The sequence below is a fragment of the Triturus cristatus genome, chromosome 7, assembly GCF_964204655.1.
Source record: "Triturus cristatus chromosome 7, aTriCri1.1, whole genome shotgun sequence".
NCBI classification, from domain to species: domain Eukaryota; kingdom Metazoa; phylum Chordata; class Amphibia; order Caudata; family Salamandridae; genus Triturus; species Triturus cristatus.
Window position 1 is genome coordinate 683,962,991 of NC_140590.1, and position 72,089 is coordinate 684,035,079.

The window sequence follows — 72,089 nt, forward strand, 5'->3', positions numbered from 1 at the left end:
AAGCTGCAAAGTATGTCACTGTTGGACTTGGCCCTTTTTGGAGGGTCATCCCTGAAATTTTTACCTTCCTCCTGTATTTTTTATGACCTGTTGTTGGCTGTTATATGACTCTGCGAACTTTACCACTGCTGATCAGTGCTAAAGTGCAAATGCTCTCCCTACTGTAAACTGTATATGTTGGTTGGCATCCATGATTGGCTTATTTGATTTACTGTCAGAACCCAGTAAAGTGCACCAGGAGTGCACAGGGCTTGTAAATGCAAATGCTGCTGGTGGGCTTGCAGCACTGGTTGTGCCACCCACAGAAGCGGCCTAGTAAAATGTTTCTAAGGTCTGCCATTGCAGAACATGCGTGCAATCTGGTACTGTCATGCTGACTGGGCAAGTGCACCCACTTCCCAGTCCCTAAACCTTCCCTTAACTTCATATTAGTCACCCCTATTGTAGGCCCAAGGGCAGGGTGCATTGTAAGTGTAAGGTAGGACAAGCCCTGATGTGTGTGGCATGTCCTAATAGTGAATTACAGCCATTTTCGTTTTTCACTATTGCAAGGCTACCTGTTCCCATAGGCCAGAATGGGCTGTTAGAATTGTTACATCCTATGATCCTAACAGACCCAGGGAACATGGTAGAAATTCGAGTTTAGTATGCCTGAACTCAGAATAATAAAATACATCTTTTAGTAAAGTTTATTTTAATATTCTGTGTTTGCAAATACCACTTTTAGAAAGTTGGTATTTGCTTGCCTAACCATTTCAGCCCGCCTCTGCTATGATGTGGATCTGCCTGTCTGGTTTGTGTGAGTGACAGGGCTGGGGAAACCCAGAGAGGCAGGGCTAGGTAGCCTGGGGGTGAATAGAGAGATTGACATGCAGATGGGTGGGAGGAGTGCACCAGGGCTGTGCTCTGCCACCACAATGCTGGCTCCACCGCCTGTGGAGCGGCTGATGTCTCGGCCCTGCACCCTGAATAGAAGGTCAGAGTCATGTCAACAAAGTGCTCAGGAACTGGTTTGGACTGGGCAAAGGCCCCTCTACCCCAGAGGAACAAAGGAATTAGGGGTATAAGTATTGGGACCCTGCTCCCAAGAAATTAGATCCTGCTTGACAAGAAGAACCACTGCCTGAGGAGCAGGAACCGGGAAAGCTGTAAGGAGGAGAACTGTCCCTGACCTGGAGAATTGGCCTGCAGTGGTTGCCTTGCTGCTGAAAGGAGAGGAGAAAGACTACAAAGACTTTATTTCAACTTGTGCTTCAAAAGATCTCCAAGGGCTTGGAATAGAGCTTGCCTCCTGCTGAAGTCTCAGGAACAACAGACTTCACCCCCCGGCTCCCCAAAGTTCTTTGGAAGTGCCTGCTGCTGTTGTTGAGCCTTCTGAGGGACTGCGTGTCGCAAGGAGCTGGAAGCGCGACTCAAGAAGGAGAAGCGTGCTGCCGTCGGAGCTGCTGTCGTCGCATCTCGTAAAGTGTGTCGCCGCTGCAGCATCGCATCGAGCGGAAGCGTCTCGTATCATCCAAGAAGTGTCTCGCAACGCCGAAGAAGCGTGTCGCCATCGCAGCCATCGTAGCTGACGCATCGCACCGCATCAAGAGAAGAGTCTCGCATCCACGGAGAAGCGTGCCGCCGTCGGAGCTGCTGTCGTCGCATCGCGTAATGGGTTTTCGCCGCTGCAACATCGCATCGAGCGGAAGCGTCTCGCAAACATCGGAGAAGAGTGCCGCTGCCAAGGCCGCTGTCGTCGCATCGCGTAAAGGGTGACGCCGCTGCAGCTTACGCATCGAGTCGAGTCTTCTCGCAACATCGGAGAGGCGTAACGCATCTGGAAGATCTTCACCTCTTTATTTCTTTGCACCGAAAAGTTCATCGCATCAGCATCGTTGCAACACTGTCGTTACCCTGCGTGTCGCATCTAAGGTACATTGACTTAAAGTGTCGCATTTAAGAACTTAAGAGAACTAAGCAAACTTCTACCATCTAAAGTGACAGTATTGTGTATTTTTGGCGTTTAATGGTCTTGTGGTAACTCTATATAAAGAATCCTTATTTTTAATATAAAACCTGTGTGGTGTCCATTTGTAGTGTTGTCACTTGGTTACTGTATGTGTTCACGAATGCTTAACCTATAACACTCTGAGATAAGCCTTGTCTGCTCGCGCCAAGCTACCTAGAGGGTGAGCAGGGGTTATTTTAGAAGTGTAAAGGAAAGTGTAGAGGAAAGGTTCCCTGCTTGTCACAAGTACCTACCTGTGCCAACCAAAGAACCCGGATTCTAACAGTTACTTTGTAGAAAGGAAAGCCGTTACTAAATCACATGGGCTACACCTCCTGCCAAAAAAGTTCATCAACAGAAACTATGAACTGGAAATATACTAAATATTATTCTAATACATGCTATGGGACAGCCACTACAAAAGATTAGGGGGCCCATTATGTTCGCGGGCGGATCGCCACCGCTAGCGGTGGTCACCGCCAGCCCGGCGGTGGCGATCCGCCCGCCAAATGACCTATCTTCATCCTCCGCCATATTAGTATGGCGAGGGGCACCGCGGCAGACGGAAAGACTGTTTCGTGCATTACCAGGAGGTTGTGCTGGTATTCCAATGGTAATGTAGGCGAATACACCATGGGCAACTGTTATTTTTTTGCAATATTTTCCCAGGCTTCATTCGGACATGCAGCAGTTGATTCCCAACCTCCAGCTGTTCGTCAGACCACCCCCAGGAAACCGGCGAGTGGTAGAGGTGCCATGTACCCCTGCTCCACTGCCAAATGTGGCATGAAGGGGGGATTGTTCCAATAGATCGCATAATGTGCCTGTGCACTCAAATAATATGGCTCTGGATCTGGTGCTTCAAATCCCCACTTCTCAAATGGCTTCGTGAGGGTATGCCATTTAATTCTGTTCTGCTTACGTCCCCGAGCGAGCCGTATCAGTTGGGTTTTCAGGTTCTTATGACCATTTTCATCAGCGCTAATGACAGAGGCATTGCAATCCACCTTGTAATGTGGTCCATTAGGGAATCCAGCATTCAACCATAGTTGGCTCTCAATAATTCCTTTTATCTCTAGTAACTACTATGCTCAGATATTTAAATTCTGCTGAACATCACTTCAGCGGATACTCTGACTGGAAGGGAGGGGTATTCAGAGGGAGTGAGAAGACTTGGGATTTTTCTCAATTAATTGTGATTCCCGATAGCCCTCCAAACTGAATCAATTCTCGGATTATGCCATTAAGGCTGATTTGGGTTTCTCTGAGTTATACCGTAATGTCATCTGCATAGAGTGACACTAGTATATGGCGGGACGGGTATCTCAATGCCCATTCTTTATGCTGCTGCCGGAGGGTTGTTGGCAATGGCTTCACCGCAAAGGCTAAAAGAAGGGGAGACAATGGGCATCCCTGCCTAGTACCCAACGTTTTGTGAAATGTGGAGGATTGCATGCCCTTAATCAACAGATTCTCACTCAGTTTGTTGTACAATAGGCACACCCACGCAATGACGTTCGGCGGAAAGCCCTTGCATCTCAGTACCGCCATCAAATAGTCCCACTCCAGGGATTCTAACGCTTTTGTAGCATCCAAAAACACTGCCGTGGCATTAAGCTCTGGATCTATGTCTTGAATGATGGAAAACAGCGTACGTAGATTATGCAATGTGGCTCTTCCCGGTATGAAGCCGGACTGATCCATCCATGAGTAGGCCTAGCTTATTAGCTATTAGTTTGGCAAGTATTTTTACATCACAATTAATTAAGGATGGGGTCATTATCTCATTCCCAAAGTCGGGCAAAGCACTGACTTTGGGAATGAGATAATGAGGGCCTCAAGCATGGTATGAGACAGGACTCCATATTGCAATGCCTTTTCATATATTCGCTTAAGATAGGGGACCAGTATATCAATATATGTTTCGTAAAATGAAGCCGTTGCCCGTCTGGGCATGAGACTTTGCCTGCTTTCATTTGCAGGATGGCAGCTCTAATCTCCTCCTCCTCACACTCAGCCGCAAGGAATTCTTGGTGCGTGTCACTTAGCCATCCCAACTCTACTGAGTTTAAGGAAGATTCAGGATCTATAGGAGTAGATCTAGTGGTGTATAGTAAAGAATAACATTCTTTAAAAGCCTGCACTATTGCCTCTGTGTTTTTTCTGGGGCATACCCTATGCATCAAAAACTTCCATTACGTAGTTGGAACATCGGGGTACTTGCGTGATCTCTGCCAGCGATTTTCCTGGTCTCTCCCCCTCGCCATAGTTCCTGGCCCTGTGGTATTTTCCACGAAAGAGATTTTCCCTCTCAGCTGCATTTGGTACTCAGTGAGTTTTTCCCGTTTTCTATTTTGTTTGGTCCCATCTTTGTCTGCATGTAGATCGCCCTCTAGCTCTCTGAGTTTATTTTCCAGTGTTGTCAGGGTGCGTCTGATGTCTTTTAATATGCCACCTACCTTAGCTATACATACACCCCTTATAGTGACCTTCAGCACGTCCCAAACTGTTGCTTGTGAGGGTATGGAATCTATGTTTCACTGAAGGAAGTCCTGCACTTCCTGCCCCACTTCAATTCAAACTGGGATATCTAGCCGCAAGGACGGTTTCTGAAGGATTATCCCGGGGAAGGGGCTAATACGTAGGTATATGGGGGAGTGGTCTTAACATGTGCATGCTAAGTGTTTGATGTCTGTGATCCATGTCGCCATTCCCCTGGATACTAGCCAAAAGTCCAGTCGTGACCAACTGGAGTGCACCGTTGAATGGCATGTTCCTTCCCTTTGTGTTTGATGAATGACTCTCCATGCATCTACCAATCTGTGTTCCTCAATAATCTGCTGAACTTGGCGTTGCGCCTTGGTGTAGTGATGTGGTTGGGGATGAGAACGATCAAGTTCTGGCTGTATGGTGATGCTTAAATCCCCTCTCCAAATAATGTGCGTAGAGACTATGTTGATAACAATCCCCCACAGTGCGACAAACAATGAGTCATCATCTACGTTTGGGCCATAACAATTTACCAATGTGATCGACTTTGATGCTAGTCTACCCCACACCACATTGTATCTCCCTTCTGGGTCATTTAGAACACCCTTTTCTACAAACGGCGTATTTTCTTTTAATAAGTATGGCCATCCCTCTCGAGTATGAGGAGTATGATGAGAAATATCTGTGGGACGCCCATCTCATAGCGAATGTAGGAACGCTTGCAGGGGCCGTATGCATTTCTTGCAAAATGGCAATGTGTATTTGATGCCTATCTAAGTATGATAGGGAGTGCCTTTTCTTGTGCGGGCCCCCAGTCCTCATATGTTACACGTCACGAAATTCAGGCCCATCTGCTGTCTATTATCCACCATGGGTGTGTAAGCCACCAAGGAAAGTTATCTCTATGCCCCTCCAGGTGTTAGAGCTGGTGTTATCTGATTTTGCTACTCCTAATAAATGCTGTTCTACTCTGAGTAAGCTGTGCAGTTGGTTACCCTCCCACAGTAGCCTCCCCAACTCGTGGTGTATTCTTCCCCCCTCACACTCCCTTTAAGGGTCCAACATGCCCTTAAACTGAACAAGCAGCTGAATGCTATAGGATACATGTCACTCAGATCTGTTTCCATATGTGGTTGTTGTTCCTTCAGACCAGCTCGATAGTTCGAAGTATCAACAACTTCACAGTTGCACTGATTGCAGATGTGTAGATAACCAAAAAACACTCAAATCATAATAAAATAACACGTTTGAGTGAGCATGACAATTGCTTGCTCCATATTCTTAGTGAGGGGAATACCTGCTGGGGTTGAATATCTAAGGGGCGAAGCAGTACCTCCTCCCAGATGAAGTCACCCGGGTGGTGGGTGTCCAGGACATTAGTAGTAGGCACCTAAAGTGTGAGTAATGGCTCTTTGCCCATTTAGTATTTAGTCCTTTTTCCTTGCTTAAAACTGTTTGCTCTTTGCACCTCTATAGGCAATTTGGCCATAGCTTGTAGGTAATGTTTGTACATATGCCAGCACATGATCATCACGGGCATACATACACAGAGGTATAGTATGTTTGATTCTTGCTGTAACAGTTTCCTTACTCTCATGACTACATTACTCCTCTTCCAATCTTGGCGGGCTGCTCCTGCTTTTGTTTCCACTCTTGTGTGGGCTTCTGGGTAGCTGTTTGATTAATTCCATGACTTGTTGCTTGCCTTCATATGTGATCCGCAGTTTAGCAGGGTAAAGCATTGCATAGGTGACACTAGCCTGCTGCAATTTGTTTTGGGCTGCTAGGAACCATTTCCTAGCCTCCTGTACTGCCATAGTTAAGTCGGGGTACAAGGCAATGCGGTTTCCCTCAAATGTTAAGGACTGTTGTTCCCTTGCTTTGCGCAATGCTGTGTCCCGGTCTCGATAACTGAGGAGTTTTGCCACAATGGGTCGAGGTGGAGCTCTGGAAGGAGGGTGTGCTGCAAGTGTTCTGTGCGCCCTTTCCACTACTAACAGCGAAGAAAAGGCTTCATTCCCAAAGCATGTACGCAGCATCCGTTCCACATATTCCTCCATCTTCCCCAAATTGACTGATTTTGGCACTCCTGGGATGCGAATACTGTTCATCCTAGACCTTGCCTCCAAGTCCTCATTCTTTGCTGCTATTACTTTCAGGAGGCAATCCATTTCTTTCATTTGTGCTCTCCTTTGGGACGTTTCATCCTGTAGTTCTGAGATTTGATTTTTGGCTTCCCCTATTCTCCCATCGTGCTTTTCAAGCTTTTGGGTGATGAAGTCCATGCATGTGCACATGGTGTCAATCTTTGATTCGATTGAGTTGATGCTGCGTTTTATCATAATTAACAGCGATTTAATACCATTCTCTTCTGGTTGCTGGGTACGGTCGGTGTCTTCTGTCCTCACCAGGTTTCTCTCCTGCCACTGCCCCTGCCCCCTCACCGATTGGGAAGGCTCGTAGGGCAATTTTGTTTGTTTTCCATCTGCTTTTTCCATCCTCCTGGCCTGGCACTTATCCTCCGTATCTGCCCAGTGCATCTGGTGTTCTGGAGGTGCACCCCTTCTGCTATCTCGCAGGATAACTACCTGCTCAGTCCAAAGTAATGAAGAGGGGAGGGGGCATGTATCAGGCCTCTTGTGCACAGGTTACCCAGGAGGTCTAGTTACCACATCCTCCACTAGTTTTCACCATGCCCATGTTTGAAGCTAGGCAATGCACTTTTTAACCTACAGAGTGGGAAGGGGGGCCCACGTTCATGCCAATGTCTTTATCAAAGTCCCATGTCTCGCCTGCTCTGGGCACCAGTGAAGCAGCACAATATCCCACGCACTTATTTCTTGTGCAAGTAGCCCAAGTGTAAGATGGAGGCCCGCCTGTCTGTGTGCAAGTCACGACTTAGGCCTCCTTTGTAGAGTATCCAACTCCTTCTCACTGCTCACCGCTGGTGATATCCGGTAGCTTTTGTGGGTCCAGAGGTAAGAGGGGGAGAGGGTGGCAGCAGGTTCTCCACCCCGCCTCGAGGGTCCACCAGTGTCCTCGTCGGGTCCTTTGCTTTGGGGCCCTCTCCCTATGCCTGTCCACTCAAGCCCCGCCAACCCCAGGTCTCCTTACCTCGCAATGCAGAGCAGCACCAATCGTGCTTCAGGGAATCCTCAGTGATCTCCCCAGGCAGCGTCCACAGTGTTCTCTCACTCTTCTGCACTGATGGGTATTCATGGTGGACTTTTGATTTTGCCGCTGACGCCATACTCCCCTCTTGGTGCAAAGGCCTCAGTCACTCTCCTCCTCCACCCTGCGGCCCGCTGAGCTCAAGCTTCTCCCCGGAGGTTCATTCTGCTACTCGTCTCCATGTCTGATCGCGCTCTCCGCTTCTCCGTTGTTACGCCTGCGATGTGCTGTGTCATACAGCCCTTCACAGCCACTTGAGATGCAGGATCGTTGTGTTTAATCATACCGGACTGCAGGAGCCTCACTACTGTGCGGCCATCTTGCTAGCCTGCCCTCTAGCGCCCCCAACATAACTAACATAACTTAATTTAACATAACGTTGCAAAAAAATACCTATCACGTGTACACAAATGCACACCGACCAACTACTAAAAAACAATAACAGTGACACATCTAAATATACAATAAATCCACAAACAACACTATAGGTATCTTCCAGACTCCCCCCCTTATCCCTCTCTACCCTCCAAACCCTTAAACAATCCTTAAAAAAGGACTTACTTGTTCTGACAAACAGCAGCACCTTACCACGACCTTGTTCAGGAAAAACAGACTAAAAATAACACATATAAATCACAAAATAGATGGTAGTGGTGAAACAAAAATGGTCACTAAATGAACCTATCTCCCTATAGAAATGAATGGGAAATATTGTAAAAACGTTGAATAAATATATTAATAAAAAAATAATCAACATATAAAACATTTTAAAATATATTATTCTAAAATATATACAATTATTTAATATATACTTAAAAACATGTTAAATAAAAGTTGGAAATATACATTATACAATACTATATAAACATAATTTTGAATTTTTATTATTAAAAAAGAAAAAAAAAACTTTTATTTAATTAATTGGATAGAAATATTTGTTTTTGACACAGCATATATATAAGTAAAAATGTCAAAATGTACATTAAATAAAGTTTGGAAACATAAATAAAATAAGAAAAATGTGTGGCATGTTGTTACAAAAAACAATGTAATGAATAATATTATTGTTTACAAACACACAACATTTTTTTACTAATATTCCTAATAACCAATAATAATAATAAAATAGCACAAAATGTTTCAACTTCTTACGAAAAAAAGTAAAAAGGATAATTCATGAATACATTTTATAAAATTAAATAATCAGACTCCCAACATAAATCATTCTTCAAATAGGTGACATTTACTATTCCCACTCCAATTCATCCATATGGGGAGAAGGTGTTGTACACTAAAGGGGTGACTTTTATTAATCCCACTACTAATCTATAGCAATTTGGGGTAGGCATTGGACAGTAAAGGGGTGACATTTACTATTCCCACTCCAATCAAACCATATTGGGGAAGGCGTTGGACTCTACTATTCCCACTACCAATCTATAGCAGTTTGGGGAAGGTGTTGGACACTAAATGGGTGACATTTACTATTCCCACTCCAATCCAACCATATTGGGGGAAGGCGGTGGACCCTAAGGGCCTGATTTCAAGTTTGGAGATGCGGGACTTCCACGTCGGCGGCCTGCTCTCGCACCGCTAAATCCTTGTGTGCACCGCCCACCATATTGAGACTTTTTTCAGTCACTGGCAGGCGGTTCTGTGGCGTTCCCACAGCTTTGCCTAAGAAATAGGCACTGCAATGAGAACAACAAAGCAGTGCCTGCACGGTATGGACTGGCTTAGTCCATGCGGTGCAGGTACTGGGGTGCATACACACAGGGTGGCACAACATGTGCCTCCCTGCATGCACCCCTTGGCCCCCATTTGTTTCCTCTCCGCCATTTCCATTCCAATCTAGCCATACTGGGTGAAGGTATTGGACACTAAAGAGGTTACATTTACTATTCCCGTTCCAATATAAAAAAATGTAAGGAAGGTGCTGGACACTCAAGTGGTGACATTTACAATTCCCACTCCAACACAACCACATTGGGAGCCGCCCGATGCTGTCCACATGTGTCACAGCTAATGCGATCACCACTGGTCATGAAGACGGACGGAGGAGACACTGAGATATTGATGGTGATGATGGGCTCTTTACTGTAATGAAGTACGGTCTTCTTTCAATTCTACGAGGATTTTTTACTTTTTTTGCAGCGAGCAGGAGACAGGAAAAAGACGAGGCAGCATAAACAAATCTGTGGACAAGTATCGGCTACTCAGGGCGGCGTGTAATAGCGGACGTTTCACTCACTGCTGAGCTCTCTACCCCACTTCGAGCCAACAAAGCTCCTCCCCCATTAGAATACAACAGTGGAACGTACAAGTGCAAACTCGCTGTGCCCTGATGAGTCACCTCTGTATTACTGGCTGCTTTTTTCAACTTTTCAGCTTTCAAGGAGACTTGCGGTAAACAGCTAGAGGGCCTCCCTGTTTCTTGCTTTTTGTACAATGAAACTTTTCTTTTTTGGACTAGTTCTTTTTCAAGAGAAAAGGGTCTTAAGGGTCTGGAAGAGCCCATGTTTGGCAGGTGCACTATATCTCAGTGTATCAGTGTATCAGCAGTGGGTTATGGTGTTTTGCTTTGGTAACAGAGTTATATAGGCGCAGTAAACAGAGGATAAGACTGAACAACTTAGGGAGCTGAGCTCCTGCCGGCACTATTTTATTTTCCTTTTGGGAATTCGGCGCCAGTTCACCTTTTGAAAAACTTCTCTGAGCCTCTGAGTTGCTATTTGCAAGCTGGCACCGAATGTTAAGAAGTGAGCAGTATAAAAGTGGTTTTACGGAGGGGGCAAGGAAAATCAGAGATATAGAAATTTGAAGCATGCGCACATTAAGCAAAAGCCTCTAACCATCAACCCTGTCCTGGCCAGTCAATCTACCCCTACTCGAAAGCTATGTGAGAAGGGTGGGTTAGAGAAGATAGTAGAGGCCTCCAGCACCTCACGTAACGCACAGCGAAAGATGGATCTTAAGGTGCAACAGCTGCTGGAAGCCGAAAGGCTGCAGGCAGCAGAGCCTCAGCCAGATGCAGAAAATGGTGAAAATGGTGAGGTTAATGTGAGCAATGTAACCAAACCACCACAGATGGTGAGCTCCTCTGGGATTTTATGAAGTACTGATGAGTCTAACAGCAACACGGAGGTTGGCGATCTCAATGGGATGTCCATATCTGAGCCTGCTGAACCCTTTTCCACCCCCACCTGCTCTAAACAATATCCTTTGCTCTCAAAATCCCATATGGTTGTAGCAGCCATCAACACCATCAATATTGTTGATCAAGCATTATGTTCCATGATAACATTAGCTGCATCATTCTCAGAACAGCAGGTGGTAAGGCCAAAAGAGACAGCAACGGCCACTCAAATTTTTTTTCAACCTGATCTTCAACCTGCTTCCAAAGACAACGAAGAACTCTCCCAGGTAACGGGGGGTGGAAAAAATGCAAACCCTTCGGTCAAGAATATGTTTGATGTGATTTTAGCAGAGATCAAAGATTTGCGGATGATTCAGACCACAGTTTATTGCTTTGCTGCATGCAAGGGTGTCACAAGTAGAGGATGCACTGGGAAGGGTCCCAGAGGAGCTAGCTGAAGCTGAGCAACGTGTTTCCAGTCTGGAGGATAAAGCGGTTATTCGTGATTATGGAAGTTTTAGAATCAAAATTATAGGACATGAAAACTACAATCAGTGCTCCAATTTGCGACTAGTGGGAATTCCGGAAGCAGCTGAGGGGCCACAGGTCAGCGACTGGGTCGAGTCCCTGTTGTAAAATGCCATCCCAGAACTATCAGGCGACCTAACGATCACAAGAGCCCACTGAGTACCATTCCATCGCCCCGATAATGCACATTTTCAGCGTACCATTCTGATACATTTTTGGACTTTCTAATTAAGGAAAAAATCCTTTCCAAGGCAATTGAAAAGAGAACTTTGTCTACTCAAGAAATCTCACAATTCAAAATGTTTCCGGATATGTCATCAATAGCAGGTAAAATGTGAAGAGAATTTATCTGGATGATTGATTTCTTCAAATCTAAAGGGGCACAGGCAACCATCGTCCAACAATCAAAGTTGAAGGTTCTGGCAATTCCACTTAATTGACAATGTAGTAAAGGCGCAAGAACTGCTTCAGTTGATATCGAACTGAAAATAGTATTCAACTAGTCGTTAAGAATGCGGTTTGCCATGCTACGATTTAAATCTTTTCTCTTTTCCAATTTCTTTTGAATTTTTTTACAATGTGGCAATGAGTAAGAATTGCTTTTGTTGATATCCAACTGATTAGAGAGTGTAATTAGCAGCCAGAATGTAGTTTGCCGTGCCATGATTTAATTCCTTTTCTTCTTCTTTTTTTTGGGGGGGGCATGACCGAGCCCCGGGGGACTTGCTCCCCCGGCAAAAGGTGAGATGCATCAAGGGGTGCAGCGCCATGGCAGCCAGGGCACTAGCAGGTGGTTGGGAAGAGATGTAGGCCATTCTCCCATATTGTAGGGTGGGGGAGGGCGAGCACTTGGGTAGGGACATTGGGAATCGAGGGTAAGGGGGGCATTGGGATTGTGTGAGGGGGTAGCAAGATGAAAAAAGGGGATAGTTCTTCTAAACATCAATATGTCCACATGATATTGAGAACCAATACAATACAATTCAATAAATGAAAAGATCAGGTTAGGGCTCCAGACACTATTGTTACATCATTATGCACTTTATTTGCTAATTGCACTGCACTGTCACTTTACTTGGTCTAAATGCACAGACATTTTAAACAAGTTATATCTATTATAGAGGTATATTGTACTGTATTGTCACTTGACTGGACCTACATGTATAGATGCATAGACACTTTAAATGTCAATGATTGCAAAGATTTTGACAAATTAGCTAAGAACTTTATATGCTATTTGTACTGCACTGCCACTTTAGTCTTTTTTTATGCTCAGACACACTTTTTAGTTAAGCTAGGTATTGTCAGATGTAAGCTGCCTAAGGAGAATAGGCAGCAGCAAGAATATCCTATTTATTCAAGTATTTCTAGCGAATGTCTATATATTTTGTACTTGTATCCTATTTTTGTATTGATCAACATTTTAGCTTGTTTTAAAAAATTTTTTAACCCCTTCAGTGCCCATGACGAGCTGGACTCGTCATGGGCTGCGGTGGCGCTGTGCCCATGACGAGTCCAGCTCGTCATGAACTCCGCCCGCTAATACAAAGCGCGGCACTGGGCGGGGAAAGGGGCGGGCATGCAAGGGGTTAAAGCACAGATAAATATGCAGATACAAGGTAGTCTGAATATAACCTATTCCTGTCGATGATGTCTCATTAACTGGAAGTTAAGCTCTCTGTAAGAATTCTCTCTTTTAATGCTAATGATTTGAATAACAAAATTAAAGCTCAGGCTGTTGAAGAATGGATGAAAGGCAACTTCACAGATATTAGATTGATACAGGTAACGCACTATGTAGCTAAGAGGAAACTCTCAATTAAAATGTTTTAGCAGTGGGCAGGTACTAGCCATTTTTCATCAGCAAGTACGGCCTAAAGAGGGATAGCAATCATTTTTAAAAATGTTTTTCCTTTTCAGATTATATATTCCCAGATAGATAAAGATGGTAGATTGGGATTAGTAACCGTCTCAATTAATACTATCAGGCTGACTATAGCCCCAATTTATGCCCCAGTAGAGGATAATCCTGCATCTCTTTGTATCACGCATTGTTGCTATTCCCCGGTATGGTCATTATAGAGGGGATTTTAATTATTTACAGAATCCCACTCTGGATTCATCTTCTGGGGTAAGAAAACAAAATATGCCACGCACAGGTGAAGCATTGAATGTATGGAAATCTAAACTTGATAGACAGCTGGTGGCAAGATTTTCCCAAAAAAAGAGTGTTCGGCCTTTTCGGGAAATTATAAATCTGCTGCCAGGCTGGACTACTTTTTAATCTGTAGGAGTTTAAATCTGTTGGATTGTACCTCTTTACAAAACAGCTTCTCAGACCACGCTTTTGTAAAACTCAAACTGTCCAGACTTGGGAGGGACAAAAACACCCCTAAATGGACATGTAATAGAATACACCTAGAAGATGAAGATTGGTGCACGGAAATCCAGAGGGAGCTTGAAATCTTTTTTCAGGTAAATAGAAATACGGCCTCAGTAGAGAATGTGTGGGAGGCCTTTAAAGCTACAATTCGTGGCGTTATATCATCAAAACAGATTTCAATTAGATGTGCCCAAAATATAGCGAGAAAACATCTTGAACTCAAAGATAAGCATACTAACGAACAATATTTAAGGGAGAAAAATAGTAAGAATAAATCTGCTTTAGAATCAGCCAGCCAGAACATGCAAGACAACAACTATACTAAAGCATATACAGCCAATTCTGCTTATTTCCAGAGAGTCTACGAAGAGAGTGAATTTACTGGTAAGTGTTTAGCTTGGCAAATAAAAGATAAACACACCCAGAACAGAGTCCATACATTGACCAATAAAATTGCTAAAACCCACATTACAAATGAAGAAATAATTCAAAATGTGTTTTTAAAACACCACAAAACCATCTATTCAGTCAGGTAAGAGGTGGATAGTTTGAAATTAAAATCATTTTTTAATGGATTGCAAATTCCAAAATTACAGTCAAATCAAAGTAGAATTCCAACTGCTACTGTTACATTAAAAGAAATTGAAGCAGATGTTTAATCTATGGCTAACGGTAAAGCATGCGGGTAGGAAGGCATTCCGAGGAATTAAAAAAATAAATAATGTAATTTTAAATCAGGAACTCATTCTGTTAGCTAATTACATTTTGCAAGGTAGGGAAATACCATCCTCCTTTCGAACTGCAGATAAGGAGGATGTAAATTCTTATAGGTCTATCAGCTTCTTGAATACAGACTAGAAAATCATAGCTAAATTATTAGCAAACAGAATGAGCAGCTGCGTAGGGTCGATTATTCATAAAGACCAATGCAGATTTGTTACAGGCCGACAACTATCTTTTAATACAACTTTTTTAGTTGATTCCTTGGACTATTTCATTCAAAATAAAATTCCGACTCATATTATGCTACCAGATGCCGAAAGGCTTTAAACCTTGTATGCTGGGAAGGTCTGTTCTATGGCTGGATTCGTATTCCCCTCTGCACTGATTGCTGTAATTTCTAAATTTTATGATGGGGCTATTGCACAAATAATTTTAAATGCCAATAAGGTTGGCATTTGCAGAGTAGTTAGAGGGAGAAGACAGGGCTGCCTTCTACCTCCTTTTTTTTTCTCCGAGTTTTATAGAGCCCCTTGCCATAGCCATCCGTTCAATCAGCAGTTCAACGTCTCCAATATCTGATATGACAAACATCAAACTTTATGCTGATGATATTGCCCTCTTTTTAAGACCTAACATTGAAGTCCAAAATCACATATTTAATATATTTCAGGAATTCCAATCCATTGGGGGATATAAAATAAACAAACCTAAAACAGAGATACTGCTTTGCAATTGTACGCTTGATTCCTTATTAGCAGAATCGTCCCCACTGATAAAGGCTCAGCCTAAGATGTACTTAGGTGTGTACGTTACTGAGAATATCAATGATCTCTATGCCTTAAATTATATCCTTCTGTACAATAAGATAAAAGACAAACTGATAAAATTGAAAGATCTTCCAATATCCATAAAAGGACGAGTAGCCATAATTCTTATGATGATTTTACCATTATGTAATTTTCTCTTATGAACTATTCCAAATGTAGTTCAAATTAAATTTTTTAAAGACGTGCAAGGCCTGTTTTCCTTTTTTTTATTTGGGCAAATAAGGCTCCCAGGTTGGCAATGGATGCACTTTTTAGACCGGTGGCAGAAGGGGGACTAGCTCTCCCTCACCTGCAAGAATACTACTTTGCGAACGTTGCACATACCATATATAGAACAATGAAGGTCTTAAATATAAATAGATATGATAATTATTTTTTAGATCTGCTCCACAAAGAATATCTAACTAGAGATTTTATTCGCCTAATAAAAACTCCCAAAAACTTCGGATACAAAACTCTACAATGGAGTATTAAGTGAAAAAAACTGCTTTTTGGTCATTATAAAATTCCCAATATAAATGGGGAACTATCCTTTCTGAGGTACAAATTGGTCAAGACTCATTGCTAGATCCAGTGGTGATAGCTAAATGGAGAAGTCAGGGTTTTTGCAAAATAGGGGACTTTTTGAACTGGTGACTGGAAAACCTGGACTGAAATAGATCTGTGTATTAAACACTGTAAACTTATTTTACAATGGTCTTATGTTAGGGTCAGACACTTTTTACAGGAACTTAATTTAATGCATATTATTGAGGCCAGTGAACTAGCAGGGCAACTATTAGATCCTAAATACCGTATATCGATTAGTGGCTGAACCTCCCTCTTTCGAGCTCGAGCGGTAGGTAAATTATATCAGAAAGCACAGAGTAAATGGGAAGCCCAGGAAGGGTTGCAGATCTCCACCATAGCATGGAGTCAGATAAATAAGTTCAACGTCTCCCTGATTACAGCGGCCAATTTAAAACAAATGCAATATCACTTCAAGGGGCTGCTTTACCGTACTCCAGATTTTCTGCATAAAATAAACCCTCAGATCTCTGCAAACTGTTTCCGTTGCAATATGGAGAGAGGAGGGAAGTGAACACATATCATCTGTGAGTGTCTGAAGTTAAATAGATTCTGGAGCATGATTAATCAGTACTGTTTTAATATTTTAAAGGTACCGCAAGTGTTAGATACCCAAACTGTGGTTCTAGGATGCTCGCCCGACTTGATAGCTTCTCCACTTCAGAAAAAACAGATATACATTTTGGTTCTAGTAGCCCGGTCACTGATTCTTCAAAGGTGGAGGTCTAAGGATACCCCGACTTTTCAACAGTTACTCTGTAAACTAGATAGGATTAAGGAATGTGAAAAAAAATGTGCTCTAAGATCAGGCTCATATAGGAAGTGTAGGATTTTATGGGGAAATATGAGCTAAGACACAGTAGGCGATTGTTACGCTGCTGGGTTAGATATACAATAATCAAGTTTTTAGATCTATGTTATATGATCTTGGTTCTGAAATGGTATAATATGTAATATCGCTGTTTTTACTGTATATGGTTTTTATATTTTCCAATCATGTGGAAACGTATGATGCTGTAATAATTTATTATTGTATTAAGCACTGATGAACTATCCCTAAATAAAAATACATTTAGAAAAAAACAAATTGTGGGGAGGTGTTGGACACTAAAGGGGTGACATTAATTATTCCAACTCCAATTTACACCATTTTGAGGACAATGTTGGACACTAAAGGGGTAAAATTTATTATTCCCACTCCAATCTAAACCAATTTGGGGAATGCATTGGACACTACAGAGGTGACATTTACTATTCGTACTCCAATCCAACCATATTGGGGGAAGGTGTTGGACACTAAAGGGGTGACTTTTATTATAACCGCTACAATATATACCAATTTTAGGAAAATGTTGTAAGCTAAAGGGGTAAAATGTACTATTTCCACTCCAATCTAAACCAATTTGGAGAATGTACTGGGCACTAATGGGGTGACAGTTACTAATCCCACTCCAATCAAACCATATTGGATGAAGGTGTTAGGAACTAAATGGGTGACATTTAGGTGCCGATTACGATCCGGTAAAAAAATTCCCCGTACGACTCGTATCCGGTCTTTTTACCGTACGAATCGTACAAGTGCCGTACAAACTGCCAATTACGATTCGCATGGGAAAAAGTCCATACGAATCGCATTGGGAATAATTCCCCACACGTCCTCGGGTCGGAAAATGTGTCCGACACGGCCACGGACGATTTACCGTACAAATGTGAAAAGCGAAGTCCGACCGCGGAATTACGATCCATCCCGTGCGTCCGATGTTACAACCGTATGGTAAAAACACCGTCCGCACTGAACTCCCATAGCAACCATGGAGACATGTGCCCGCATACGCGCCGACCCCCCCCCAGCCCCCGTACGTACGTGTCGAACCCCCCCCAGCCCCGTACGTACGTGTCGAACCCCCCCAGCCCCCGTACGTACGCGCCGACCCCCCCAGCCCCCGTACGTACGTGTCGAACCCCCCCCAGCCCCCGTACGTATGTGTCGAACCCCCCCCATGTATGTACACCCGTGTACGTTTGAGTCGTACCCCCACCCGTGTACGTGTCGAACCCCCGTGTATGTACACCCGTGTATGTGTCGTACCCCCATGTATGTACACCCGTGTACGTTCGAGTCATACCCCCACCCGTGTATGTACACCCGTGTACGTGTCGAACCCCCCCGTGTATGTACAACCCTGTACGTGTCGTACCCTCCGTGTATGTACACCCATGTACGTGTCGAACCCCCCAGCACTGGGGGTACACACTGTACATACACGGGTGGGGGTACGACTCGAACGTACACGGGTGTACATACACGGGGGGTTCGACACGTACACGGGTGTACATACACGGGGGTATGACACGTACACGGGTGTACATACAAGGGGGGTTCGACACGTACACGGGTGTACATACACGGGGGGTTCGACACGTACACGGGTGTACATACACGGGGGGTACGACACGTACACGGGTGTACATACACGGGGGGGTTCGACACGTACACGGGTGTACATACACGGGTGGGGGTACGACTCGAACGTACATGGGTGTACATACACGGGGGGTACGACACGTACACGGGTGTACATACACGGGTGGGGGTACGACTCGAACGTACACGGGTGTACATACACGGGGGTTCGACACGTACACGGGTGTACATACACGGGGGTACGACACGTACACGGGTGTACATACACGGGGGTTCGACACGTACATGGGTGTACATACACGGGGGGTTCGACACGTACACGGGTGTACATACACGGGGGTTAAAATAGCAAATTTGAAAAATGTGCATATCTTCTAATTTATTAACATTATATTTTTTTTAAATATAAATTTTTTAAGGATCTCCCCACCCTTATAACTTAAAAACACAATAAACTGCTACAAAGAAATGACAATCATTTATCTATTTTAATACACGGGTGGGGGTACGACTCGAACGTACACGGGTGTACATACACGGGGGGTTCGACACGTACTCGGGTGTACATACACGGGGGGTACGACACGTACACGGGTGTACATACATGGGGGTTCGACACATACACGGGTGTACATACACGGGTGGGGGTACGACTCGAACGTACACGGGTGTACATACACGGGGGGTTCAACACGTACACGGGTGTACATACACGGGGGTTCGACACGTACACGGGTGTACATACACGGGGGGTATGACACGTACACGGGTGTACATACACGGGGGGTTCGACACGTACATACGGGGGCTTGGGGGGGGTCAGCGCGTACATACGGGGGCTGGGGGGGTCGGCGCGTACATATGGGGGCTGGGGGGGGTCGGCACGTACTCGTGGTGGGGGGGAGCCCCTCCGCCTGGTCGTCTGCGTGGTGGCCCCCTTGCCTGGGGGAAGCTCCGGTACCTCGTCAGGAGGTTAAGAACCTTGGTGTATGGTTTGATGCTGATTTGTCCTTTGGTCCCCAAATAAACCGGGTAGCGGGTGTCTGTTTCAGCGTCTTAAAAATCTTACGCAAGGTCCTTGCCCTCCTCCCCATGTCCGCACGGAAAACGCTGGTACATGCCCTTGTGACATCACGCCTGGACTATGGCAACCTACTTTATCTAGGTGCCACCTGTAAGGCAGTAAAACGCCTCCAGGTATTACAGAATGCGGCAGCCCGCCTCATCTTAAAACTCCCCAAAAGATCAGACTCCAAGGCTGCTCTTCATAGCCTTCACTGGCTACCTGTAAAAGGCAGAGTGGAATTCAAGGCCCTCTGTACCTGCCATCGCATTCTTGCACAGAAAGCGCCGGTACCGCTCCAGAACCTAGCCACCAAGCACGTACCTTCACGTGCTTTGCGTTCCTCTCATAAAGGTCTATTGGTGGTCCCTAGAATCAGAAGGGCCCGTATGGGCGGACGCTCTTTCCGTCACCTGGCAGCTAAATGCTGGAATGCTCTGCCTCTTAATCTCCGCCTAGACCCCTCGGAATCCAGTTTCCGCAAGAACCTAAAAACTCACCTTTTTTCAAAGTAACTGAACCCCTCCTCTCCTCTGTTCTGAGTTTTTGCAAGTGTAGCGCGGGGACACGCTTTTGCGTAACCAGGCGCTTTATAAACTTTCCTAATAATAATAATAATAATAACATACGGGGGCTGGGGGGGGTACGGCACGTACCGGGCCACCTACTCTGGTCGTTTCGCGCCGTACTTCGCTTTTCCGGCACTTTTTGGGTGCCGTGAAAATATTGCCGTCCGGACTGCTGTCGGTTCGAATCGTACTTCCTGGGTCCTGAAACGCTGCCTGAAAGCGTCCCGACGTCACGTCGCAGCATTCCCGGATCACATTCGTATGTATATTTTCGTCGGTCGGTGTTTTTTACGATTAGTACGGAAATGGTGTTTCCGTGCGAATCGTAATTCCATGTTTGTAAAGTTTTACGACCGGGTACGAGTCGGACGGAGAAAACGCTCCGACCGACGGTTCGTACCCGGTTTTTCCAGGATCGTAATCGGCACCTCACTATTCCCACTCTAATTCAACCTTTATTGGAGAAAGGTGTTGGACGCCTAAAGAGTAGCATTTAATAATCCCATGCCAATCTAAGGATATTTGAAAAAGGTGTTGGAAACTAAAGATGGGAAATTAACAATATCCAATTAAATAAAAAAACATTTAAAAGAAGGTAGCACAAAATTAACTATCTCAAAACATATTCAATACTCCATACTCATACACATTTTCTTTTCCTATAGTATAATTATAAAATGTAATCTAAAACAAACTAACCTAAACTATATATACAAACTAAAATATTTAAATTGAATAAAAATAATTTAGTTACTATAAATAACTAAAATATTTGTGAAATTATCTTTCAACCTTTTCAAAACAATAAGCCATAAAATTAGAATTAAATTATGATTGAAAAATTAACAATCCTAAAATCAAAAATGATTACAATTTTCCCCCAATTTTTATAAATGTAAAATATATCTTTAAAATAAAATTGCAATTTTAAACACATATTAACACATTTCTGCACTTTCAATTCTTTTACAAATAATATACAAATATAATATTTTAAATAATATTTAAAAGTATTTTTTGGTAAAAAATATACTAATATTGTTAATGTATTTTAATTTGTCCTTCTACCGTTAATATATATCTTAATGAAAATAAATTTTTCGTAAATAATAAAATAAAACAATTTTAAAATAGCAAATTTGAAAAATGTGCATATCTTCTAATTTATTAACATTATATTTTTTTTAAATATACTTTTTTTAAGGATCTCCCCACCCTTATAACTTAAAAACACAATAAACTGCTACAAAGAAATGACAATCATTTATCTATTTTAATATATTTAAACATAAACATATCAACGATTTATTTACTAAAAATGTAGCTTACTAAAACACTAATCTAAAGAAAAATGAACAGATACAATCAAACACCGTGCAATACATGACATACTAATTGACACTTACAGGCAATGTTACTTACAATGATGTTAAAAACAACACTAAAAACAAGATTTTTACCCTCAATATTCTTGTAGATGATATTTTTGATGTCCTGATATTCTTTACACAATATTTTTGTATCACAATATTTGTTTCCGATTCTCAGTCATAACGCCGACTAGCAAGGGCAGCCAGTTGAAGTTTCAATACGGTGGAAGGGATGTTTTCATATTTCTTCAGGCACTTCTTCCTGCATGCTGCTGTATGCCAGTGTGGAGTATGGGAGTTCAATGGTAATTTGAAAGGTTTGACTTTCTTTAGTAGAGTGAGTTCTTGGTAATGTGTTCCTTAAAGAATTACGTTTTTTACTGAAAGCATACAAAAAGGTAAAAATGTGGGAGCAGGAATAACAGAGTTTCGCTCCATACATATTCACCTTCCTGCCTTTGTTCCTTCCCCCCTGAAGTATTTTTCTCATTTCACTCACTACAGATCTCACAATTTTCCAGATCTATACTATGGGTCCTTCTTTGATTATCGTGATGTTATGGCTGCTTTCTCTGGTCCTCACTCATTCATCAATTTTGATCTTTGTTGGTATGTTGAGTGAGCGCTTCCATTGGGCATGGAGCTGTAGACTGTGGTCTGGTGCACACCCTTTCCATCGCAATGCCTAGAAAATGGACTTACTTATTATCTGCAAAATATCTTGGCAGCAGGTAAATTAGACTGCAGCTGAATTGTGCCTGATTTTTATACAGTACTGCTATTAAACAGTTCCTATGAATTGAGTAGGAGTGCGTATCAGATCAACATGCACAACAAAATAGAGTGACTTAGCCCACACATACCATCAGAAAATGCAGACACAATTTCTAGCTAGCTCACAGTGCTCAACATAAATCCCTAACCTTACCGGGGTACCAGATGGTATCAGCAACCTCGAACATGACTACTTATGTTCCCAAGGAAAACATGGAAACAGATCTACTCTTTTGTTGTTGCTCTACATGCCCAAGGAAAAGACAAGAAAGATAAAAAAAATGTATTTTCAACATTTATTGAAACAATTGTATTCTTGTAGAGAAGCATGAGATGTGAATATTAGGCAAATGTAAAAAAGCATTGTAACCATCGTTGTGAAAATGGTGAAAAAGGTAAACAATTCAACCTTGATGAGTTCCTATGTTGTTACACTCCTACCTACTGATACCTACACTAATGAGAGCATAGTGGGAGTTCCCTTTGCCAAATCCATTGAGAGAAGCTAACCCCCTATACCTGAGTATGATTTGCCAGAAAGCCTGTCTGAAGTAGAACAGTTCATCGTCCCTTGCAGGATAGAGGTCAGAGTCAGCAGGGCTGAATCTCAGTCACAGTGCACCACATTCCAGGATATTCCCAGCAGAAGTGCTTCTCTGCCAAATGTAGCACAGAGGCTGTTAATATAATAAAAGCACCATTCATATCTCACTGTGTCAAAGGTGCAGAGCTGATGGTTTGTCTGGAGCCTTAGAGGTGTCTCCAGTGAACGACATAACACAAGGGCATTGCGGTATATCTGCATATCATTGCACAGAGAGTACAAACAAGGCAGCAATTCTTACTAGGTAGCTTCTCAGTATATTAATGTGTTAATGTAAAAAGTCACCATTAGAAAAAGATATCAAGCTTAAACATGAAATCTAAAATGGAGACTCAGCATTGGCTCTAATGTATTTCACTGCACTGTGTACACATTTGGATTATGTTTCAGATTTGTATATTTTAGGCATAAATATTAAGGGTGGGCAAAAAAGTCTGCTCCGCCGGCGGAGTTTGTGGACTTTTGCCCACTCCGCACTGTGCTTATATTACAGAGTTTCTGCAAAACTAGTCAACCGCAGCATGGTTGAGTTTTTTTCTCAACGTTAGGTTGGCGAGCGCAAATTTGCCTCCCTATCACAATTTCCAGCAGATAGAATTGCTTCCAGTGAGATTTTCTCAACATGGCCAGTCAAAAGCTTTCGCGACCATTCGCAGTGAGAAAGCTACTGCTTGAGTAGAAAATCTCCTCGAGCAACAGCAACGAAGCAGCGTCCTCTGGTGCACCGCGCAGGGCTGTTCGTACTGACTTTGCAGCGCAGAACAAGATCCTGGTTCTAAAAATAAGTACAACGTACCAATTTCTGCCCACTCGTGGAACTCCGCGGAATCTTGCAGGGCTTTTATGTATCTCCATGGAATTTCATAGCGAAAGTCTGCGAGTTCCACCCACCCCTAATAAATATTAGGGTCTGGTGTTTATGTCTATTTGAGTGCTATTTTTTATGTCTTTACTCGGTATTCTAAGAAATAACAGAAGCCGCAGAAGTCTTCGTTGACATCACAGCTATTGAGCCTGATCTGACAAAAGCTGCCTGAGAGAGAGTTGTTTGTGAGCTGCGCACTGAAGTGGGAATTTGAGAGGAACAATGCTAAGGTATCCAGAGAAGTCTTCCCAAGGTGCGGTTTTCATATTAGAAACCATCCATGATATCCTTCTTAGACTGTAAGTGATGTTCTAGGTCTCTGGACTCTGAATCGTTTTCACTGGAAGCAACACTAAAATTAAAGAAAAATTGTTCATATTGACCCACATTGGCATTCCAATGATTTTCATTTCTATATACAATTGATATTTGCTTTGAAGTGACATATTTATATCAATATAGACATATATAAAAGAGGTTAGAAGTGGAAGTGACAATCCTAAAAATTATTGATTAACTAGCTTGTTCTCTACTTTGAATGACATTAATGGAAAGATTATTCCCAAAGGTCTTTGGCCGAAAAGCTGTGAGGTAGGTTTGCATGATAGTGGGTTTAGATGTGTGTGTGATTGGGTAGTCCACTGAATTGTACCTCCTCAGTCTGCTCATAAGGATTATGACTATACAATATACATGTCGACATACTCTATTTTAACATTTATGTTTTAGGACCCCATACACCTGCAAAGATATGTCATAAAAGACATAATGCAAGTTTTGTGACATTACTTGTTAGCAGTATAACTAGAGAGAATCTGTAGGCTAAACTGGCCAGTCTTTCTATTTAGAAGTATTTGTTACTAACTATTGAAATAGAGCAATAGATTAATTTAAAGAGATCCGTAGAACTAAATGCTTTCCAGCAATAAAAGTGTGATGTGTATCAAGGTACCATATATATATCTGTTTCAAAGCACAATAATTCACAGACTTATGAACTGCACTAGTATGAGATAACTATCTGAGGAAGCTACTTGGTTAAAAACAATACAGGGAAACATCTGTTTTGTCATTTCACGTCTATAAATTTAGTTTGATAGATAGAATCTGTTACTCACAACCTGATGTGTGGAGGATAGAAGTTAAATAACTATTTAAGGGTCAGTGATTAAAAGAGCTATGGTGGTAACTCTTTTCCAGCTCCAAGAAAGCAATTTGGACAGGAATGTACTGGAGATACCTGCTGTGGGTTTTCACCCTTGCAGAAAGATTATGGGTTAGATGTACAAAGTATTTTTGTGCTTGCAAAAAAATCAGCCTGTTTGAAATCACAAATATGCTTTTCTGATGCACAGAGCACAAATTGCTATTCAGTAACTTGTTACCAAATGGAAATTTGGGTTTTGCGATTCAGTATTTGAAAAAGCAGCTGTTGGACCTGGCTCTTTTTAAAGGGTTATCCCCAAACTTTTGGCCAAAAGGAATCATATGAGTGAGAGAGGATAAACTTTTCTCACTGCTCTGCTCTGTGGAAGGGGAAAGAACTAGAGGCAGTGTTGTTGACAAACACTGATTTTTTTGTGAGGAATAAAGTAGGTTTTCAAGATTAACCATTTTTGGTCCAAACCCAAACCCAAACCAGTGTAGAGTGTTGAAAATAAAATGGATTTACCAATAAATTTACCAATAACATTTAAAAGAACTCTAGTGAAAATGATCTACATTTTATAAATCCTGTTTAAATCTCTTCCAAGAAGTTTAACTGGAAGATGTTATAGTTGGGATGGAAGAATTTTGGCAAAAATCTTATAATCTATATACACTAAAGAAAATGGTCTATAATCTTTTTTTTTTTTAAGTATGGTTTTAACCCTTGGGTATAGGAAAAATATGAGCATCTTGAAATGAGCCGTGTTATAATGCACAATCTGAGAAATGGTTATACAAGATGAAAAAGTTAGGCATAAGAATTTAGGAACAATCGACATAAAATTCAATGGGAGCTTTATTTCCCTTTAATGGGCTAACTGCTCGAATAGCACATTCAAATAATTTATTCTAAAGAAGATGAGCTAATATCCAATAGGAACTCCTTATTATTAGCCATGGAATAGAATAGTCTATTATAGACCATTGCTGAGGAGTATTCTCTAGAGAATATAATTGTTGATTGTATTGAACAACTGTGTTAAAATATCTGAATTTGGACAAGTGAGAGTACTTTGATTATTAAATTCAGATTCAATCTTAGTAGGCTCTTTTTTGAGTTTTAATTAATTTACTAATACTTTCCCAGACCAATTTCTTCCTCCATAATATGTACCACTAGCATTTAATAAAAAGGTTAAACGGAGGACATGAGTTCTGTAGATTTTTTATTGAATTCAAACTTTGTATCAATTACATTTTTAATTATTTTTTGGAACTACTGGTGGATGTTCTAAATTCTTTATTTGTGACTAATCTAAATTAAGCACTGTTCTGTACTTGTCCTTTTTTAGACATAGTTAGTGATTAAGTGTCTGGCTGAAGACATAAAAGAATCACACAGCATTTAAAATGTTACATCTTTAGATGCATTTCAAAAACATTGTTATGCAAACATTTTGTAAAAAACTAGAATCTTCTAGAAGAGTGGTATTACACCATTTGAGGCAAAACCAAAGTCTAAAATTGAAATAACAGAAGCAGGATCTGATGTCTAAACAGTAGGGGTGGCAGGACCTTCTGGAGTTTTACTCTGTGAAATTACAAAAAGCTCCATGAGGTCCCGCTTAAGTCCTGCCATTAGGTGGAATTTGGCACATTGCACTGCTCGCGCTGATTTTTGGTGCCAGGAGATTGTTCCGCACTGCAAAAGCAGTGCGAACATCACCACGTGGCACACCAGAGGGCATTGCTTCTTTTTGCTGATCAAGTAAATTTTCTACTCGAATGGCAACTTTCTCAATGCAAACAGTCGCGACCTTCTGTTTTGAGAAAATCGCACCGGATGGAGTACTCGCGTTCGCCAACTTAATGCTGGTGAGCTGTGCTCAAGAAAATATGTTGCCATGCAGCGCTTGCCGGAATTTTGCCAAAACTATGTGTTACTTGCGTAGCTCAGAGTGTGCAAAACTCTACCGGCGGAGTGGAATTTTCCGCCCACCCCCACAAAACAACCCCCATTTGAGCATCAACTAATGAGTGTGCCAATTTTCTATTGAAGAAAATGTATTCAATCCTTGACTGGGAATAGTAAACTGGGTAAGCAAATGTATATTCCCTATTGTTGGATTATTGAATCACCATGAATTTTCAAGGAATCTTAGGGACAAAGCTTATTTAAATTGTTCTTGCTTTTAATTTGGGATGTATTTGATCTTAGAGTTCCTGCATAGTAACGGATATATTAAATCATTGCAATCACCTCAAATGATTAAGTATTCATCTAAGAATGAAGGTGATACCGTGCCTCTAAAAGTATGCCAAAATTCATTATTGGGTTAAGTAGGGCCATGAACATTTAAAATTGCGATGGTTATTTTATTGATGATCATCTTGACTAAAATCCATCTCACTGCAACATAATTTTCCTGCATAATTACTGGGATGTCAACTGTTTGTCACAAAAAATGAAAACAGTAAATAAAGAATTGACTGACCCAACCTCTCTTGAACTTCATGGCTTCATCGAACAATAAATGCATATCTTGAAAAAAGAGCAATCTGAGGCTTGTGTTTTGATAAAGATGTATTGTTACTCTTACTTTTGATGGTAGTACCAACTCCCTTCACGTTCCACAAAATTATTCTAAAGAGCATAACCTAATAAAGTTATGATTACTAAGAGTATTGACATATAAAAGATCAAAGTTGTGATATTCAAGTTGAGCGTTAAGTGCATTAAATGAAAAGACAGGCAAGTATAAAAAACAACAGAACAGAGAAGATGAAATTAAACAAAATGAAGAAACTGGAAGAAAAAGTTAACAAGATTAACCACACATAAGCACTGCTTGGAGAAGTCTAAGGTTCTTCAGACCTGGATGGAGTCCTTGTGGCTCTGTGTCACCTCGAAAACTTCACATCTTCATACAGTGATGTACACCGACACCTCGGCCTCAGCTAAAACCAGCTCACACCTAGATCCTTTTCTGTTCCCAGCAACAGACATGCACCACACAACAACAGGCCATATCTTCCCCAGAGGAATTTCAGACCACTCTCTGGTCTCACTGACAATTGATGTGGCATCGTAGCGCCTGGGTTCTGGTGGATGACCAACTCGCGGACCATGCAGCCACAGAGCTTCAGTCTTATTTTGACACAAACGATGGGTCGATGGCAGTGTCCGCTACTTAATGGGCGGCCAGCAAGGTTTCCGATTTGGGGTGAGGTTAAGGCCTACTCAACGTTGGCTGACAAAGCTAAACTTTGCCAAGTGACTGAACATGAGGCCTAGATCCTGACAGTAGAAACAAAAAGCCTATCTGACAGCTTGTAAACCCCAATGAGAATACCTAGATGCCCCCCCTATGATAGACGAGATTGCAGAGACAAGCCAAGATCTCCATGCAAGCAAAATGCCAGGCCAGGAAGGCTTCCTTCTTTTTTTTACAAGTTTGAGTTTATTAAAGTATATAAAGTATAACAAGAAAAGGAACAGCAATAAAATGAATAGAACAAATCCTATTTAACATAAAGATTTTGTAAGAAAAGCAAGAATATATAAGGATAGAACTATCATGCTGTATACAAAAAGAAATATACACAATATAAACAATAAGGGGAAAGGGTAAGGGATGGAGAGTAAAATGTAATTAATATAAAACAATTAAGAGTAAAAGACATTGGAAATAAATAATTCAACATTGTAAGCATAACAATAACTAAGATTGAATAACGTGATATAAACATAGGAGTGTAAAAACCTTCTAATCATTTAGGAGTTGAGAGACAAAGGGAGAAATTAAGGTGGTTTCTGTACATCATTTGATACATTAGTAATTTTAACATTAGAAGAGAGGCAGACAAACATAAATATGTTGTTAATGGAAGCCATAAAAAATCTCTTTTAATTGCTAGAGATATAGGGGAAACATTATTAGTGTCTAGTCAATGATGAAAACAGTCAGCGTTCCACCAGGATCTGAAAGTGACTTTATCTGCCTGCTTCCAATTTGAGTTTATTAAATGAAAAGGAATAGCTAACAATAAATCTAAACGTTTAAAACTCAGTGGTGACTGGGGCCATTGGGGTGATAGAGTGCCTAGGAATTTATTTGTTAAGGATAAAGGGACCTGAACTTTGAAAATTATCTTATTTAGGACCAGACCAACTGCCAAAATTGGTGGATAGGGGGACACTCAAACAACATGTGCTTTAAGTCGGCAGAAGGACAAGGGCATGACCAACAAATAGAGGACACGTCGGGTGAAAAAGATGCTAGATTGAATGGAGAAAATAGCATTCATTGATCAATGAAGTAAAGGGTTTGTGTGGTATTCGCAGCTCGAGATGTTTTGTGGAGCTTGGACCATAATTTGTCCCATGTAGTGATTGGCCAACTTTGTGATCAATCCTTTTCCCTAGCCAATTCAATCTTAGATTTGAGTCTGTCTCGGGGCAGTTATAAAGATTTGTGTATAGTGGATGCAGAGGGGGAAGTGTCCAATATTGAAGATAGGTTTTTGTAATTTGCAGGAACGTTAGAAGTTCTTGGTAAAGTAAGGAGATATTGATTAAGGGAGGAACATAGAAGACTATATTGCAATCAAGAGGAAGCTGGTAAAGAAAATTTAGATTGGAGATCAGAAAAAGAAATGGGCTGATCATCAAGTAAAAGGTAAGATATCCAATGTAAGCCTTTAGAACGCCATGTTTTCCATTATATAGAGCGATTATGGATTTGTAATGATTTATTATGCCAAATGGATTGTTGTTGATAGGAGTTAGTTGAGGGATATGATGCTGATAAGAGAGGAACCAAGAGTTTACGGGAGTGGGAAACAACGGGAGAACGTAAAGATGAAATATTAGTAGTAAAAGAGAGGACTTCTTGCAATCGAAAGGGGAAATAAGAAATGTCTCTATTTTTATCCACAATGGAGTATATATAGGGAGTTCCATAGAGAGCCAACGGGCAGCTTGTTTTAGGGAGAAAGCGGAATGATAAGTTTTAAAATCAAGAAACCTAAGACCTCCATTAGGTCTATCCTTTTTTAATAAAGTTAAAGCTATACGAGGGAGTTTACCTTTCCATAGAAATGTTGTTAAGGTAGAATCAATTTTCTTAAAGTAATATCCAGGAATGTTTATTGGAATCATGGAGATAATATTTAATTGAGTCGAATCGACCCCACCAAGAGAGAAAAAGGGGTGCCAACGTGTAACAGCGTCATTCAACGTTTTGGTGATATTTTCAAAGTTTAAGTTTAGTGTTTTAAGAATTAACGGGGCAAACCACAAGCCTAAATATTTTATTTTAGATGGTTGCCATGAAAAACCTGAATGGGCAAAGAGATGTTTTTGACATAAAACATTTAAAGGTAAGACTTCACATTTGTCAGTGTTAAGACGGTAGCCTGAGAGCTGAGAAAAGGAGGCTACTTGTTGAAGAAAATGGGAAAGAGAGGTTGCAGGATTAGAAAAATATAAAAGAATGTCATCGGCGTATACTGACATTTTGACTTGATGTGGACCAAATTGAAATCCCGAAATATGATCATCTTGCCTGATCTTAGATAAAAAAGGGTTCTAACACTATGACAAATAACAAAGGTGTTAAGGGGCACCCTTGTCGCACTCCTCTAAGCAATGGGAAGTAATCAGAAGTTTTACCATTGATAAATATTGAGGCTTTGGGGCCTGAGTATAACAAAGAAATTAAAGCAATCAATTTAGGAGTAAAGCCAGCCCATTTTAATGCATGAAACATAAAATCGCAGCCAATCCTATCAAAGGCCTTTTCTGCATCCAAAGTGATAACGGCGAATAGGATAATCTAAGGATGAGGCTTTGCTTAGGAAATTGAAGAAGACCCGTGAATTGTCAGAGGCTAGTCTTCTCCTAATAAAGCCAGATTGTTCAGGGCCAATCAGATCAGGTAAAACGGGATCAATACGAACTGCCAAAATCTTTGCAAATATCTTGTAGTCAGTATTAACTAGGGGAATGAGCCGATAATTCTTACTAAGGGAGTAATCTTTATCTTCCTTAGGGATTAAGCAGATCAAGGCATCCTGAAACATGCCCTGAGATGAACCATTATCAGAGAAAGATTTAAATAAAAGTAAAAGATTAGGTAAAAGGACTTTTGCAAAATGATCATAAAACTCATTAGTGAAGCCATCTGGTCCGGGGGCTTTCCCACGTCGTAATACCGAGATTGCATGAGATATTTCCGCTAAAGAAATATCAATTCCCAAGGGATCAAAATCAATGTGTTGAGAAGGAGAAGAAGCAATGGATTGAAAATAAGTAGAAAGATTAGACTGTTCTGGTAGGGTTTCAGGCATATATTAATCCTTATAAAATGAAACAAATTCATTTAAAATATCATTATCTTTTAAAATAGGAGTACCAGTAGGGCCCTGTAAAAATTCTATTCTAGTTCTTTCCTTTCTTACTTTTAAGTAGTTAGCCAGCAATTTCCCCATTTTGTTTTGACCCCCATAATAGCAAGAACTACTTTCCAATAGGTAACTGGAGGCAGCTTCTGTAGATAATCTGTTAAAAGTAAGTTTAGCGTCAATAAGATTTTTCAAGGAAGACTCATTATTAGATTGATAATAAGTATATTCTAACTGTTTAATTTTGTATTAAGTAATTGAGTGGATTGGGCCTGTAGGGATTTTTTCTTTTGTGATACAAAATGTGTAATAAAACCCCTGGCGGCTGCTTTAAAGGAATTCCATATCATAACAAAGGGAGATTCTGGGGTTGAGTTGATAGTAAAAAATGCGGAGGCAAAGGAAATAAATTGTTGACAGAAATTAGGATCTAGAAGTATGGAATTATTAAAGCACCATCTTCCTGTGTAAGGAGAAAAAGGGATAAGGTCTATATCTACATGTATAGGAGCGTGATCTGAGATTAAAATTGATCCAATTTCAGATTGAATGGCATGTTGGGCCAAAGATTTACTTAGGAAAAGGTAGTCAATATGGGATTGTGAGTGATATGAGGCTGAATGGATGGTAAAATATCAACCAATGATTTGCCACGTACTTTGGATATAAATTGTGAATGCATTGTAGAGGGAACAAACTTAACTCTTGAATGTCTGTCTAATATGGGATCATGGATTTTGCTACAGTCACCACCAAATATAATATATTCATCATCATATAAAAGCAATTTGTCAGAAATATTAGTCCATGACCCACCCAACATCTCTTCAGCTTGGATGCTTTATCTTCAGGAATATGAGATCGCGGAAGTAGAGCAATATCAGTTTTTAATTTCACTAGATGAAATAGCACCCATTGCCTTTTAATAGGATTGCTTAGTCCTTTAATATTCCAGGTAGTAACCCGAAATGTAACTGAATGATAAAAGTATGAACAAACAATATGCTTACAAGAGCGAGAATAAAATTAGAATAAGATAGGTATAAGGAAGAAAAGTGAAAGAAATTAAATATGTGTTTTATGAAAGAAAGCATAAGGGAGGAGGGAGTAAAGTAGATAAAATAAAAAAGAAAATGATAAGAAGAAACCATAGAAGAGAACACCAATAAAAGAAAGATAAGACAGAGAACAAAAAGACAGTACATGTCATAGAAATGACGACTGAAGAACATACCTACAAACACAAGACGAAATAGGGGGTGGCTACACCAGAAGATGAGGACAACAGCACTAGAACTCCCCTGAATCGTACGGGGAACCACGTTAAAAGATTTCAACATATATGGGAGATCATATGGTTAATGGATAGCGGTAAAAATATACTTTTATAAGGAGGAAAGAAAACATTACGAATAAGATGTTACCCTAGAAGAGTGGAGTAAGAGAGAGTGTAGATAAAAACAACTTAATGCTTGAGCATTACAAAAATACAAGTGAAACAATATTCAGGGAGTTACATTGACAAGAAAACATCCAAACAGGGCAAAGCAAAATAATAAATCAGGTAGATTTTTAAGTATCCATGACATCAGCTCCATGTTGACGAAGAAATTCCTGCAAAGCAGCTGGCTCCTCAAAAGTGGTAGTCTTTTCCGTATAGGTGACCTTGAAAAGGCAGGTATGGATTAGTCCAAATCTGGCATTACTAGATCGCAACTGAGGACGGAGATCAATAATTTGTTTTCAACGATCTGCAGTAACTTTAGCCACACCCAGAGAGAAAAATAGTCGATGATCTTTCCTAAAAAAATGGTTTCTTGGACTTAACAGCAGACATGACTTGAAGGAGGTCAGTTTATTGCAGGAAAAACATGATGACTCCATGTGGTTTTGCAGATATCTTGGGACCAAGTCTATGAGCCCTTTGTATATTAAGTGGAGAAGCAGCAGATATGTCCAGGAGCTTAGGCAAAAATGTCTGAAAAAAGACAGTTGGTTTGTAACCCTCAATATATTTGGGAAGACCATAAATTCGGAGGTTATTCCTGCGATTTCGGATTTTATAAATCTTGAGTGTGTTTTTTGAGAAGAGATATTTCAGACTCTAGAAAGAAAATGCGCGAGCATGAGGACAGAAGAGAATCTGTTCTTTGTTCCACAATGAGTATACGTGATTCTAATGAAGACCACTTGTCATCCAGATGTTGCAGAGTTTTATTGGTTTCCTCCATGAACTGTTTCAAAGCATGAATTTCCTCAAGAATTACATCCATGGAGGCTAAGGAAGAGTTCACTGGAAATGGAGAGTCTTTTTTCGGTCGCTTGGTGGAAATCACAGAACTTTTACTTGAAAGCTGTGTTATTGGGATGCCGCCTGGTGTATGGTCAAGTTTCTGAAGAGAAATGTCCTCTATGTCGTTGTGAGTAGAGTCTGAGTTTGAGTGCGCAGTGTGTTTGGAGGAAGTAGAGAGTTTAAGATTCCTTAGTCTCCCCATGAAGAAGAGCAAGCATTGGCATAGCCAATAGGTTTCACTTTTGGGACCTTATAAGTGTTTAGCCATGAAACACTTGATGTTCTTTAATTAAGGATTTTGTGCTGGATAACTAAACACTTATAATGTCCCAAAGGCGAGACCTATCGGCTATGCATCGGGGGGCCTTATAAGTGTTTAGGTAGTGCTATTGACTTTGCCAATGTTTCTAAGCTGTGCAGTAGAGAAGTGTGGCTGCTGTGAAGCATGCTGAGAAGTTGTAATTAAAAAGTGTAAGAAGCACTGAGTGATGCTGTGGTGTCGTTGAGTGATGCTGTGCTGTCCCTGAGTTATGCTGCGGTGGCGTTGAGTGATGCTGTGCTGGCCCTGAGTGATTCTGTAGTGGTCCTGAGTGATGCTGTGGTGGTGCTGACTGATGCAGTGGTGATGCTGATTGATCATGTAATCCAAATGCTCCCAAATATGTATTTTCTGCAACACTTGTCATCTTCCTGAAGCCTTCAGGAGTGTGTAAATGTGTGCCTGATACATTCTGAGGATGGGGGGGGGGGGGAGTTCTGATGCAGCTTCTGTGACCATCTTTGGCATAAAATGCGCCCTGATGGCAGCTTTTAGGCTGTAGATACTTTAGGCAGCACGATGTACGTTCACCAGATTATTTATCCTTAGTTTTGCATTTTTATATAGCACGAATGAAGGTCTCGGCCCTGAATCAACTGTTCTTTCCTCTCGGAGTGACAGGCAAAAAAGAGTGACTGACAGAATGGCAAAAACAAAAGACAGGGGACAGGATGTGGAGTAATGGCTAGTGGCCGGACTTTAAAGCTGGGGAATCGGGTTTGAGTGTCGGCAGAGGCTTTTCATCCTGTGATTCTTGGCACATTTCTGTAAAGGAACTAGTGCTCATGTAAAGCTCTTTGAAACATTTGTTTCAATTATATAAAAATACAAGGATTGAAAGGAGAAGTGGTTGTGAGGTGGGGGAGCAAAAAGATGGACTCTGTAGCGTTTAAATAAAGCATGTTTGGATGTGAGGGCGATCTGGCTGGGGTTTATTGGGAGGGGAAGAGGCGACGGGGGGAGTGAAAATTAAAACACTCTGTGGAATGCTGAAAGCAACAAGGTTACATGCGCTGGCTCAGACCTAAAAAGGAAGGGAGGGAATGAAAGAAAACGAGGGTGAGAGATGTTAAGAGTAGGGTGGTAGAATGGAATGGCGCTTGAGAGAAACTATCAAATCTAAAAATCACTACAACTGGTCACCAGCTCCCGGAATTCGAGCTGCTTGGCACATTAGGAGATCGATAAAAAGAGTGCTTTGCAACGTGTTCAGCCTCTGTTCAAATACAAGTTTATGGCCATGCTTTGCTTTTACGTTAATTGTGTTTTCGCTTTATATAGTACTGCCAGCTCATACGGAAAGAAGTAATTAGCATTCCGATACAGCACCGTGCTTACATATTTCTGAAAATGCTCTAATGGTGCTTCAACAAGCTGTTCACTGTTGATTGGAGCTGTAAACCGAGGGTGGGGGTGGGGGTGGGGGCGGGGAGGGACGGAGACGGCAAGAATTCACTGTAAAGAACGGGGGCGGCAGGACAGCAATGAAAGCCATCCATATCTATGTGACTTTCTTAAGAGAAGGAAATACGCAAGCGAAGAAAGAAAGGGAGACAACGAGGAGGTAATAAGGTGGACGCATTAACCTGAATCTAATATTCAGGTTAATAGCATCCTTGGTGAGAGAACTGGAGATCGACAACAAAGCATCACATTTTCACCCAGAAAAACGTGTTACTTGGGCTTTCTTCTCTTAATGGTGTACACAAGAGGACCTAAGGTAAAAAGGAAAGGAGGGAAAGAAAGAAAATGAGGGTGAGAGATGTTGATAGTAGGGTGGTAGAATGGAATAGCGAGAGGAAGGAAGAAAGGAAAGAAGGAAAGATGGAGAAAAGTGGTATAGAAGGAAGAAGAATGGAAAAAAGAAATCATAGAAGGAAGGAAGAAAATGAGGAAACAGGAAACTAATGCAGCGAATAAAGAGCAAAGCCGAGGCAAACAAGCATAAATCAAAGCAAGCAAGACGCGCGGCTGCGAGACGTGCTCTGTGGTGGGGGAGGGGGAGGAGCGTTGAAGCACGCGCTTGGGAGAGCAAGTGAGAGGAAAGCCAGATGGCGCCTGATCGAGCGATGCGAGGAATGTGCGTTACTGTGCGCGTTACCGCACGCTCTAGGCCACAGAAAAAGCTGTGGTCGGCTTTTTAAAGCCCACTCATTAAATGTCTCACCAGAGCAGCACATACGCTGGCTCAGGTGAGACCTAAAAAGGGAGTTTAGTAAACAGTGCGTAGTTTGAACATTCAAAAGCAGTACAGCAAAATCAGGCACACTGTGAGAAGAAGAAGGCTTCAACTCTAAAAGAGCAGACTACACCGGAAATCTCAGGGTCCACCTCCTCAACCAATAAAGTCACTATAGGCGTAGACAGTAGAGAATAATGTTTACATATTGAGGGTATTTAAGCTCTCCAATTTATAATGAATTAATTTCTCCACAAAAAGTAATACTCTGAGGAATAAGGGCCCAAAAAAGTGAAATAGATGTGCCAACTGCGCACAAGCAGGGAGAAAACTAAAGCGCTGAAAAAAGGCTTCAAAACATTCTGAAAAAGGATGCCTTTAATTATAGGAGCGAAGGGCTGTTTCATCTGAGGGTGAAAAGCGCTCTCGGCATTCAAAATGGCGGCCGCCGCCTCAGGATAAGGGGAAATCCCTCAGTGTCATTATAACACTGGAAACGCTGCATGCTACAAATAAAAACAGCTCCAGCAACTCACCACACCATGAGGGAGAGATGCCTCAAATCTCGTCCCTTGGTGAGCGCTGGAAGCGGTCTCTAATCACATGAAGATTCCTCGGTCTGCTGGAGCTCCGTGGGATCACGCCATCTTGGAACGGTGCCGAAACCACGCTCCCTCAGGATGGCTTCCTTCTTGAATATTATAGCAACTATATGGACATACTTGCTTCTCATCTGCTTAAATTGAACACAAAGGCAGTTGATAAGGGCGCCTTTTTACCTGATCTGAATTTAGACCCCAAAGTGGTACTCCCAGAGGCTGGCCAAACTGCGGATGACTGCAACCTATCCCCCATATCATTAACACTGACATAAAAATCTTTGCAAAACTCTTAGCAAGTAGACAATCGGCGTATCCTACACTGTATACGGTGTGTGCACACAGCTATAGCCAGAATTTGCGCTGGGGGACTTCGAGAGGGCCTTTGACATGGTTTATTTAAGATACTTGGATCAAGACCTCCAACAAATGGGTTTTGGGCCCAGATAACGGAGTTATGTCAAGCTCCTGTATCATGAACCCACGGCTCAGCTCCTCATAAATGGGGTACTGCCCACCACATTCCCAATCCGAAGGGGCACAAGGCAGGTTGCCTGCTGTCTCCTTCCTTTTTGCCCTAGCTATTGAGCCACTGGCCAAGTTGGTACGATTCAATGTCCGTGTGAAGGGTTGGAACTGGGGGAACTCACTGGTGGACAAGATCATGCTATACATGGATGACGTACTTCTAATTCTCTCCAATCCTCAGCAGTCAGGACCTAGAATCCTAAATCTCCTGAAGCTATATGAAGAGGCCTCTGGGGTCCGAGTCAATTGAAGTATATCTCTTCTGGTTCCCTCGAAGGGAGTCATGCAACTGGTATGTGGTAGTCAGATATCCCCAGTCAGCGTCTCAGTTTCAAATATGTGGGGTTGCATGTATCAATATTACCGGGTTTTACCCAAAATCTTAACCACAACCCCCTCCTGAGTAAGACTAAATAGACGTTCATAGCTGGAAGAAACTTCAGCTGAATGTCATGAGCAGGGTGGCGCTTGTCAATGATGGTCCTACTGTGCATTCCAAATGTGCTACAGAATTTGTCGCTCTCTATCCCAAATGGGTGGTTTACGGATGAGTCAGCATTACTTTGCTCCTTCCTGGAGAGAGTGATCCAGCGTACCGGTTGGATTTGGCCCTTTTAGGACTAGATAGTCTGATGGACATGTTCTATGGTTGGCCTACTCCGTCTTGTGCTCTAGAGATTATAAGAATTGTGATACTAGTTTGGTGAGCTGCTAATAGACTAGGCAAGAGGCTGACAAAGCAGACTTCCCTATGGAGCAGCCAATGGCTACACCAAACTGCCCAGGTAGAAGGCTTTGGGAAATGGGCTAAAATAGGGATCGCCATCTTAGGAGATGTCTGGAGAGGATCTCACATTTTGTTCTTTCAAGAACTACAGACGCAATTTCACAAATACCTCAACTTCGCCACACACTAGCGAGTCACTCCACAGAATTGAGTGATCTTCCAGAATTCAGCCCGATGGAGGCCATACTTCTCATGGGCTCTAGGGGCAAGGCAACATAGCTCAGATGTACCAGTCATTGATTTGCAACATCCCCAACACACTTGGGAATCACTGTCACAGATGGTAGCAGTGGGTGGGTGTCTTTGACAACACGGACTGGGTGGGTGGGAGTCTTTGCAACATGGACTGACGGGGGGACTGTATGGCTCCCTGAGAGATTGCTATTTCAGCTTGCCTTTGGGTGATTCCGCTACAATATCTACACATGACTTAATTTACACCTGAGCAGCCCGGGAGAGCTGGATTGCATACTGACTCCACATGCACCCGCTGCAGACTTCTTTCACATGGTGTGGTAATGCCTGAGTATAGCTAAATTTGGGTAGCAGACCTCCCTTACTCTAATGCGAATACTGAAAAGGCCAGTTTAACTGCTACCTAAGGTGCTCTCTTATGCCTCCTGGAGGATGTGGGAGTTACCCAAGGGGACCGTGCATGAGTTGGGATGGCTGCAGTTGTGGGCAAACAAGACATGCATGTAAGTTTGCTTCCTCGGATCCCACAACTCTGACTGAGTGAAAACGTTCAATGGACTGGTGTGCTAACTAAGAATAGCCCATTTATACAGCCAGCGGGTGTCCACAGAAATACCACCAAATATGGGCGAGATGATAGGGATATTCTGGACTTTTTAGCCCTGAACACAAAGTTGTAATGGGTCTGTATACAGAAGGCTGGGAAGAAGGGTGCGGGATGGATGCAACGTTATTTTGTTGTGTTATGTTTGATGTGCATCCTTACATTAAAACAAAAAAATGACCATAAAAAAAGATTAACCATACATATAGTGAAGCAAAAAAACACTTAAAAAGGACTAGCATGCACACCTATATCTGACACAGATCTATATGTGTCCCTATCTTTTCCTCTGTACCCTCAAAGATATAATATGGTTCTTCAAGTCGTCTTGCTCTGAAAAGTCACCTTGAAAACACATGGATGCAGTAGGCAAAACCTTGCATTTACAGCCCTTAAAGCAGGTTGCATACCTATAAACTTCTTCCTATGATCAGCAGTTGATTTTTAGTTTGTCTTGTGAAAAGAGTAATGTGTTCCCAGATCATGAAATCTGTCTTTTCATTCAAAGCAGCTGTGAGAACTGTCTGTTATACAAACAGGAGAATTACACTTCTAGTTTTAGGATTTGCTTTTTTAAGTCTTGGTCTATGACCCAGTGGTGTGCTTTCGGAATATTGAATATAGTACTTGCAGGGAGATTCAATATCCTCAGAATCAATTATTGAAAGGAATATGGGGTCATCTCCTTTTATTCCCTTTGATAGACCGTAAATCCTTAAGTTATTTCTCCTGTTCTGGTGTTTCAAGTTCTTCCGTTTGTTTCTAAAGTAAAGATATTTAATTCTGTACAGATTTCAGATTGACATCCACCTCCTCAGTGTCACACACTCTTTGCCCCCCCTGAAACTCTGTCTATTAACAACCACTTGTCATCTAAAGTTTGTAGCCTCTTATTGGTTTCCTCCACTTAAGATTTAATAGTCCTTTTTTCTTTCAACAATAAATCAGTGAATGAGGAGGAGATTGTTTTACTGGAGAAGGAGAGCCTTTTTGTCTTTTTTTAATTACCAGAACTCATCCTATTCTAGCTTAGATTTAAAATTGGCCTAAGGAATTACTAATTGCAAGGGTTCTTCCTTAGGCACAGGCATTTCATCCATCAGAGACAATTATAATAGAGTCAGTACAAACTGTGGTTTAAAATGTAGTGGAGATGTCTGTCAATGTAAGTTTCCTTGTCGTTTCCATAAATAACCATTTTAATATTTAGTTCTAATGGCCTAGCATGAAAGATTAATAATTATAAAGGAGAAAACAAAATCACCTTTTTGAATTCGGAGTTAGACAACTGAGTCATAATCTGTGGTCTAAAGTTCCAATAATATCATGAGAAGGTGAAACAATGGATGCCTTGAAGTGAAATACTTATAGCAAATTCAGTGAAATAATGTAGTAATAGATATGATACTAATATTGGGACTAGACACATGAAGTAAAAAAAATCTCTCATAAATATTAGCTGAAAGAATTCTCAAAATTAATGTGTTATGAGGAATAGCAAGAGCCTTTAGGTAATGTCCATTAATAATGTATATATTTTCAAAAGATACATTTCCAGTTAAAATGAAGAGCTCCTGTATGCTTACCGAAAATGGTGGGTGCTTCTGAACAGATAAAAGGATGTGATCAGCACATTATGGCTTTAGGCATTCACGTTCTATGCAACAAGACAAACTTTCTCCCAATGTTCAGTTTTAATCACAGATCCGATCTTCAGGATTCATTTGTCTCCGAAAGATGTAACGTTGCTGCAGTTTTACAAAGAGGACCTGAGGCACTACTTAGCTATGCTAGTCTGCAGGCATCTTCCTCAGCATCAAACCCACGCCGTCGGGCATACAGAAATTGACATAGGGTGAATATGAATGTGAACACTCGTGCTTCACATAGTGAGGGAAATGCTGGAACTGACATGGCAAAGTAAGCGCTTTAAGCATGTATGGAAAGCACAACATAAATAATCATCAAAGAACATATTTAATAGACTGTAATAGGTCTTGAAAATCTGAAAATTGTCAACATTTCTTTACATACGTTACGTGATATAGTTGAATTATTTTTCGAATGGTTCATTAATGCAAGGGGGAGTGTAAAAATATTTTGGAAATTATGTGTTGCTCACTGGGTCAATGTATAAACGTGCATGTTAATCTGTCCTTACAAAAGTAATGTCTAAATTGGCATTGCAGTGTGCTTACATAAACTGAAAGGACATCTTTGCCATATCTGCAACCTAATAAATAACTACTATCTGATGTTTGATTCTGTAAGATCAAAAGCCTAACAGTGATATGCAACCAGCGCCTTAAGAATTAGCAATTGCATCATGTCCATTAGTCTAGTGCAGGGAAGAAACCTATATCACAGAGGAACAGCCCCTGACTCAATAGGTAGTTTTGGCCTAATTGAGCATTGACGAACAACTGTAAGATGCTGGTGTAATGTAATTGTCTGCCATTTCTGAACAGCATTGAAGCAGGCAAGCAAATTAAGCATCAGAACACTTAGCAGCCCTCTAAACTACTTTAGCAGCACCCTAATAAAATGTTCTATTCCTTGAAATATTTGAGCCATACCCTGTTTTATTAGATATGCCCTGATATAGGACTGCAGGATGCTCGCAAATAATCGCATCATTTCTGATAATATTTTAATTGCTGGTCTACTAAATGGTGTAAGCAGTCGGTCACTCAGTAACAGATAGGCACTATTTCTCCTGTGGCAAAAATATTTGCGCACTGTGTTGTTCATTTTTGGTACCAGGTACACTGTTTCATTATTGAAAGTTATATGAAATTGACAGGTACTGAAATACACGACCATGTATTAGCTTTTGTTCAGAGTTTCCTAAACAATTGATGGCTCTTGGACAAAATATTTGTAAAATTGTGCTTAAAATTCTCTGCATAATGATTGTTTTTTAGAATATTCTTAGTGAGAGAACCCCCAACCCTTCATACTTCCTGGGGTGGGTCAGTCTCCCTCGGTGCAAATTAGGATTTCATGTTAAATTTCTTATCAAGGCTGGTCTTGGTTACGAGTCAGGCCTTGGACAAGGAATATAGATGAAACAGTGGTTATGAGGGAATGCTTGAAATGCTTCCCAGTAATACTTGTTACACTGTAGAACTTTGCTCCTCTAACTCTTTGGTTCCCTCAAATGATAAGTATCTAACAATGCTTAGGAATTATAAACAGGACTTCAAAGTAAACGATTAGTTATTTTTGTTCTCAGTGCAAGAGGATGGGGCCTAAAAGTGCCAGCACAGTTGTCTTCCTCCAATCCATGACTTACATTCATTTTTTGAGGAGTCAAGTGTCTAAGAATAGACGAATTACTAGGATGAAACACAAACATTAATCAATAGGAAAGTAAGGCTTTTTAATCTGAAATTTCAATCTATTTGCCCGATAGATATGCAAAAGCAAAAATCAAAAGTTGAATAATTCAAGCTTAAAATCATACAATTTCTGGGGGAAAAAAATATGTTTCCATTCAGCTAGAGTTCGCTCTAATTAGCATTAAACTTGTGTAAATTCGTGACATCCATGTGAGCTAATGGCCGGCCGTGCTTGAGGCTGTTTTATGGAGTACAATTGTGCTTCAAACTTGCAAATGTACAGCTGCATTTGGATGGTATCAAATAACAGAGACTAGGGCTCTCAAACCTATTTTCTATCAATTGTCATGTGCTCATCATAAATACAGGAGATAAGACACAATGAACCGTCTCTGTGCAGGTACCGCTCTGTGTCATAACTCCTCTGTGGTCCAAGACTCCTGACTTTCATTTCACACTCTTCTTACTTGTCTTCCCCACTCCGTATTTCTTTACAGCTACTGCATTATTTTTTGTCTCATATATATATTTAATTACTTAAATAAATAAAAAATGAACACAAGAAAAAGATGTAAAAGCAGGAGTGTATGCAATTTGCAAAGTTTGTGGTAAACTAACTTAAGAGTAAAATAGTAGTTAGAGGAAGCACGACTCCAAACCACTATGTTTGTAAGATGAGAAAGAAAACAAAAAGGAGAAAGCTGAAAACTAAGTACATTTGTAGCAAAATGAAAGCAAGCGGAATAAATAGTCCCAGAGGACCGTTTCTGCCATCACAGTCTATGGTTCAGGGCTTCTGTTTCTCGTGCTGTCATGTGCAGTCCTGAACGGACACGAGCTCACTCACCGAGAACACCTAGAAGGATCCAGAATTAACAGTAATAAGTTTTGGTAGATTGGGTATGAAATGGGAAGACTTGATGGCCATAAAAGCCCTTAAATATCATATTCTATAGTTTGACGCCCACTCCCCGCTGCCGTCGAGCGAGCAAGAGAGAAGGACGCCACCGACACGCAGGCTCCCACGCTACCGACACCTCCTCTGCTCCTAACCAGTCGCCTCTCCCGCCTGCCCGCCTGTAGGGGCCCTAACTCAAGGGAGGCAAGGAGCGGCTCCACTGATACAGCACGCTCCATTTCTGCAGCGCACGGGGCATTACCGGAGCAAAGGTGAGCACAGCTCGGCATGGCCACAGCAGGCGAGTGCGTCCGTTTTTATTTGTTGTACCGGCCGGGATTTTCAGTGCAGGACAGAGCAAGAACAAAACTAGAGAGAAGCTCAGAGCGAGCATCAGCACTTCCCCTCTCTGTCAGCCCATGTGCCTCCGACTGCGTAGTGCACAGCTCAAACCACCTGAAGTGCAAACGCCCTGCAGAGGCTGTATTTTTCCACATAGTAGCAGTGACCTGCTTTCCGCTTCATCGGATACTGACACAGGCAGCACCAGATGAGACCAGTTAATAACAAAACGGCCGTGCTGGGCTTCAGTCCGCCATGAGTGGAACGGCCTCTCCAGTCCTGCCCTTGCCGTGAGGGGAACGGCTGCACCATTACTGCCAGCGCCGTGAGGGGAACGGCTGCACCATTACTGCCAGCGCCATGAGGGGAATGGCTTTCAGCAAAACTACATCCCCCAGCAACCCCGGGCCGGCGCAGTGACATCATCTGCTGGGGCCTGAGCAGTAACATAAGCATGGCCAGTCTCCCGCCTTGCCCGTCAAAGCCCGAAGAAGGCCGCGCTGGGCCACATCTCTTGACTTTGCCTTTGAGCATCACCCACTATAGCTGTAAGACTATATAGACTACATATGAACCGAAGTGGGTTATGAACTGACTGTTTATGAACTTTGATTAGTACTTTTTGGACACATTTTAATTCTTCGCATCTTTGTTCTTTTAGTGGTTTATTTGAGAAGTATTTTTTATTTTTTTATTTTTCTTCTTTTTACTCCTTTTTGTGTGTAAATATCTGATTCGAAAATACTATATAATAGAGGCAGATAGCTGTGATACTCTTGAGTTGCCCCTTACCATATTGATATTATTTTACACAGGAATATCTGCCTTGTATTGTAAGTTATTATATCAATTAAATGGACAAGATAGCAGTATCGCAATAAGTTATCAAGGCAATTATGGGGAAGAGGAAAGCAGTAGAAACAATGACAGGGAGGAAAAAGATAGCAAAGGTAGCAAAGACCCAAAAATTGGCCAAATCTGCAGCGGAGAACTGTACATTGGCTGCTATCGATGATCTAATAGAAGAGGTAGAAAACATCTTGACCAGCGGAAAGGAGTCCAGTGCTAAGGGGAGAAATACAATTTCATCATACTATAGTAGAATAGAAAAAGTGGCTCCAATAAAACCAAATAGTCCAACTATTGTTGTCAACAAGCATACAACAAAACGTCATTGGAATTGCCGTTTGTTTCGCCATTAAAACCAGGATTGGGTACTGGTACGACTACCTCCCTTAGCTCGAATACTCCTGATAATATAGATAGGAATCAAGGTAGCTCAATATGCAGCGAGATTATTAATGTAGAGTGTTCAAATAGATACTCACCCCTAGATGATAACTTGGAGGAAGCTCAATCAGAGCAAATACCAGGAAAAGATGGAAACAGTCCAACTAACTTGAGCCTAATTGGGGAACATATGCATGGACAGGTACAGGTACATGACACCCATTCACTCGTGTTAGACCTCTATACAAAACTTAATGTGGTCCAAGAAGAGGTTTTAACAATCAAAAGAATGATAGAGGCGTTAACAATACTTTTACACAGAGATTCAGGGGTTGTAACCAAGGCACCAGCGGAACAAAATCAGATAAGGAAAAAATGTCATTACCCTAATATGGTGATCCAGGCACCAGAACCATCGTTTAGAGCTGATTTAAATTTTCCTCCAAAGCAGACTAAAAATCAGAGTAATAATCCAACTCCAAAGGCTTACCTTAAACCCAACCTGGAGAAATACCCGATTAACATCCATGACTATTCGAGACCATCTAGACCGCAACAACTAATGCAACATGTAAATTCAGATTTAAAAACCAAGTACATCAACAGACTACCACAAGGTGATCAAGGTTTGGGAAGGGGGATTGGGGTCCCCGAAGGGAAATATGGACATGGCCAGGCGTTTTACCTCCCAATTAGGGAGGATTATAAACTGTATAATGTGTTCTTTACTAATGCCCCGAGATTAAACCCGGGTTGCAGAGAAGATATGGATTTCCTTATAAATAAAGCTATATATTGGATTAGGAAGGAGTGGCAGTGTCTCTCCATAATAAGATTGGATATAAAAAATGCAGAAAGGATTCCACAAAATGTTGGGAATTTGGATGATACAAGATTAACATTTTTCTCCAAATCCATAGCTGAGAATTTAATAACCCTGAATTTAAGAACACATTCCCTTTTTAATTCTAAAATCAATATCAGGCAAAATAAAACCAGTGCAGACAATTGTAGCTTTGCCACATATAAGTCTGGGGGCAAAGCGACCTCGAAGCCATAGACTGACTAATTCATGAGCGGAATTGGGATCTCAATGGGAGGGGGATTTTGCACCCTTTGGCTCGGGCTCAATGGGTAACTGACTTTGACGATCAACCTAATGTGGATATATATCATGAGGAATATAGTGCTAATATAGGAGAAGGAAACAACACGATTCAACTAGTAGGGCCTATATGTGTCACCAATGCTGGTTCCTCTATGAAAAAACCCACAAGTATAGTAACTGAACATGTTTGCCCCGATACTCTGCCAATAGGTTTAATAGGAAATCGAATAAGGATGGTGTCCTGGAATACAGCTGGTCTTGCAAGGAAATTGCAAGAACCAGACTGGCAGGATTATATTGAAACATTTGAACTCTGCCTCTTCCAAGAGACATGGGCAACAGAACCATTATTTAAAGTTGGCTATAGAACATTTAGTATCGAGGCTTATCAACCAACTAGAGGCAGACCATCTGGAGGCCTCTTAATTTGGATAACAAATAATATAAATGCTTCCATAGATATTGTAACCACGGCCACTGACAATATCTTGGGCCTGAGCTTTAAACTTCCAAGTAAATCCTGTTTACATTGATTTAATATTTATATAAGACCAAGAGAACCCTCAAAAGAATCGCCAATAATTCTACACCTAGAAGAAGTCATTGACTCTATTACACCTAATGAGCTTATTGTGATTGGAGGAGACTTCAATTGTTGTTAAGAACCCTTGCAGGGATTAAATACAATCCTTGAAGAAGCAGATCTAGCAATGGGTAGTCCTTCCCTAGGGATGGAAAAGACCATGTGATGTTCTGCCTCTGCATTACAATTATTTAACTTTACTGTAGAAAAGGGTCTAAGGTCATGCAATGGTAGAACCCCCTCTGATCTTAGATGCTCTGACACTTTTTCGAGAGGTTTTTCTTCCTCTCGGATAGATTATATTACGATAACCGCGACTCATTGGGATTATGTGCAAGATTTTAAAGTGGATTGCAGAAGAGAAAGCGATAATTTTCCCTTGTGCTTAGATCTTATAGCTAAACATTTTCTGCTTCATCCACTGATGCAACTGGGATTGGACTTAGAAGTCACACAGCCTATAGTGAGTAATAATAGGAGGGCGGTGAAATGGCCATCTATACTAGGAAAGGTTGAACCCCCCACCTGTATCTATAATGTTTTTAGTGACCTTATAATGCACTTCTTAAAAGGGTACCCTGAAAGGTTATTAATAACGCAGACTCATCAAAAGTTGGTTGAATGTGTAAAACCCCATCTGACTAAATCCGTGTCTGGGAAGGCTAGATGTATAAAGAAGATTGGGTTGTCTAACCCATGGTTCGATAATGAGTGTGCATTAGCTAAACAAAGTTTAATCAGGGCTTTGCATACCAAGGATATAACCCGGATTAGGCAATTAAGGAATGTGTATAGCAAAGCCTTGAAAGTAGCCTGCAGAAATTGGGAAGATGCAAGCTGGGAAGAACTGATAATGGCTTCAAAGACAGGCGATCAATTCCTCTTTTGGCGGATTATTGCAAATGGTAGCAAAGCAAATATTGTGGCTCAGGACTATAATTTGTATTCTGGGACTTGGTATGGACATTTTTCTAAGCTTTACGCCCTCCCGTCCTCAATGATTAGGGACCCCCCGCGTAGTATTGAGGACCTTATGTCATCAAATGAGATAGCCCCACTACAATTTAGTGTAGAATTTGCCATAGATGCTATTAAGCCAGTAAAAGCTCCGGGCCCTGATAAGATCCCGGGAGATCTCTTCAAACACGCGCCTGAGGTATGGGCTCCATATATTCATTCTCTATGTAATGCAATCGCTAGAGGTGAGCCCATCCCAGAATCTTGGAAAGGTACAGAGATCGTCCAGATATATAAGAAGGGCTGTAGGGACGATCCCGCTAATTATAGACCTATCAGTTTGATAGATATACCGCAAAAGGTTTATGCCAAACATATACTAGATAGGTTGAATGACTGGATGCTTGTAAATGATGTACTTTCCCCGTACCAGGCGGGGTTTAGAAGGAGGACAAGCACCATAGATCAAGTGTTCAGGCTGCTAATCATAGCATGGAAATACACAAGGTTAAGATCCGGTCATTTATATGTGGCCTTTATAGACCGAAAGGCCGCATTTGACTCAATCACTAGAGACCTATTATGGTCAAATCTACTACAACTGGGGGTGCCAAAAAATATTATTGTCCAGCTGATTAGGCTCCATGAGAACACCTATGTAAAAGTGCATTGGGGTAAAAGGGGGTAACTCACAGAGGAGATACCTGTCAAGAGAGGTGTGCGCCAGGGCTGTGTCCTGGCGCCAACACTGTTCCTCGTATACGTTAATGACATGGTTGAGTTCCTCCAAAAATCCAACCATGACTCCCCGAAATTAGGAGGGAATCATATATGTGCACTAACTTTTGCTGACAACACAATTTTGTTGTCGCAAACGCCAAAGGGCCTGCAAAACCTTTTAAACACTCTAGACCAGTATTGTAAACAAAAGGGGTTGGAAATAAATCAACTAAGAAAACAAAATATATGACTATTAGGCCACATAAGTGTTTTAAAAATAACATAAAGTTGGATGGAGCAATTTTGGAGCATGTCTCTAACTTTGTTTATCTTGGGGTAACTATTGATTCCAAACTGTCATGGAACCCCCAGATCATGAAATCCAGATCAATTTTAACGCAAAATGCAGCATCAGTTATAAAAAAAACTCTTTGCCACCACAACAAAAGCTGTTACACCAGCCCTTGAAGTGTATAAATCCACGGCCCAAACCGCCGCCTTATATGGCTCAGAATTGTGGGGGGGGAGCTCACTTTTACCTCTAATTACGGGGGAAAATAAGATCTTGAGGAGTCTTATTGCCTTACCCCAAAATACACCTGTAATCCCCCTAGCGCTTGATCTGGGTATCAAGCGAATTGAACAAAGGGCTGTTTGGATGACTTTATCATACTGGATAAGAATATGGATCACCGAGGAATTGTTAAATTATAGACAAGAATTGAGTGAATTATTGGCCCTTGATACTCACGTAACTTTTCCTTCATTGGTCCACATTCGTAAATGGCTTTTGGATCTGGGTTTGAGCCGGTTTTGGGAACAGCCGAATCTGTTGACTCCTGATTCAAAACAGGAAATCAAAACCGTTTATTGGAATCTTATTAGGCATAATGTAATCCTAACTTGTAGATCTGGTACACTCACAACCCAGTTGCTAATGTTTAAAACAAACCCCAGTTTCGAATCGTTTTTAGATGAGATCGAACCATTACTTGCCAAGGTATTGTATCTGAAATTTAGGTACAGTACCCTTCAAATAAAGTTGTTTACATCGAGGTGGGGATAAAAGCAGCTAGAAGTAAATGATTGTAAATGTACCCAGTGCCACCAAGATAGTGAAGAGAATATTGCGCATGTTTTATTTTTCTGCCCTGCATATGAAAATGCCAGAAAGAAATGGATAAAACCCTTGGGCAGGCAGTTGTGCATTAGGAAATATACTGAACTGCTGCACATTTTAAAAACTGACAGTTCTAGGCTAATCGTATTTGGTACTAGCAGATTCCTATTGGCTGCCAATTTTATTAGGATGAAGAAAGGGCTTAAATGTTTTAATTTTAAATTATCAAATTTTAAACTTTATATGTTTTTATGGGAACCATATGCAATTCTAAAATGTTGATGTCGCATATAGTTAATGACATCATAAAATTCACAATGTGGAAACCCCTATTTTACTTATATGATGATACAGAAATCCTTGATGAAACTGCACTTTGCACTTTTATGAAACCAACTTTATTGATGCTGAATGAAAAGATAGTGTCCATACTTTATAGTGGAATGTATATGCTTATGCGTTGCTGATGGCTAAGTTCCTGGCATTTTGTATCTTGTACTTCATGGAATTAATCGAATAGCTGCTAGCTGTGGTAAAACTTTTTTCTGCAACGTGAAAGAGGTTACCAGAAATGTTGCACCTTGTACTTCTATGTATATGCTGCTAACCATAGACTACATCCTTTGTACTGTATTGCAATTGAATGGAGGATTAATGAATTGTATATATTTTTACTCTTTTTCTTTTAATGTACTTTATTTATTGTTGCTTTGATCATTCTTTGAATCGAATAAAGATGCTTGAAGACTATAGTTTGGCTCTTCCGTATTAATGCCAAGCCCAATGTGTGCAAAACTAGACAAGAAGTTTGACCTTCTATATGTAAAACAAACTAGTCTCATATTGGCCTGAAAACAAAAGTTTCCAGCAGCATCTGCTGTTTGAGACTTAGCAGGAAAACGGGAAGGCACACTGGCCCGTGGCCCTTATCTGCCATCACGTTTCTTTGTTTCCACTGATTGTTAAATTTCTGACAGTGCTAATTGCAATCTGGAACATACAGCTCTAGGAGAGATTCTTCCCCAAGCAGTTACGCATTGAATTTCTCCGGAACGACTCTTAAACGTGTAATTGGGTTCCTTTAACCAGTCTCAAATTAATATTCTGTGTTGAACGGAAATGTCAGCTTGATTGGTAGAGGGAAAATAGACTCTCCGCCAATAATTGCTTCTTCGGCTCCAGCCGCATGTGCTGTGTCATACTGCAGACTGAGCGTTGACTAACCGGGGAGCACGCTCATCAGGCCTGCTCCTCGTGAGTCACTTTCCTGGGTCAACAACACGCATCCCTCTGACGGGTTCATCTTTGGCCATGATAAATGACAGGGCAAACAGCGCGATCCCACCGGCCGCAATGACCGCTCCTTCTCAGCCATCCAACAACCGATCAACGCAAGTCACAGATCCCACAGAAGGAAAAAAAAAAGACGACCGCAGGTCCTTAGCTCACACCTTCCTTCCACACAAGCCCGTACCACCCAGCATCACTTCTGCCTGCAGCGAAATACTCTCCTCAAACCTTTCACTGGGTGAGCCTTCTTCTGCTTCTTTTTCAGCTTTTCTTTTTCTGCTTTTTTGGCAAGATGGGAGCGAAAACAGGGCGAGGCGTCTCGCCAAATAAACTACGTTAAGCGGTGCGTTCCATTTTAGGTGTTGACAGTTCATAATAAATCCAGCCCCTACCTAGCATTTACAGGAACGTTATAAAATGAGTGAAATAGGCTGAGCTGGTTTCCTTGGTGACCAGACAAACACAATAAACAGCCGAAGAGCTGTGACAGGAGCGGGCTGCATGGTGCACCACACGGCGGCCTGAAGCCCATCACTTCGCATTAGCAGTCTGCCCCACTGAAGCTCTTTATTTTTATATATTTTCTTTAAAATAACATCGTGTGCAGTGCTGATTAACATTAAGTTGTTTCATACGCAGAAATGTCTTTTGTGTGTGTCTTACAGATTTTATTGTATATTTAAGCAATATTCAAGTCTGGGGTTTGCTTTACAATGCTATAGACATCTGCATACAGTTTCCTAATGGACTGGTATAAAAGATTGACTTTTTCAGACAGGAAAGAAAACATAACAGAAAATTATTTCTTTTTCAATCTAATGACTAAATATAGTGCCTTGGTATATTTTATTGGCTCGTTTCATAGCATATTTCTGGAGCGCTGTAAAAGTGTAAGGTGAATACCTTTTTTAGAGACTTTATTTACTTGTTGCACACACATGGTTATTGCAAAAAACACAGTGCACCAAAGGAAATGCAGTTTATGACTACAGAAGGCAAATCGATGAAAATATGCGTGCTTCAAAGTTTAGGATATGCTGTTCTGCACATGAAGGTTTGCCTGATCGCTTTCATCTGGGTGCTGCTAAAATTCATATGAGAGGCACCAGTCAGACTGACACTTCTGCAAAGATGCATAAAACTCTTCAGGAGGAAGCCTGGGCTAGAGTTTTGAATTTACGGTATGCCTTCTATTTGGAAGCTGTGGAGGGGGAAATAGAATGGGGACGATAAACCTCGACATTATAGTGCAGTAGATGTAGAGAGGAGAAAATAAAGTGAGTGGATGCAGCAAGTTTACTACTTGTCCAAATTCACAGGGGCGTAGCTTGGTCAGCAAGATTGGGGGGGGGTGGAGGGTGAGCTTCAGATTTCCCAACAATCATGGTGGCACCTTATGTTAAAATAAATAGGGCATATGTATAAGAAAGTGGCGGAGCATGGGTTAGCTCCAAAATTGCTAATGCCACGCTCAGTCACTTTAGAAAAGCTGGGATGCTCCGTATTTACAATAATACGGTGCACCTCTGCGTTTCTCCGTCCTGCACATAAACGATCATTCATGGCAATTTGCTGTTTCTATGTGTGCTGCACAATGCAGCACACATAGAAACAACAAAAACGAGGTGAAATAAAGCATTTCTCCTCGGTTCGCAATGTTAAGACCAGGTTTTCCCTGGTCTTAATGCTGCCCAGAGGCGACTCCTCCGCAACGGTGGAGGAGCGTCACACCACTGGCTCTGAGCCAGGAGCAAAAAATAAAACTATATTTCTTTATTGTTTTATCTTTAACCCCTTCAGTGCCACGCCCTTTCCCCCTCCTGTGCCGGGCGTTGCACTAGTGGGTGGGATTCATGACGAGATAGTCTCGTCATGGGCACAGCGCAACCGTGCTCCATGACGAGACTATCTCGTCATGGGCACTGAAGAGGTTAAGCCGCTGGCTCAGCCAGCATGTGGAGAGAGGGGCGGGCCGAGTCAGGGTAGGGGGGAGGAGTGCTACGTGCACTCCCTAAGTGCTCATATGTGCTTGGCATGACGTCTCAGGCCGGCCAACACACATATGCACACTTAGGTTTCTCTAACCGAGCTGTATGGAACAGCCCGGTTAGAGAATACCTACATACTCCCTGACCTGAACGGGGCGTCTTTCCAGCCCGCTAAGGCCAATCCACACGCTGATTGGATAGGGAGTCTGTGACGTAGTCACAGTGTCTACTGGGTCAAGGAAGACCCAGCACCGAGGCGCGATGCGGGTGGCGGCCGGCAGCAGGTAAGTTTAACTTTTTAATTTGTAGTTATTATTTTAGACTGTCCCTCCTATCCCCTGTGCCTCCTCCCAGGCTCCCTGCTGTGCCTACCCCCCTAGCCACACCACGTTTTGTATGTGGCGGCCGCCACTGGTGCGGCCTCCTATTTATGCCACCCTTGTAAATAGGGGTCAGTGTCAAAATCAATAGGTGTTGCAGTGGAACGCCCACCACAGCACCCATTGCACGCCACTTTCACACTAAGTGTAGCGTGAAATGGGGCCTTATTTAAAAGGCAGTGTTAAGCCATGCTAAGTGGCTTAATGCCGCTTTGTAAATAAGGCAAGGGGTTTATCGCCACAGGAACGTCAATAAAAGTGATTTTTTTGTGGCGATAGGGGCTTGTTAATATGCCTCCCAATATTACAAGCATGGCGCACAAGAGGCGCTTCAGGGGCAGCGAAAAGGAAGAGGAATGCAGATTGGTAGGGGCACTATGTAAGAGAAAACACAATATTTAGTGAAATAAACAACATTTTTAAGTCTTTCGAAACAGAGAGAGGGAGAGACTACGTGCACGTTTTTGTCTCTGTGTGCAAAAATTCCTGATGAAATATGTCAGACACCTCAACAAATCCGACTTAAAGCACTTGTAACTAACTATTTAGCACAAAATACATTTATTAGTGGGTGTAACACCACAAACGCCCTCCCTGAGGCCACACCCCTGCTAACTAGATGCAATACTTGACTCTTTACAGTGAATGACAGATAACATCTGCTTTAAATTTTTAGATCTCGCTTTAAGACTAGAGGTGTGGAAAATTTGCATAATCACTGTTAGCATAACGTAGCGGAATTTGAAGAAAAAGTCACAAAATGACAGACCTTTTCATGAAATGCTTCTCTCTGCCTCTTGCGCTAACAATGACGTTTCGGGATGTAAAAATAATGCGAAACAGCATTACACGTGACACAGGCGTGCAGCCATTTTGAAGAGGAAGTGCCGTTGTTTCTAGCGTGTTCCTGCTTTTTCCCTAGCTTTGCTCTATAATCCAACATCTTTGATTCCAATGTTGCTCCTCATGTCCATATTCTCAATTTCTTTGCCATTTTTTTGTTTCTTTTCCGCAACCCTGTGCTTTTCATTTTAATTCTTTCCATCTGTTTTGTTTGTTTTTTGTTACCACCATTCCGCTATAGCTATGGCAGAGTCCAGGAGGGTTCCAGCACCATGGGAGGCCCGCTCCAGAAGAACTAGGCCCCAGGGGATTAACCTGTGCCATATTTGTTAAGAGGGGGAGGTGGTAAAACTTGTTTTTCAGTGCAGTGCCATCTCTTCCTCAGGATGGCAGCAGACAGCAGGCAAACCAAAGGGTACTCCTTTGCGGAGAGGATGGAGTGCTGGAATCAAGTGAGGTGCAGGATGACAGACTCAATGCCAGGTCATGCACCGCTGGTCCAGAATCATCGACCATAAGCAGGACCAGCTGAACCTGCTCAGGATTGAGGCAACAAGTAACGACGATTAAGTGATGTTGAACATTTTTTTATGTTATTTTTATTTTTGTTACTTTGCAGGAGGCACTTTATAGCAGTAAGTTTGATCGGATATTGATTTCACCACTGCTTTGCAACAAAGACGGTGGGCATAGCACTCCATTGCATAGTGAATTTCTTTTTCATCTGAACAGCATCAGTGCATTATGGCTTTAAAGTCTGAAATTAGGTTTGTTGACTATTGAACAAGGTTCATTTTAGAGCCATAACACATTGATGCAAGTCTTATATAATAAATTTAACTTTTCTTGCCTCGTCCAGTGTCTTTACTATAATTAAAGAGTGGTGCTATATTTGTGATTGCAAATTGGTGCTGCATGTGGTCCAGTGAATCTATTGGGGCATGTCAGAGATAGTGTCAGTCAGGACTCAGATTTAGGACTGGAATCCGGGAGTCGACGTGAAATCAGTCTTGCTGCTTACACTTAGATTGATGAGCAGGAATTGAGAAGGACAGCCAGATCCCCTGGGTGATGGGGCTCCTTTGTTGATTCTCTTCTGCCACTGCACAGTCTCAATCTCTGTGAGGTGCAATAAAAGATTGTGACAATAGTGAAAATGTATGTAGCTAGTAGAAGAGCAATCTCATTTGTAGTTAATCATTTTAGGGTCATGTAACTATTTTAGGACAGAGGTTAAATGAAGGAATAGTATTGGTTTCTTAAGTCGTAGATTTGTTTGCCTGTAAATTATTAAACATTTTTTCCCTCCATTCAGCAACACCCAAGATGAGGGCCAGGAAAGCCAAGGCTGCAACCCATAGCACTTTGCGAGACATTTCTCTGGTACCAGTAAGTCATCGTTTTATCTAAGCATATTGGATGTAACACAATGAATCTCCTGGCATTCTGTATCTTCTTGTTATCCTATTTTCCCTAACTTCCCCTTATCTACTTTAGTATCCGTTAAACCAGCATACTTCTTTGTGTTTCTTTTTAAAATCCCTTCTGTTTTTGCAGCCTACTTCATTCTGTCTTCTTTGTTTTTTTCTTCTTGACCTTCTTTTTTAGGTCTCGCCTACGCATCGCACATGCGCTGCGTAGGAAAAAGACCTTTAGAAATCGGCACAGCTTTGCGGGCAAAAACGTGCACGTGTTGCATTGCTTTGAATGGCAACGCACGCACGTTTGGCAATTCCCTTACCGGAGCGAGCAATGGCACCATATGTTAGCAATTATCGTGCCTTGCTGCTCAGTCCCGCAAGGGAATCCGGCGCAGGCCCCCTCCTCTCTCCCCTCGCTGCCGCGCGAGGCGCGAGCGTTTGTTTTACTTATGAATATCGTATTATAACGCTGCTCCTATACATTCTGCGAGCGAGCACAGGGCTTCAGAAACAGCTGCAGTTCCCCTCTGAACAATAGAGGGCACCGATGGTTCGGATCTGGCAGCCGCATCAACAACATCATTTGGCCGTGTGCTGGAAATATAACTGGCAAATTAGGGTTTCACAAACAATTATAACAGGCTTTCCTTGCTTGTCTTCTGGCTTTATGTTATTTCTCTCGGTGGTATTTCAGACTGCTCCTACATAACCTATCGATGTCATGCCCATAGGGTGCTCGCTGGCGTGCGCACAGAATTGCTTGGCATTGGAGTTAACGAAGACCACCTGATTGCTCTTTTATGCCGTTGTTCTGGCACCTGACATTTTAATGTAAAGCCCAGGAAATAATAAAGGCATCTATGCCATACAACTAGCAGAAAGAAGCAGACTAGAGCGAAGCTGTGTGCCAAATAATTGCTAAATATTTTTCACATGCCAGTTCCGTCATGGGTGAATTAAGCGCTTGATAACATTCCAGGCGGTATTACATCTTTCCCTACCAAGTACTGAAAATGGAAAAATGCACTCCGTGAAGCAAGCATTTGGGGCGGAAGAGAGCAGTGAATGAGGGCGCGAGTCATTACAGGGAGAACCGATTATTGCCTGCCTCGGGTCAGTTAGTACTCGTGCATTGGCTCAGCCTCCAAAGAAATTAACAACAAAGAGACATGTGATAATAAAACTGTTTTGGTTTACGTCACTGGTCAGAAATAGACATCTTTGTAAGGTGTCTCGAGGTGGAAAACAATTTTCTGCCAAATGTAGCTGTATCCAGCACAGTCAATGGATAACAAATCGGAGAAAGTAGCTCAGGCATTTAAGGCTGGGCTTTAAGTGGGATGAAAAAACTGGGGGGGTCTCTCAAAGGAGCGTGGCCGATGTAATTAAGGGCGTGGCTTAAACATGCACGCTAAAAATCTGTGCTTAGCATGGTGTGCCACCAGACTTGTATTTTGCTGTTTCTGTCACTGCATCCAGATATATGATATAACAAGTAACATCATACCTACAAGTCATGACTATTGGCTTTGTCAATGGTTGTTAATTGCATAAAATAAATAAGCATCAACCATGGCTTGTTTATAATATTGAAAATGCTTCCACTTAAAGCCCTGGTGACACCACAACAATGTTGCTGCTCCTGAGTTTTAAAAAGAGAAGGGAAATCCAGAGAGAAAATTACTCTCTTTAAAGGATTTCCTTTCCCCTACACGCTCACCTGGCATGACGTCATGCTGTAACTTCTCCACTAAGGAGAAGTGAGCAGTATGAGCAGCGCACATCTCACTGCATTCTGCAAAAAACACGAACTGCCTGTGCCAGGGGCAGGCACAAAACAGAGCTCCCGATAGAGACCCGTTTCGAGGCCCCCTTTAAAAAACTGCCAGTGCTCAGACCCGGTGAGACTCGGCCCACTTAAAGGCTAAGCCCTGTTTTAAGGCACTTGCTGCACGGATCTGCCCGTAGCCTGCACGTTACTAGTTCGTATTTCCATAAAATAATGTGGAAAGATAATATTCGCGCTATAAACTTGCATATCAGTGGCTTGTAATTCACTAGTGTAGCACAGCACGTTAATGCATTAGGTGCAGAGATTCTTCTGTCACAAGTTCAAACCCTAGTAAAATATTCAGTGACTTCGGCGCCCTCTGCTAAATTTTGCATATAATGTGCTAAGCAAAAGGTTGAATCGCTGCTGATTTTAATTCAAACATTCCTGCTCAAAGTTTAACAAAAATGACCATTATTAATCTGTAGCAATTTTCAATTATATTCAAGTTCCAAGACAGTTCAGCTTGTGTTGTGCGCTATCTAAATTATAATCGTTATTGTAATTCTACACAGAGAACACCATTATTTATATACAAACATAGCTCCAGAAGGTGAAACAGTTTATTAATTCGCTTTATCTGGTGCACAACTTATGAAATGATAAGTAGAGTCTGTCTCTCTATCCACTAATGAGTTTCGAGTCTAGCCAGAGTGTCATGGGGTCCTGTGCAAGGAAGGAACATGGCCCCTGGTTGCTGTTTGAATTGCAAAATGCATCAATAATCGGGTTTCGGTAGGTACATCAAACCTCTGGTTCCCGGTGCCACTGCACCTGCTTCACCAATGGAAGCTGTGCTGCTAAAGGCAGTGACTTGCGTGCTGCCACTGGCTTTTAAAGCTTGTTGCCAATCAGGGCACATCTTAACCAAGAGGAATCTTACTATTTGTAGTCATTTTATGAGTCCAAAGCAGGTTTATGAATCGCAAAAATGATTCCCAACTCTAGTTACGGATGTTAGTTGAATTTTCATTGGCAAATATTTTTGCAAAATGCCTTTTAATGATCGGGGCGTCTCTGCAGTACTAGCCCCTCAGCGTCCTGGTGCAGGGACACCACTGGCGTAACGAAAATTGAGGGGGCCTCCCTGCACGGTACGAAGAGGGGCCCCTCCAGCCTCAATTAGGAGCTCTCTGGCCAGAGTGCAGTGCTGAGGGGGCCCCCTGGAGTTTGCCCCCCCCCCCCGCACCACGGGGGATGCGGGGGCCTGTGTTGCACCCCTGAGGGACACTGACAGGGCACTGCAGCAGTCCCGTGAAAGCCCATTTGTTCCTAAATTTAGGGGTAGCATGCACAATTGTGGAGCGGATATCTAATGCCTATATATTTGGCTATAGCTGTTTACAAATAAAGACAGATGCTTGAGCATAATGCACCAAGAACACACTGTGCTTTTGTTATGTTTGGATGATTCAAAAATGTTAATTTGTGCCTGAGGTGCATTGCACATAGAGCTAAATGTGCATATAGAAGTTTGTAAATCACACAAATCATGTGCATTGTGCCACAAGCTAAGGTAGTAAGTAGAGGCCATGAAACTATGCCACCACAGAAAGGTTTAACATATCACCACTACCACAGTAGTGCACAAAAACGGCAGCTGAAGTGGTCTCCAAGAGTAAAGATTAGGATTCAAATAACATAATATTTTCTACACATAGGCTTTTAAGAAATTCCCGACTTGCAAAGAGGTTTAAACAAGCATTGGCATAGCCAATAGGTCTCGCCTTTGGGACCTTGGTGCAACAACATTAACTGTTGCATGGGCAAACACTTATAAGGTCCCAAAGTAACCCTGGGCGTAGTTCGTGTAGTAGCGCTACGCATAGCTATGCGACGTGCACTTCACACGACGCGAGCTATGCGTAGCACTACGCGAACTGCGTAGTGCGGTAGGGAAATGCTGTTCGCAATGATTGCACAGTGCCGGATGCTTGTCCGCACTGTGGAATCATTTCAAACGGCATCTTGCAGAGTGCAAGTGGACGTTTACTGCCACTCAAGTAGATTTTTACTCGAGCAGCAGCTTTCTCAACGCGGACTGGTAGTTTCTCATCGCGAGCGGTCACGAGCATACGCGAACACTCGCAATGAGGCGTAGCTTTCCGCCCAGGCCTATCCCAAAGGCGAGATCTATTGGCTATGCCAATGCTTGTTATTACTGTTGCATCAAACTCTTCTTTAATCCTCTTTTGCATTTTTATTCTCCAGTCCCTTTTCTTTCTACTTTCTCTAGCAATAATTTCAGAATTTTTGGCTGTTGTTTTTTTAACTTTTACAAATACCTTGGTTGGTAGGTAGTGTTATTACTAAAAAAAAGTGCCTTTTGTTTTTGTCCACTACCTCAACCTACTCAGGCCTAACATGGCAGAGAAGGAGGAGGACCAAGGAGGATAAGGGGGGAGCAGCAGGTGTTATGATGAGTGGTAAGCAAATTGCCTTTCTGCTGTTTTTGTAAGGTATTTCTTCTTTCCTTGATTTTAAGCCCAGTCCCCAAATGTCCACCTTCCTTCCTATGTTTATGTCACTACCTCGCTTCCCTTTTTATTGACTAGCTGATTTCCCGGACTACTGACCGTCTGTAAGATATACTTCTTTGCACTACACCCAGCTTTATCTGTGCTCCCCTTTTGTTATCTTGTATGTAGCTTCAGTCCTCCAGCTATAAGTTGCATGGCCCTTATGCCCCCTTTCCTATTTTAGTTGTTTTTTTCTTTATCTTCGATATAAATTGCCTTTCATTTGCTCTCCGGAGCCCCCTTTGCTGTTGCGTTTTACTTTTGTACATTCTTTTAGTTTATTTTAGTTGTCAGTCTTATTTATTTTGCCCCATTTTGTCATAGCCGCTTGGCTCCGGCTAACCAGGAGGGACTGGAGCAGAAGTCAGTGATGCATCGTCCTACCCCCCGGGCTCTGCTCACTCTACATAGAGGCGAGTATTTCATGGAAGCTCACAGTGCTGCTGCACAGTGGACATTCTTAGTAGATGCATCACTGTCGGGCCAAAGGCACATCTAAGGCAATCAGCACACGGGCTGCACACAGTGCCAGGTGCCTTGACGCTTCCATCTCAAAGTATGCAATGCCTAAAGTAAGCTTAACTTACTTCAAGCTCTCTTGCTCTCTGCTGAGCCCTGTGATTGGTTAATGTCCTGCCTGCACAGACAAAAGCATTATTTTTCACCTCCCCAGATGTTTTTAACTTTATCTCCTGCCTGTCCTTCAGTGCCCGGGCCCTCAACATGCAGCATGTAGAACTCTGGGATGTTATCAATTTAAATTGGCCTGAAGTTCCCTTTATTAAGGAAACATGTCTCACTTTCTTGTGCAATCCTATTATTGTGACCTCCATCTTCCTAGCAATAAAATTATTCAACAGGACAGGCCTATAAAAGCAGTAGTGGGAGATGTGATTATTCATTGTGACACCCACACCATGTTTCTCCTAACATCATAGACCCTTGATTTGGTAGAGCACATACGTTTCTAGATTGAACCTGGAAACATGATCGCCATTAGTGGAGCTCTCATATATAGACTACCCAGACCCAAGAAGGATTTTAATTCAAATGTATTGGACCTTTTGGCTTTGTTGTACTGAAAATTCAAAAGCTACTTATATTAGTGACTTCAACCTACACATGGATGTTTTCAATCATTTAAACACCAAAACACTGCTCATTGATCGCTGCACTGTAGGGCTCCTTCTAATAGTCACTCAACCTACTCATAATCTACATGCTATCTTTTCTAATGTTTACATTTTTATCAAACCCTTCCTCTCCAGGTACTTGGATCAATCATTTCCTTCTGTCATTCCATATTCCTCTTGATATATCTCCTGTCCCCTCTGCCCCTCTACTACCAAATCTAGGCCTTCAAATCTAAGCTCTCTTTTCTTGATATTGACCTTCACTCTACTATCAGACATATGTCTGCTCTTGGTCAAATCTATTGACCTTGACCTTGACTCTTCAAATCTGACTTTCCTGCTGATCCTTACACTCATCACATCTTTTCTTTCTCCCCACTCAAATCATATGAATGGTTCTCACCACCACCATTAACACCTCCCTAAAAACATTCAGGAGTGTAGCTGACCTGGAAACATGTTATAGTAGTCTCTTTATTGAAAAATCTTTCATTTGACCCGAAAAACCATACAAACCCTCCCCATATTTCACATCTGCCCTACCTTGTTATGGTCTTTGAGAAGTGGGCCAAAAAACAACTATCAAACTACTTGTAAATAAGTGAACTACTTGACCACAAGCAATCCAGTTTCAGAGCGGCACGTAGCATAGCGATGGGCATACTTTGCTTCCATGGATGACATCTGCGGCCAGGTGGATCAAGGAGCATTGGTGGCCTGATCCTCCCTTGACTCTCTGCTGCTTTTGACATGGTATCTCATGCCATCCTACATAAATGCCTCAACATTAAGAGTATCTGTTCAAATGCTCTCAAGTGGATCATGTTCTTTCGATCTGAGAGGGCCCAGGAACAGGGTGACACCCCATGCCCTCACACTCATTCTAAAAACCTCCACTTTGTCCTGGACTCCAGTCTGTCCATGATCAATCAAGTCAGTGCACTATCCACTTACTATTTCAGCATTCTTAAGATGCATCACACAATCCTCTCATGGCTGCTCATTGACCTGCTAAAAGTTGTGGTCAAGGTCTTAGTCAGGAGCTGTTATGGTTATGGCAATGCACCATATGTCGGCATTCCTGTCTACCTCTCCAAAAGACAGCATACTATCTAAAATAATGCAGCCTGACTGGTACTCAGATTGCCAGCCGACACTACGAGAGCGCTTCTGCTCAGAACACTACATTGCCTATCTATTCCTAAAAGAGCACTCTTCAAACTGATCTGCCATACCTACATAACCTTTAACAGAATAGGCCTCAATAACTAGATTTACTCTTCACAGATACTCTCGTCATTTTCGATTCCTCCTCCAGGATGCTAGATGCTGTCCCACAAATCTGACTCATGAGAACAGTAGGCTGCTCCTTCTCTTTTCTGACAGTGACCAACTGGAATAAACTTCCTCTTTCCCTGCAGATAACCAGTCCTCTCCCTCCCATCATGAAAATGCTCAAAACTTACCTATTTTAGTAAGACCTCTGGCCTCCAGGTTATCTTACTTTCTCTATTTCACACTAGGACTGCTTGCCAGGTAAGTATGCACTCCTAGCCACATAACACAACACAACACAACACAACACAACACAACATAACATAACATAACATAACATTACATTACATTACATAACAATCTTAATTGATGGGTAGAATAAGAGGTGTGATGCCTAGTGCCCATAAGCCACCCATTCATGCTGCCACCTTCCATTGTGTGCCATCTCATTCCTATCCCAGCACTTCCCACATTTCTCCTACAATGTTTTCATACATTTCTTTTTCTATTAGGCTATCTTTTTCACTAGTCCTTCTTCTACTTTCGATTAATCATGCGATGTGTGAGGCACACGATCCAACCTGTCCGTAGCCAAATCTAAACCTAGCACAAGCCCGTAAATTTGAGAACTTTCTTAATACTCACTTGCGATGTAACCCATGAATAATATATTTCTTGTACTGCAATGATTAAGGGAGGAGGGTGTGGTGTGGCATGGGAATTGGACATGGGGCAGGAGCAAGTCTCAGGAGCATGTAAAGAGAAGGATCACTGGAATTACTATTGTTGTCATATAACATATGCACCAATAGTTATCCAGAAAACATGCAGGCCCATAAGGCTAGCTCACTTTATGTTGCATAACCACTATAGTCACACAAATTGCGCAGCAAAAATATAGCTCAACATTTTTCCCATTGCAATGTAATATGACAGTGTAGTATTTATTTTTAGACACACTTGAAGTGTCCAGTGCAACAAATTTATTTAGTTTAACTTTTCACTCATTTTAGTAAAAAACTTGTTTTAAATTATTGTGTGAATTAATTAATGGCAGAAAATCCACTGGAAATAGTAGTATGTGAATTATGTGTAACAAAGACCCAGGAACACAGGATCACATAAAAAAACAGGAAGATCTTGTGTCCCGTCTAACTATACAAACATAGCTGCAGTTGGAACTACAATTCATGTTCTTTTCTTCTTTCCTCAGACCATACAGCTGTCTCCACTAAAGTCCCAGCCCAGGAGTCTGCCAAGGGTAAGGCCTCTGACCAGCAGCAGTGGGAGATAGCAGCTTGGCGGTTCCTTCAAAAGATGAAGATCATTATGGCAGCCTTCCGCTTGCTAATTGTCTTTGAGGAGGAGGAGGATGCAATTTTGGGCCAAGCCTCCAGTGTCCAGCTGGTGGAGATCAGACAGCACCACCTCCACAGCTGCTGCATTCAAGTCTTGTGTCCAGCACATCCAACTCCAGAGCAACCCACCCCCTACCCATTCCACAGAGGTTCTCCTCCACATGATACATAAGAACCCAGAGAGGGACAATCAAGAAAAACTTTTCAAGAGATTCGAAAACCTTTTCAAAGGATTGGCCAAATTTGGTGGATACTTTTATTAGAGAGGGTGTGGGATTGCCGTAGGTGGTGAGGCAGGACCAGTTTGGGAATGGACAATTTTACTTTAATTAGGAAAGTTTTTGAGGAGTTTAGGGAGGGGGTGGGCCTGTTGAGGTGGTGTGGGTGGGAAGATGGAGTAAAGGGTAGCTTTACTTGGATGGTTTGGGGAAGATTTGGGAAGAATGTGCCTGGTTGTGTGTGGTGAGAGTGGGACAGTTGAGGAAGGAGTAGTTTTATTAGGATTTATTTTGGGGGTTTAGAGAAAGGGTGGGCCTGATGGGTGTGTGGGTGGGTTTCTTTGTTGTTAAAATAAATACTTTAGTTTTTCTTGTGTTTGTGTTTTATTAATTATTATGGTTACATATTGCTAGAAATAAGGTCTTTAGTTAGCAGAGGTAGGGACCCCAATCCTGGTCAGAGTAAGTAAGTTACACACTAAAGATAACCCATGCTTACTCCTTTGTAGCTTGGCACAGAGCAGTCCGGCTTATCCCCAGAGGCAATGTGTAAAGTATTTGTGTACACATACATGGTAACAGTGAAAACACCACAAAAGTACTCCACACCAATTTAGAAAAATTGCCAATATTTATCTGTGTAAAACATGACAAAAATGACAATCCAGATGATCCCGTTCTTGAAAAATGAAGCATTCATTGCTGAAAAAGGAGCTTCCAGGCTCTGAAAGGATGACTGGAATGAGGGCAAATCCAGCATTAGGTGACCAGTATATTGTTGACTACTGTTTCTTTTTGAGGAAATCTTGCACATTAGGTTGATGCAATGTGCTAAATATAGGACCACATGTCTTTTGTGAGGTGGAATAATAGAACAGCATGCTCCTTCATTGCTTCATCAACCAATTTCAAATTTCAGGACTTGATGCTGGAAGTGGTTGGCAACAGTGGAAAAAATATGTCCATATTGAAGCCTTGAATTTTGGACAGGGTATTTCTACAAACTTCAGAAATCCATCTCCTTTAACCAAAGGAAAAAGCTAGGAGGTGAACTGCTAATACTTTGGCCAGCTTTCCATTATTAAAATGGACTTTATCATGGGTGGCACCACTACTCCTTGCTGAACATAAACTTAGTAGTTGATTGTTATAACTTTTATTGTTGTGAGGATATATCCACAATTGACCTATTGGTGGCAGGTACGCTGTTTGGAAGCTTTAGGGTGACTGTGTCCCTATTGTCCTTGTGCCATTATTATTATTATTATTATTATGTTTCTTATATAGCGCCTGAATCGACCCCCGAAGGGGTATCTCCGCGCTTGCCTTGGGAACCCGTCCTGGCTTTTCCCTGTGAGATAGCCCCTACAGGGCATCCCCAAGGTGAAAGCCAGGCATCCCGCCGCAGGGGGCCGTTGTGGAGATTAAGCAAGCTTAATGCCCAGAGTTGCAGAGTGTGAACCCATGATTAGGTCAGGCACCGAAGCGAGAATTATCGAGTCCATGGACATTTGAGCTCAAGACCCTGCCGCATCGGGAATTGAACCCTGGTCCCGGGTCTGACCTCTGCTTCAGGGTCTGCCTGCTCTAACCAGTGAGCCACACTTATGATGACTGCACACTACAAGCCACTATCACAAGACGACTGAGCTTGACAATATCTTTCTCCTCCTCACCACCACTTTAAGTCCACCATCAGTTCAGCTTTTTCGCCTATCTCATAAGTATCTTTTTTTGATGTGCTCTTCCCACATGATTGTGTGTTGATTTTTTAGATAGGGCTTTTGGCCCCCAGCACCATACTTTCCACCTGACTTAACGAAATGCACCTGTTTGTGGCAAAGTGAACAATCTGCAAAGTGTACCTCATGTGGTGTAAGTATAAAGAAGTAACACACTGGGAAGGAAAGCTTTCTTATCAATCCAATGCCTGAAAAGCAACATATTAAGATGGAGCTAGGCATTTGTGATGACCTTTCACTAGGGCAAACAGTGACTGTGGTAGGGGTAGTGGAGGTTGCTGTAGGCTTTGGGGCTTTTGCAAAGGTGGAAGCTGATGGTGTTGGTTGTACTACATGACTTAGGTTGAATGAAGGTTATCTGCCCTTGCTCTGTGTGAATCTCCACATGAACAATCAACAGTCATTTTCCTAACTCTCAGTGCTTTCGGAAACTTTCTTTTGCCTTTGTCTCTCAAGGCAAGTCTTGATCGGGATCAATCTATGTCAAGATCATTACAATGTGGTTGGAAAAGATGAGTGAGTGTTCTTTCTTTTTTCTCGCAGGAGATCATGAATGTTGTGTCCATTGGAAGAGCAGTCACAACAACATCTTCCTCAGAGGGAAGGCAGAAAGGCAGGCAACATTTTTAAATGTTAATATAAAGTACCTGGTGTCTTTCCAGGGCCAATGAGCCTTTATGGGAGAAAGAGGGATGCAAGAAAAAATTGAATGCATTAAAAAATATGCAGTTGGTGTCCCTACAGGGACCATGGCAGCCCTATAGGAGGCATGGGTCAGGTAAAAAATCGGATAAATTAATATCAAAATACCTTGTGTCCCTTTAGGGCCCATTGGGCCCCTATGGGATGCAGGGAAGCAGGCAAAATTGAATACATTATTTAATAAATGGTTGGTGTCCCTCCCGGGCTCATGGGACCCCCCATAGTACCCCCATTGAAGGCAGTGGGGAGGCAGGTGTGTGAGAGAGCCATGGTATCTGTGCATGCAGTGATACATCTCTTGAAGATCTTGATGGCTTTCAGCAAGCTGCTGGGGTGCTTGGGCCGGTGCTTGGAGAGGGCGGAAGCCCACTTCTCTTTTGACATGCTTTTTCAGCTTCGGTTGGCATTTCCATTGGTGGTAGGTCTGTGGTGGTGTGGGATGCGTATGCTGACCCTGAGGAGAGCGTGGTCTGTCCAGGTCATAGTTGCTGGCTTGTCGACTGTTATGTTGCTGTTTGAAAAGAAAATCGGATCCAATAGGTGTCCGGAGGTGTGGGCTGGTTTGGTAACAAGCTGGGGTAGGTCATGTTTTCTGAGGTTTACTAGAAAAGCCGTAGAATGTGAGACGGTGCAGTCTTTTATGAGAAAGTTAAGATCACTGAGGAGGATGAAAGTGCTGGTGCTGAACATGAGGAATGCAACAATGTCTGTGATGTCACTGGTGAAAACTTTCCAATGTCCTGGTGGTCTGGGAGAGTTCCACCCAGGGAGATGTTAGGTGTGCTGTGGATCTTGAATGTGAGGTGCTCCATGTAGCTGGTGGGGGTTTCTGTGTAGGTGGTGCAGCTGATGGTATCTTTGAATGTGATAGCGACTCCATCTCTGATTTTGTGCTGACAGTTTTGCCTGGTGATTTTGTAGTCGGTGTGGAGGGCTGTGTTTCGAGGTTTGGTTTGGCCATTTTTCTGTGAGAAATCAGGTCTGGAGCGTGGTTGTGCAGTAGGTCCCATATATATCCGTGGCATGTTTTGTGAGCAAATGGGTCTAAAAAAGTAAAGATTCTAACTTCCAAGGGTGGATGATGCAACAAAGTTTGCAAAGGAAGAGTGATGCTTTGTCTCTAAAATGCATATCCAAAATTACCAAGGGCTGGACAAGGCACAGTATGAAGAATGTATGGTAGCAAAATGGAGTTGATACAGTCTGTACAATATCCTTACTCTTTATGGTACTGCCTCTGTGTAACCCAAAAACAAAATTAAAAAATATGCATTTCATGCTCCAATTTTACCCAAAAACTCCACTTGGGCAAAAAAGTTAACAAAAAATGACTTTGAATTTATCAGCACCTGCCTTAAAAAAATGCTGCTCGAGTTTGGTCACTCACATGGTTTTTGCTTGTTCATCATGTTGTTTCCGTGCTCCGGCGAGATAATTTTTCCATGAACAGATATCTCCTATACAGCAGGTGATATAATGGTGTAAGCTTGGCCTGTACCACCAACCCCTACCCCTGCATTGTTGTATGCTTACCCCTTCACTCCCTTTGTTGCTTGCTTGTCCTGTCCCTCCTGTCCCTCCCGTCACTTTTGCATTTTTGCTTGCTTGATTGCCCTCCAGTCCTTCTCCTGCATTGTTCCATGCTTGCCCCATAAATCCCACCCCATACCCATGCTGTTGCTGCTTGCCACATCCCTGCCATATTGTTGTTGCTTGTCCTATCCTTCCCACCCTTCTCCCATATTGTTATTGCTTGCCCAGTCCTTCCCAACCCCTCCCTTGTTGTTTTTGCGTGAACCATCCAACCAGCATAGTTGTTGCTTGCCCCATACCTCTTACCCCATCCCATGTTGTTGCTTGTCCCATCTCTCCTGCCTCATCCCACATTATTTCTGTTTGCCCAAGTCCCTCCCGAACACTCCTGTGTTGTTGCTACTTGCCCCCACCCCTTCTGCATTGTTGCTGCTAGCCCCATCTCTCCCACGTTGTTGCTGCTTACCCTGTTTGTCCCACCCCACGCATGTTGCTGCAGCTTGCCCTGACCCACCTGCCCCTCTCACTTTGTTGTTGCTTGCCCTGATCCCTCCCAGTGACCCTCCTCCCAGCATTGTTACTTGCCACCTGCCCCCAATTCCCCTCCCACATTTTTGCCTGGCTCCATTCTCCTCCACCCCTTTTCGCATTGTTGCTTGCCCCATCTCTTTCCAGGAAAAAAAGCACTATGAAGCAGACATCAGTTTTCCCCTATGTTTAAGCTATGTTGCACAGCAGCCAAGCTGCTGTACAACATGGCTATAAGACATTGACAAAGCTGATACCTTTTGCGTAGGTGAGCCCTATTGTCTTTGCCACCGCTAGTTCTTTTTCTTTCAACCTTACTTGGGAGTGCATGTGTTCTCTTACTCTGAGCCGCATGTGGTGCTTCTTACCTCAAATCCTCACCCCTGAGATCACTGTATTGATACCCCTCTCCCCCAAGCTCTTCTAGTGTTTCCCCCAGCCTTTGCCTCTGGCTCTGTGGGCCAGATTTACGGCTGTTTTTTGCGGTTGCAAAAGAGTATTCAACCCTTTTGTGACCGCAAAAAACGGTGGTGATATGTACCAACGCTATTTTGTGAGTCTCAGACTCGCAAAATAGCGTTTGAGACTCGCTATTAAGAAGGGGCGTGCCAAGGGCGTCCCTTCCTCAGAGCGCGAGTCCAAATGGTATGTACCATTGTTTTGCAACCGCAAAACACTCACAGTTTACCACCTATTTCAAGTAGGTGGCAAACCATTCCCCAACAGGGAATGGTTATTGAAAAAGCAGTCTCAAACATGGTGGTCTGCTGACCCCCAGCAGGCCACCATCCCAGAGAGTGCTAATCATTTCCAATGGGGGTCACAAATTACCCTTGCCTCATGTATATTGATAAGGACTACAATGTGCGACCCCATTGGGAATCACAAACAGTGTCTGAGACACTGTTGTATATTGCATTCTGTGAGTCGCAAAGCAACGCAATTTGCCTGTCGCAAAATGCACGTGTCGTACATCTGGCCCTTTATTTTTTATTTTTTAGCCCACCTTCCCCAAGCTTTTCTATTGCTCCCATTCCTCGTCATTTTCCCTATTGCATCCTGAGCACAACGTTTTAGAGTTCAATTCAGAGTTTGTTGCCAATTACTTATGTATTGATAGGCATGTCCATTTCTGGCATGTGAATTGAAGCATGCAGTACTTTTTCGTGGTGATTGTGTGAGCCAAAAATATGGTATATTGAGCCAAGCTGTATGAATCTTTAGAGTTTTGGCAATTGTTCTCTTCTGTGACATATGAATGTGGGAAGTGCTGTTGTCAGCATGATGATAGCCAAGTATGTGGCATGTCTTAGCTGTATTGGATATATGCAAGGTGTTCTGTCTAATGTGTTCCTTTGAAAGCTAATTTGTGTTGCTTCTTAGTGGTTAGTGCCACTGTGAGCTATGTGATAGCTGATTATATAATTAGCAGAGCTGTATTGCATGTTATTTTCAACCTGAAAGGTTCTGTTGAATATGGCAGTGTGCTTGTGAAGGAGTGCACAAAGTACACAAAATATTATGTTGCTATGCTACGAATTTTGTCATGAAGTTTGAATGGGGAAAAAAAGACAAGGTACATAAGGTTTGCTGGGTTAAACAATACATTCCATTTTTATCCACAACAAATACACAATTCATGGCATACTGTGTACTATAGGTGGACATTTCAATGCATGAAACTAACATAATAGGTTATCAAGATTTGCTATCCTGTAAACTATGATACTTATTTTACTCTTTATATGGATTGGACTAAACAAGGATAGGTCATATTGTCTATATTTTGTCCAGGCAGTACACTAATTTCCCTAAATTCACAATGTACAAATATGGATACACCAAATATGTTCATTGTCTCAACAAACTCTCTGCAGTACATGAGTAATCTAAAGGTAGGTGTGTACATCACTTGTAAATGGTGGGCATTGATATTAGCTTATAAGTTGCAGCCACTCCACTCTTCACCATCCTGGGCAGGCATGCAGATCCTCAACAGTACAAGAATAGTGAGGTAGGCTCTTTTTCCATGCAGGGTCAATACAGATAAGGTGTATGAGTAGTGTTTTAAAGATTTCCTGGTTTAGCATTTCTTATTTGTAGTGGTCAAAATCCAGTCTCTCATTCATCTTTTACTAATGTCATGAATCATCAATATCCCTACTGTTGCTCAAATTGGATTGAGAATAGTAAATATAACCGCTCCAAAGTCCAACATGTTCCCAACGGTTGCTTAAATTGTAGTGGGAACAGTAAAGGTAATCCCTCCAAAGTCCCAACATTTCCCTTACTTTTGCGCACATTGGAATGAGAATAGTAAATATAACCCCTCCATAGTCACTCCTTTCCCAACTGTTGCTAAGATTGTAATTGTAAAAGTAAAGGTAACATCTCCAAATTCCAAATACTTTACATTCTCTTGCTTACCTTGGGGTAGGGATAGTAAATGAAACCCCTACAAATTCCAAAACCTTTTAAAATTGTAAGGCCTGTAAATTTAGCAGCAACATGGCCAGGTATGATGTACAATATTCCAACAAGCCTGTATGTCACAGGCACCTCAGCGGCCTCTCAGGATCGGTACGCTGCTCAGATTGGTCCACCTATTGACACCATCAATTCCGATTTGCTGTTATAGCACGGAAGGTTAAGGTGGTTAATCGGGGGAAAGGAAGGAAGGGAACAGCGGGGAAGGAGATCTGTGGAGAGAAAGACTTGTTTAGGTACTAAATTAAGAAACAACCTAAACACCTGTAAAATACAGTCATATGCCCTCTCTCCTTTACTACCGGTAAAGAAAAATAACAAAAATCCTGCAGTAGTATTAAGAAGGACGATTGGTATTCATCAAGAGCATCTTAATGGCTAAAGCAATTCCAGCAGATTAAAAAGCAGATCGATATATACCCAGATTCCTTCAGTAGGTGCTGTAAACAGAAACAAGAAGGTTACCACTAGGTATCCATAGTTGGCATAAGGAGATACAGATACCAATAGGCTTGAGTATACCCACCCATGTTTGTGAAAAGTCTAACTTCACAGGGGGAGGAAGGATATGGCTAGCTTCAACCTCTCACTGTCCCCCTTTTAAAAACATGAGCGAAAAACACACAACACTTAGTACACATTTCTTATGGCATAAAGGTCGATGATTCTGGGTAACATTCCTCGCAGTATATACTGCTTGATACACTTAACCTGTCCAGTAATTTAGTTTGTAAAAGTAGATTAAGTAAATGAAATGGTACAGCCTTGAGTATGCCGGTACTATACCCCCTGGTATTTGTCGATAATTAGCATTTCTCTGGCGGACATGAACATTCACAATAACATCCCAGTGGTAAATGCGCCCAAAATCCCCTTGGTATTTGGTCCTATTTCCTTCGTGGTATTTATCCCCAAAAGTAAGTTGAAACACTATGCGCCACTCATCACACCAGTCTTAACCACATAAAAGAATCAGGAACTCAAAAACTCCCTCTTTCTTGGAACAGCAAATCTCACGGAATAATCTGCGGCGTTCCCTCCGGCTACCATGGTTTACATAGCCAACCGGGTCACGAAATGCGTCATTTCCTGATGCGCGAGCGACGCGCTGCATGGGCCTCTGGGTAATGTATTGCTTACCTTCCTTGCAGCCGCTTCATGGTTTCTTCTGGCCACCTTGCAACAGCGCCTGACAGACCACTGCATACGTCATCCAGCTCATTTACTGTCTCTCCGATCGGTCTGGAGATGTGACAGCGTTCGTCCAGGTGAGTACCGTAACAGCACATCCCTCTCCCGAAGAACGCTGACACGAGCCTGGTTTATGTGTGAAATGACTTGCTGCACCTAGGAGCGTGCCGCAGTTTCCCACGAGTTTTCTTCTACGCCATATCCTTTCCAGGTAACCAAATACCAAAGTCGCGAACCTCTCATTTTGGAGTCCAATATTTTATGTACCTCATATTCCAGCTCATTGTTAATCCATATCGGAGGAGGTCTTTTCTTGACTGGTGTGTAAGAGGGTTTTAGAAGAGATACATGAAAGACTGGGTGTATCTTCATGGACCTTGGAAGGGCTAAAAGCACTGCGACTGGTAAGATGCAGTTCTTCATTTTGTATGGTCCAATAAACTTTGGGTTGAAGATGCTGTACTTGCGAAAACAAATGTTTTTGGTGGATAACCAGACAACATCACCTGCTTGGTTTAAGGTGTTTGGTTTACGGTGTTTGTCAGCCGCTTTTTTGTATTACACCTTGGCTGATGTGAGGTTCCTGTAGGTATGTCTTAGGGTCTGTTGTATGTGTGTTATCCTTGCTTGTATTTCAGGTAGCTTTTGGTTGACCACAGGATGTACTAAAGGTAGGAACCGGGGATGAAAACCATAACTGCTGTAAAAGGGAGCTGTCTTGGTTGACAGGTGTTTTGCGCTGTTGTAGGCTATTTCCGCTAGGCATAGCAACTCAACCCAGGTGTCTGAATTTCCTTCAACACAGCAT